Source organism: Chenopodium quinoa, unplaced genomic scaffold, assembly GCF_001683475.1.
Source record: "Chenopodium quinoa cultivar QQ74 unplaced genomic scaffold, ASM168347v1, whole genome shotgun sequence".
Lineage (NCBI taxonomy): Eukaryota > Viridiplantae > Streptophyta > Magnoliopsida > Caryophyllales > Amaranthaceae > Chenopodium > Chenopodium quinoa.
The window spans coordinates 4581559-4653647 of NW_018745324.1; the positions used below are offsets into that span (position 1 = coordinate 4581559).

General features: G+C 37.9%; 1 protein-coding gene, 1 long non-coding RNA gene and 1 pseudogene across 2 annotated transcripts; 2 read left to right on the forward strand and 1 right to left on the reverse strand.

Annotated features, from left to right (window-relative positions):
* The first annotated feature begins 15269 nt into the window (after positions 1 to 15269).
* LOC110712676 lies at positions 15270 to 18984 on the forward strand. The gene is made up of 3 exons (XR_002509658.1): positions 15270 to 17910; positions 18010 to 18127; positions 18213 to 18984. It is a non-coding gene; the product is annotated as an uncharacterized LOC110712676 (long non-coding RNA).
* A 300-nt stretch (positions 18985 to 19284) lies between these two features.
* Positions 19285 to 35120, reverse strand: LOC110712637 (protein TPLATE-like). Its single transcript, XM_021891107.1, has 7 exons — positions 33841 to 35120; positions 32698 to 33294; positions 25512 to 25873; positions 23758 to 24061; positions 23562 to 23684; positions 22519 to 22971; positions 19285 to 20132 (listed from the first exon to the last, which is right to left on the reverse strand). Exons 1-7 carry the CDS (start codon positions 34972 to 34974, stop codon positions 19584 to 19586), a joined length of 3522 nt encoding a protein of 1173 aa, XP_021746799.1. The 5' UTR covers positions 34975 to 35120; the 3' UTR covers positions 19285 to 19583.
* LOC110712638 lies at positions 29294 to 31253 on the forward strand (annotated as a pseudogene).
* Positions 35121 to 72089: the final 36969 nt, after the last annotated feature.

The following is a 72089-nucleotide window of genomic DNA, read 5'->3' on the forward strand; positions in this document are numbered from 1 at the left end:
TAAATAGTTCGTATAAAGCTGATTGAAAACGAGAAAAGGTCCGGCCGAATAATGTGGAGGTTCAGTCGGACTACTGGGTATGTTCGGCTGAACCAAGGGGAGGTTCGGTCGAACTTTTAAAGTTAGACCTCTCCTGCAAAAATGTTGAAATATGGTTTGCTACTACCAAGGAGGTTCGGTCGGACACACCTTGGTTCGGTTGCACCACTTCTATTCTTCTGGTCTTCAAGTTTGATGATAGTCAACCTCGAGAGGTCACCACCAAAGAGCTTAGCTCGACTACGAGTCATAAATAAAAAAACAATTGTAAAATAAGGAAGTTTCTCTTCTAGCAAGTTCCATGCACCCGCGTCATATAGTATTACATTTTATCTAATTGTAAAATAAGGAAGTTGTTCACTAATAAAAAACAATTGTTTGTACAAGAGTTTACACTAGGTTCACTGTATATTTTACATTATACCATATTTTATACAAGCTATCTCGCAACATACCAACAATAATGTCCAACCACAAGATTTAATTTCCAATGGTCGTCATTCATGATCCCCTTCCCTCCACTCCCTTCTCCTATACACCTTAGCTCTTTCTATATCATCATATTCAATCTCCCCGAGCACATTCAATATCCCCTAAACCAATGTCATTGTTTCTCCCTAATTTTATTCTCAACATCTGCAACTCCAACTTTCCTCCTAACATCGTCATTCGTAAGTCTCTAATTTAAGGTGTCCCCACACATACACACCTCAACTAATCATATTATAAGATTCCAATTCACCCAATGAAGCTAATATCATGGTCATTCAATGGAATTTTCACAATAACACCAAAGTTTACATGATGACACCAAAGGTTAAATTTTTTAACTCTTAGGCAACCCTTCATCGTTAAACTTCAACTATATCCTCTTTGGACTCCCTTATAGCTAGTGCCAACATAATACTCCATGTACTCAATTTTTCTTCAACTTCTTAATCTAAACCCTCTAGATTGTAGCAATTGTCTCTACTGCTCAAAGTTAACATAAACCTCAACATTGCAACCCATAAACAATGATTGTCGAATAATAAGTTGATATAGTATTCACTTCTAACTTCAATGGTATAATTGGGTAACATCTTAGCCAATTTCTCCATTCCTCTACGGATTTAACCCTTGGTTGACAATCTCCTAGTCTTGAAACAATATTCCATATACTTAATTTGGTCGCTTTAATTGCTCTAATTTAGCATTAACCCTTGATTTGGTCTCGTCCACCAATATAACTTACAAAACACACCCTAGAATTAACTAAAACTTTGGTCTCGTCCACCTTATTAGTTAATCTAATGCTGCTACAAAGAGAAATGGACTAAATGTATGTAAACCTTTGGTGTAGTGTTGTAGTCTAACTAACAAGGTAATCCTTAATTTCTCCATATAGACACTAAGAGTCCAAACATTAACTCTTACTCTTGATATAGAATCAAAATTAATATAATTATGAGAAATACTCTTATTAATTAGTACATAATACAACTTGAATCAGATCAATTTAAAATACGACTCCACATTTTCCCACACACATCCGCATGAGTCAACCACCTCACTACCACCGCACATATCAACAACTTTCATTCATATTTATATACTTTCCACCACAACATTTATATTTATCTTTACAAAGATAAAGCGGTTCGATGTATTCAACTATAAACTAAACCACATACAACTGCACGAAATCCATTGTAGGACTAATAAGAAAAAAAAATAATTAAACCATGAAGAGGACTAATAAAGCAACTAATTCTACCTGAAGTTCATTTAATAATAATAATAATAATAATAATAATAATAATAATAATAATAATAATAACAGTATAGTAGTAGTAGTAGTAGTAGTAGTAGTAGTAGTAGTAGTAGTAGTAGTAGTAGTAGTAGTAGTAGTAGTAGTAGTAATAGTAGTAGTAGAAGTAGTAGCAGAAGTAGCAGCAGCAGTAGAAACAGTAGTAGCAGGAGCAGTAGTAGCAATAGTAGTAGTATTAGCAGTAGCAGTAGTAGTAGCAGTAGTAGCAGTAGCAGTAGCAGTAGTAGTAGTAATAGTAGGAGTAGTAGTAGTAGTAGTAGTAGTAGTAGTAGTAGTAGTAGTAGTAGTAGTAGTAGTAGCAGCAGCAGTAGTAGCAGCAATAGCAGTAGTAGCAGCAGCAGTAGTATCAGCCGTAGTAGTAGTAGTATTAGTAGTAGCAGCAGCAATAGTATTTGTAGTAGTAGTAGCACAATAGTAGGAGTAGTAGTAGTAGCAGTAGTACTAGTAGTAGCACGAGCATGAGTAGTAGTAGGAGCAGTAGTAGGAGCAGCACTAGTAGCAGCACTAGTAGTAGCAGCACTAGTAGTAGCAGTAGCAGTAGCAGTAGTAGTAGTAGTAGTAGTAGTAGTAGCAGCAGCAACAGCAGCAATAGTAGCAGTGGTAGCAGCAATAGCAGCAGTAGTAGTAGTAGTAGCAGCAGCAGCAGCAGTAGTAGTAGTAGCAGCAGCAGCACCACCAGCAGCACCAGCTGCAGTAGTGGTAGTAGTAGTAGTAGTAGTAGTAGTAGTAGTAGTAGTAGTAGTAGTAGTAGTAGTAGTAGTAGTAGTAGTAGTAGTAGTAGTAGTAGTAGTAGTAGTAGTAGTAGTAGTAGTAGTAGTAGTAGTAGTAGTAGTAGTAGTAGTAGTAGTAGTAGTTTTTAGGAGTAGTAGTAGTAGTAGTAGTAGCAGCAGCAGTAGTAATAGGAGTAGTAGTAGCAGCAGTAGCAACAGTAGTAGCAGCAGCAGGAGGAGCAGCAGTAGCAACAGTATTAGTAGCGGTAGTAGCAGTAGCAACAGGAGTAGTAGCAGCAGCAGTAGTAGTAGTAGTAGCAGCAGCAGCATCAGTAGTAGTAGTAGTAGTAGTAGTAGTAGTAGTAGTAGTAGTAGTAGTAGTAGTAGTAGTAGTAGAGTAGTAGTAGCAGCAGCAGTAGTAGCAGCAATAGCAGTAGTAGCAGCAGTAGTAGTATCAGTCGTAGTAGTAGTAGCACCAATAATAGTAGTAGTAGTAGTAGTAGTAGTAGTAGTAGTAGTAGTAGTAGTAGTAGTAGTAGTAGTAGTAGTAGTAGTAATTGTGATAGTAATACTAATAGTAATAATAGTAGTAATATATTCATAGTAATAGTAACAGTAGTAGTAGTAGTAGTAGTAATAGTAGTAATAATAATAATAATAATAAATAGTAGTAGTAATAGTGTAAGGAGGGAGATCCCATCGTAAGGGGTCCTTCCTTGGATGCCCATGGTCATTTAAAAGCCTAGGACCTTACACTTGTTAAGGTGTAGTAGGATTTGAATTCCTGACTGTTTGGGGGACCTTGAATTAGAATTGATCCTATCATTATTCTTTTTTAAAAGAAACAAGTAGGAATCACCAATAAGTTTTGGGAAAACTCATAAACCTCGTTCATGCCTTTCTTCCATGTGAAGTTCATGGAATAATTAGCACGAGTCGTAAGTTTACCCATGCCCAAATTGGTTTACATAAACTAGAAATGAGTTTGGGAGCGAGGGTACTAAAATAACGTTACTTTTTAGGAGGAATCGCTATTCTAGCCCTAGTACGGCCTCTACTAGTTCTTCCTTTTTTTACAATTTCATCACCAAACAATATATGCAACGCGATACCTAAAACTAAATTAGTTGATTTTATTTATACACATTAATTCACGTAGGAATTACATTGCAACGTCGTTATTCTTTATTTAATTAAATTCGTGAATATGACAAGAAATAAACAATATTCGCCTTGGCTTAAGTGAGCAACCATCAATTAATTATTCAATTCTAATCTTATTTAATGCAAGATACTATGTGGAATTGATTAATTAAACCTTTTAAAGTGATCAAGAAACACTATTTAATTAATTAAAGTCCTTTAAACAAGAAAATAAAATTGATTTATTTAAGTGCTCCGGAATTTACCACTTCTCTTTGCTAGATCTCCATTTAGAACACTTATGGACTCCTTTTTGTTTGGGAACCTCCACCATAGTAACAAAATATCAAAAGGGGTGAGTGTTTAAGACAACAGGGGTTAGGTAGCACAAGTTCACAAGTTTTTCGCAAGAGTTTAGGGTTAATTTTATGTGTATTTAAGCCTAGGATTAAGCCTCTATTTATAGGGAATGAGTAGGTTTAGGATTTTGAACATTCTGCCGCAGCAGGTGACGCGCACAAATGGATTAGTTGCGCGCGGCCACCCAGCGCAAGTGATTGCGCTGCGCTGCTATAGCCAGCGCAACTAATTATCTTCCGCGAGGCTTTATGGCAAGATTAGATTTTCCAATTTTTTAAATTCTGAATCTTTAACGAGCGCAACTCTGGCAGTTGCGCTGAGTGTCGCGCACAACTGGATTAGTTGCGTGCGCCTGCCAGCGCGACTCCTTAAGATGCGCGTGTTATTTTCTGCGGCAGCGATTATTTTGACATAGGCGCTCCTAAATCCGTCATTATTGGGTTTTAAGTCTAAGCCTAATTATGATCGGATTTGATTGATTGGACTCCATTTGGATTTAGTTCTTGGTTTGGGCTAGTCTTTTGTGTTTTATGGTTTAACCAGTTATCCATAAGCATTCTTCACTTCAATCCAACACGAAGATGGTTTTATTTATCGTCATTGCACTTCCTGTCGGGACAGGTGGCAAAAATTAGGTGTCTACAAATATTAGTAGTAGTAGTAGTAATGATGATGATGATGATGATGATGATGATGATGATAATAATAATAATAAATAAAATAATAATAATAATAATATAATAATAATAATAATAATAACGGTGGTTGTGCATTCTGGTCCGGTGGTTTCAGGCGTCTTAGGTGCTTCTTTTTGGGCGAATTCTGGGTGGAATCAGGCTGCTCTGGTGGCTTTCCGTTGGTTTTTAAATGCAAATTAGCTGCGTTTGTGATCAGGTTTCCGGCTCCGATCTCGAGTTATTTTTAGGCATCATCTTAAGGTGTTTCGGGCGTGTTTCAAGTCGAGGTTTTGGTCAGTGTTCATGCAGTTTTTTGCTCATGGAGTTTTGCCGTGTTTTCAGCGTGATTTTGGTAGTTTTTTCGGTCATTTTTCCTTGCTGTTTTAAGGTTTGTTTGGGTCCTTTTTGTTGCGGATTCTGGGCAGTTTTTGGGTGCAGTTTTGGAGTCCATTTGGTGCTATTTTTTGGGTGTTGTCTTGGTTTCCAATTGCTGCTGATTTGGGTGCAGTTTAGGTGTGGTTTTGGTACAGTTTTGGTGTGCTTTTGTTGTTGGTTTGGGTGCAGTTTTGGGTGCTGATTTGGTGCTGTTTTGGGGCGTTTTTAGTGCAGATTGCATGTTGTCGTGGTGTCCAGTTGCTGCTGCTTTGGGTGCAGTTTAGGTGTGGTTTTGGTGCAGTTTTGGTGTGCATTTGTTGTTGGTTTGGGTGCTGTTTTGGTGTTCATTTGGTGCTCTTTTAAGGCGTTTTTAGTGCAGTTTGCGTTGTGTTGTGTTGCGGAGTTATGGTTGATGTTATGCCTCCTTATGTTCTCTTTCATTGCCCGTTTGTGGGTCTTAATGGGTGTCAAGATGGCAGGGGTAATGGGCTCACTAAAACCTCTTTGATCACTCATCTTTGTGACCATCATTGTTGTGAAGATGAGCGGGATATGACCCGTCATTCTCTTAATTTGGATTTGGCTATTTTCTAAGAGGCCGAGATGACCTTCCGTCATATGGGCATTTGGTTATGTCGGGAGTGTTTCAAGACGCATTCTCTTCGTATGAAGTGTCGACATGGTCCTGATGATTTTGTGGCCCCTCCTGACTTGGGAGATGGTGTTATTCGCTTTGTTCTTTTCGGTTTCCCTAAACCGCAGGTTCCTTCGGTGGTATCTCCTGGTGTGCCTCTTGAGCATCATCTCTTGGTGTGCCTCTTGATAAGGTCATTGGCAAGCTTGATGATATCTCTTGTTGGGTTCAATTGCTTGTGTTGCCTCTCTGTGTCCTTAAAACCTTTTCCCCGCGGAGTAGTTGAAAGTGTTCTTTAGGTGTCAGGCGTCAGCGGCAGGAAGAAAGTATCACCTCTGCTATTTGTTCTTAGTGTGAGCCTGGTGGTTCTGTGCAGCTTGTGCGAGACACGTTGGCTGATGTGTCTCCGCCTTTGTTGGATGTTGATGAGGACCATGATTTATCCGAGCGTAATATTAAGCACTGCAAGAGAAAGATTTCTGACGGGCACTTCACTGCTGCGGTTAGGGTTCTTTCGTCTTCTGGTCTTGCCCTTTACAATGGCGCTACTCTTGCAGATTTGCAAACTAAGCACCCTTCCTTTCCGGCTCCTATCATCCCGGATATTCCCGTTGATCAGCACCTTATTGCTACTCCTGCTGTTGTTTTGGATTAGATTAGGGGTTTTCCGCGTGGTACGTCATGCGGTAGAGATGGCTTGCGTGCTCAACACCTTATGGATTGTTTGAGTGTTGCTATTGTTGCTATTTCAGATGAATTGGTGGACTCTATTTCACAAATGGTTAATCTTTTTCTCGCTGGAAAATGTCTTGCTGTGTTGGAAGAATACATTGCTAGTGCTCCTCTTACGCCGCTTGTCAAGCCTGGCTGTGGTATTCGTCCTATTGTTGTGGGTATTGTTTGGAGGCGTCTAGTTTGAAAGGTTGGTGTTGCTTTGATTGGTCCGCATCTAGGAAGCTATCTCGGAGGTCTTCAGTTTGGTGTTGGGGTGTCGGCGGATGGTGAAGCCATTCTTCATGCTGTTAGTCGTTTGGTTGAGGTGCGTGGTGGTGATGTTGGCCTCTCAATGTTGTTAGTGGATTTCCAGAACGCCTTTAATTTGGTAGACCGGTCGACTTTGTTGCGTGAGGTTAGTCTCCGTTGTCCTTCTCTCTCACGATGGGTTGAATTCTATTACTCTTCTCCGGCCAGATTGTTTTACGGGGAGCATATCTTATGGTCATGTCAGGGGGTACAACAAGGTGATCTTCTTCACCAGTTACTGTGCCAAATTAGGGATTCTTTGACTTATGTTTGCAAGTTTGGTATCTAGATGACGGTACCATTATTGGTGATACCTTAGTGGTAGGAAAAGTTTTAGAGTTGATTTAAGCGGAGGGACCTCGTCTCGGACTCCATGTCAACGTTGAGAAAACGGAAGTATTCTGGCCCTCGAAGGACCCTCGTAGCCGTCACGTCGGTGTCTTTCCTCCGGATATTGGTCGTCATGTGCATGGTGCTAAGTTGCTGGGTGGTCCTGTCAGTGCTGATTCCTCTTTCTGTGGTGAGCTTGTTTCGCAGAGAGTGTCGAAGACCATTGTGCTTATGGATGTTGTTTCTAAGCTCGATGATCCCCAATGCGAGTTGTTTCTTCTTCGCACGTGTACTAGGGTTTCAAAACTCTACTTTGCTATGCGCACTTGTCCTCCTCGTCTTTTTGAAACGGCATGGGGTTCATTTGACGTGGCCCTTCGAGCTTCTTTGGAGCGCATTGTAACTGCTTCGGGGCCTGGTTTTGGTAATTGGCAATGGCGACTTGCAACCTTACCTTTTTCTTATGGTGGTTTGGGTGTCTATTCGGCGGGTGATGTTCGACATTTTGCTTTCCTAGCGTCGCGTCTCCAGTCTTCTGGTCTTCAGCCTACGCTTCTTCGCGATTCTAGTATTGTTGGTCTGGGACCGGCCTTTGATGGTACCCTAAGTCTTTTTCACAGGACTGTGGAGAGTGACCTTTTGAGTAACCCTAGTGAGATCGTTGCCCCCAGACTCATGATAAAATTGGCAAATATATATTTCACGAAGGTCACTGCATCTGCGGATTCCACCTTCTCCTTATCTCCGCGTCAGGTTGCCTTATGGAAGTCCCAGCAGGGGGATCACTCTTCAGCCTGGTTGTGGACGGTCCCGATATTGGGTTTGGGACAAACTATAAATGGTAAAACTTACCGTAGTGTTCTTTGCTATTGATTGGGTGTTCCTTTGTTCTCCGTTTCAACACCGTGCTCTGCTTGCTCAAGGGTTTTTTATGGAGATATTTACGATGATCATGCAGTGTCTTATGCTGGGATGGTAGGTATTAAGCATCGGCACAACGTTGTTCGTGACACCCTTGTTGATATTTGTTTTCGGTCCGGGATTTCTGCTCGAAAGGAGGTTAACGTTTGGTTAACTGGTGGGAACGACGGGGCGCTACGACCAGCAGATGTGATGTATGTGTCGACTTGACAGGGTCTTCACCTTTGACACAATCGAGATTGTCTAACTTCGTTCCTGTTCATGTTGTGTCGGCGGCAGCTCGGCGAAAGCGGGACAAATATGGGGCATGTTGCAGGGCTATTGGCTATGGTTTTCTTCCTTTCTCCTTTTCTTTATTAGGGGAATTAGATAAGGATGATATTGCGTTGCTGAAACGGGTTCAAGCGTTTGCTAAGACACAGGATATTGGTGCTCGTGAAGCTGCTCACATCTTTAATAGGATCGGGTTCGCTATAGCTAGAGGGGTGGGGGCCCAGATTGTGTCTACCAATTTTTTGTAAATTGATTGGATTTGTAGGTTTTAATGATGATAATAATAATAATAATAATAATAATAATAATAATAATAATAATAATAATAATAATAATAATAATAATAATAATAATAATAATAATAATAATAACAGCAGCAGTAGTAATAACAGTAGTACGTAATAATAGTAGTAATAGTAATAGCGGTAATAATAATAGCAACAATAGTAGTAATAGCAATAAAAATTATTAATATTAGTAGCAGTAGTAGTAGTAGTAGTAGCCAGTGTTTGAAAAGGCGCGCCTTAGGCGCACCTAGGCGCCTAATAAGGTCTGAGCAAGGCGATTTTATCTAAGCGCAGGTGAGGCGTGCCTAGGCGAATAAGGCACTGAGGCGCTTGTATATTGCGTCTGATTGAATTATATGTGCTTGCAGCTTTATTATAATAAAATATTATTATTATATTATTATTATCATACATACATACCTTAACAAATAGAAAGTGGGCCAAACTCCCAAAGCCCTAGTGGAGCACGGAAGACTCTAGAGAAGTGGAGAAGAAGAATATAAAAGAAAAAGAAAGAAAGACTGAAGAAGTTTGTTCAGAAGATAAGCACGTAAAAGAAGAATATTAAAAGGTAATTTCTATATTTTTTTTCTCTCTTAATATCTTTTATCTTCTCCAATCTCTTTCTTTCATCTATTTCTCTCTCATCTTTTTTTTTTCTTCTGTAATTCCAACTGCTCTTATATAGTGGAATTTACCAATTTTTATTTTTTAATGAACCACCACCTTTTTTTTGGCAAAACCATCACCAACTCATAAAAATATTTAAAAATGAATTCTTGTCACTATATTACCCACGTTATATACATAAAAAAAAATTCTACGGATATACATATATTATTGTATATAATATTAATACATACATTTTTATTTCTGTTATATAATCTGCTTGATGCTATTATTTAATGTATATAGATATATTACTTTAATAATATTACTAGTTATTTTTTTTAAGGTAAGATACAGGAAAATTAGGAACGTCTTCTAGCAAGACTTTAACCTAATTTATCGAAAAGTAAAAAATAAGAAAACTTGCTATCCATGAAGGGGTCAATATCTTGATGTGTCGGGGTAGAATAGCCTAGAGAGGCAACATAATCTGCTGCTCGATTTCCTTCACGATATATATGCTGAGAATCAAAAGCTGAGAAAGACTCCAGAATCTTTTTAATGTCGTCCATGAGCAGATGTAGTAGAATTTTCCCTGTAAAATATTAATAACAGTTAGATTATCTCCTTCAATGAAAATATGGGAGATGTTATGGGTTCTTGCTAAAAGTAGACCATTACGAAGAGCAATAGCTTCAGCCAGAAAAGCCGAGCCAGAGCCCAAATTATAAGTGCGGCTAGCTATGTGGTTACCTAGGTGGTCACGGAGGACCACACCAGCCGTAGCTGAATTAGTTAAAGCAGAGACATCAAAGTTAAGTTTACAAAATCCCAGAGGGGGAGGGGACCAGGATATAGAAGAAGGGGTAGGAGGAGACGGAGAGGAGTGAACAGGAGGACTAGTAGGATGTAGATTATCCAAGAGAGAGCGGGATTGCCATTCCTGAAAAAGAGTAAAAGCACGACAAAAAATGGTATCAACGGTAGGGGTAGAGCTCTTAAAGATAAGGGCATTTTGACATTTCCAAATGCTCTAGAACATAATGGGTATCTTAGGAACAGCCTTGGGAGAAGAAGTTTTAAGAGAGCAAAAACGGGCATGGACTGACGAAGAAGAGACAAGGGAGTCAACCCAGTTACGTACGGCCATAGAAGACCAAACATCCCTAACAAAGGAGCACGAAAGAAAAAGATGGTCTTGAGATTCGGGAAAAGAATTACATAGGGAACAAACGGGAGAGATGTCAATATTCCGAGAAACCAAAGTTTGTCTAGTTGGAAGACTGTTTAGGAGAATTTGCCATAAAAATATCATAATTTTGGGAGGGATATCTTAATTCCAAATCCAACGAAATTCCCATTTAAGGGGTAAGATAGAAGGAGAATGAGCTAACCAAGTTGCCGATTTAACCGAGAATTGACCATCCTTAGAAAGTCCCCAACAAGGTTCATCTGGAACAGGGGAGGAAGGAAACGGAATACCTCGAATGAGGTGAACAAGATCATGAGGGAGACAAGATTGTAAGAGGGAAACATTCCATGAATTGTCATCAGTAATAAACATATCAACGGTAATATCAATATTGGAAATAGTATCTGGGTCCAAATCCAATAAAGCTATAATGTTAGTGTCAGCACACCAAATGTCTACCTAGAAGAGGATAGAAGTATCATTGCCAATCTTCCAACGGAGTCCTCTAATCAAGAGTGGTCGTGTTTGTAGTATTTTCTTCCAAATCCAAGAGTTTCTTGACTGAGAACGGTAAGTTAAAAAATGAGATTATCTAAGATATTTAGCTGTAACTGATTGAACCCACAAATTAGTAGGATCGGTAAGTATTTTCCATCCTAACTTAGCCAAGAAATCAGAATTAACAGCAGCAGACTTACGCAGGCCTAAACCCCCTTGACTTTTAGGTTGACAAATAGTGTCCCAAGCAACCATAGGTATACCAGTCTTAGACGGAGATTGCTTTCAAAAGAAATCACGATTAATTTTGTCTAGAGAAGAGGTAACAGAAGAAGGTAAACGAGCTGTAGTCATGGCATAGGAGGGGATAGCCTCAAGATGACTTTGAATTAAAACAACCTTTCCAGCTTTAGAAACCAAATTTGAGGCCCAAGAATTCATTTTCTGATCAGCTTTTGCAATAAGATGCTGAAAATTATCTTTAGTATAACGAGAAGAGTTAAAGAAAACCCCTAAATAACGACCAAGGAAGGATTTAGGTGTCATATTAAAGAAACCTGCCAAAGAGGATTTAGTATTATTAGATACATATTTAGAAAAAACCATAGAAGACTTATTAAAGTTAATAAGTTGACCCGATAACATGGAAAACTCATCCAAAGTATTCCGAAGAGAAGACACGGCTGTAGAAGTGGCTTTACAGTAAACAAGACTATCGTCCGCAAAGAGTAAGCAAGGTATTTTAGGGGCTGTTGGTGCAATTTTAACCCCGAGGCCTAAAGATTTGTTTTGACTAAGAAGTACTAATTTTTTTGTTAGTACTTCCATACAAATAACAAAGAGGGCCGGGGAAAGAGGATCTCCTTGACGTAACCCCCTAGAAGGTGTTATGAGAGCAGTAGTGACATTGTTGATAGTAGGAGAATAAGACACAGTGACAACACAAGCTTTAATCCAATTAATCCAAGTAGCATTAAAGCCGAAGGCGGAAAGAGTAGCCCATAAAAAATCCCATTCAATGCGATCATAGGCTTTTTCCATATCTAGTTTCAGAGCCAACCAACCTTTCTTACTTTTGGATTTATTGAACAAGTTTAGAATTTCATGGACCAACAAAATATTATCCTGAATGGCATGATCAGGGGCGAAAGCATTTTGGTGAGGACCTATAATCTTCTTTAAATAAGGCTTCAATCTGTTAACCAATAATTTGGAGATAGCTTTATAAATAGTAGTACATAGACTAATGGGTCTATACTGACTAGCCTTTGGGGGGAGTGGACTTTAGGAATTAACGTGATAATAGTATGATTTAATTCCCTAAGAAGAATACCATTGTAAAAAATACCTCTAATAGCTTTACAAATATCTTGACCAATTATGTTCCAATAAAATTGAAAAACTTTTGGGCCATAACCATCTGACCCAGGAGCTTTATAAGGGGACATGTCAAAAAAAAAAAAAAACAGATCGTATCTCATCGTCTATAAAAACCATTGTGAGTTGTAGATTATCATCTAGAGAGATGATTGGGTTAATCCAAGGTAAAGAAATGGTTCGATCATGGTTAAAAGCAGATTTAAATCTAGTAGAGAATTCAGTATAAAAGAGGTCTGTAATATCGGATGGATTATCAACCCATTGATTATCATCGTTTTGCAGACGAAAAATTTATTTTTTACTAGAGCGAAACTTAACTGATTCATGAAAAAATCTAGAGTTACGGTCACCTTTGGTTAACCATAATTTGCGTGCAAATTTACCCCAAAATTTTTGACCAAACAAAAGAAGCTTTTCACGTCGACGAATAAGTCGACTAAGGTGTTGACGTATATGAGCATTGTCTGGAAAAAGTTGTAATTGAGATTCTACAGAACTCAATTTTGATTGATTCAAACTTAATTTAGCTTGGACATTACCATATTTAGAATGGTGCCAATGCTTTAAGTCTGTTTTAGTACGCTTCAATTTTTGTAAAATGCAAAAGAAACGAGAGCCAGTATGTCGAGTCTTCCAATTTTTAACAATAATATTCTGAGCTTCTACATCCGAAGTCCAGATATTCTGAAATCGAAAAGAAGAAAGTCTAGGCGTCATATTATTATTAGTAACCAAAACAATAGGGGAATGATCAGAAATGGAAAAGTGTTCATATAAAAGGGAAGCATCCGGATATAAAGAAGACCATTGAGAACTAACAAAGGAACGATCTAATCTTTCATAAATAAAGTGGGATTGAAAAGGACGCTTCCCGAAAATGAATTTCCCATAGCATGGATGTCTATAGCTTGCGTAAATTGAGCAAAATGTTGAAGTCTAAAACATCTAGCAAGGGAAGGGGGTTTTCCACCTTGCTTATCATTAAGTAAATATAAGTCATTAAAATCCCCAATAATACACCAAGGTAGGGGAGAACTTGAAACAAGGTCATAGAGCTCCGACCAGAACATCACTTTTTGAGAGGTTTGAGCAAGGGCATATATAGAATAAAGCATAAAAACAAAATCAAGTGCTAAATCATGAATAAGTAAGGATGCAATCCTATGCTGCAAATGTACGACAGGGACAGAGATATTAGGAGAGTTATAGCAAACCCACATTCCACCACAATGCCCTACCGGATTGATGATATGAACAAATTCATAACCTAAGGTTTTACTCAATCTATGACTATTAGAAGGGGAGCTCATAGTCTCAATTGCAATAAAAATGTCTGGATTGCTTTTTTTCTTTAGGAAAATAATCTCACTAATAGCCTGTGAACGCTTAGCCCCTCTAACATTCCAACTAATAATCTTCATAAAGAAGTATAAGAGGAGTAAAAAACAAAAAACATACTACAAGAATGTAGGAACAAATTCCTATAACTTTGTAAACAAAAGAACAAAAAAATCCCAGGTTTCATGGAAACCAATGTCATAAGTTCCTATGGAAAAATCAGGAACATAGTCAAGAGCAAATAAATGGAGAAGGGGGAAAATCGTAAGAAAATAGGCCAAAAAGCGTAGACAGCCCAGACAGTTCCTGTAAAACAAGAAGAAAGTGTATAAATGATTTGAAGAGAATAAAAATAACAAAGGAAACCAAAAATACACCAAACAACAAAAGCAGAAGATGAAAATAAGAAAGACAAATAACAAACTGAAAAGAAACAAAGAAAGAGTAGATAAGAACTACCCAAAATGAACAGAAAAAAGCAAAAAGAAAATACGACTAGAAATAAGAGAAACGAAAATTAAATGTAAATTGATACAACAAGAAGTAAGAAATAAAGGACAAAGTGTGGACAGACTGTAAGAACTAGGAATCAGACCAACAAGTGTAGAAGACCTGACAGCATGAGAAGTCACATCATCCTGAGACATGAAAAGTATGAGGGAGTAGCTAAACCTGTACATAAGGGAATACAGAGAACAAAATAGAGGTAATTCATATAGAGGAAACTTAGTCCAAAGGAAGAAGAACCAATAATACACTGCCCATTGAGCTTGGAACACAGTCAACAAAAATAGCAAGGAAAGGACAAAGCAAAAGCATTGTAACTTGTAAAAGAGATAAGGACAAGGAGCAACAATGCAAAGGGGGAGAATTAGAAAGCGCATTAGTCCTAATATTACCAGAGGAGGGCATGCAAATATGAGCTAAGTGGCTCAAAAAGAGTAAGTAAACCCATTTAAAAAGATTCCAAAAAAAATATTCATAGTATTTAACCGCAACACAGCAGGAATTCCGATAATAAAAGATGGGAAGGCTAAATAAGCATAGGACCAGTAGACATGAAACATAAGGAAAAGGGAGATAAGTAGAAAAAATAAAGTACCTTAGTGGACAGAGTAAAATCCACAAATGTCCAAAGTGGGAAAACCACATACCAGTCTGAATCCCAAAAGTATGAAAGCATTCAGCAAAAAGAGAGGGCAGAGGGTAAAGAAACCCAGAAATAAGTAATAAAAAAAACTAGGATGAAAACAAAGACAAAAAGAAAAAGGACCAATAACAAGAAATAGCTTGAAATATGTACATATATTATTATAATTTGATATAGAGATAGCATCTGGTGATACATCATAAAAACAGAAAATAGTAACATAGTACAAAGGAAAAGCAAAAAAGAAAGATGCTTATATTCAGAGGGAAAACAAGCATCAAAACTAGTACATACAAGTACACCTAAATAAAAGTTAAGACTAGTACAAATACTAAGTAGGAGAGTGAACAGACAACAAAAGAGTAAAGGCAGGCCGTAAAGGTGGAAAAATTGGACAGAAGACCAGATCATTTTTTAGGGAGCCTTGAAGAAGTCGAGTCTTCAGCATCTTCAGTCCTCCTCCTCTTACCAGAGGATTCAGAGGAGCAGGCAGAAACATCGACCCACATAGCATCAAAAAAACGTTGTTCATCATCAGAGGAAAGACCTGTATGCTGATTGGAGTTTGTGCCATACTCATAAACAGGAGGAGTTGAGGCATCATGATCATCCAATAGTTGGTCCATGAGAGAAGGAGAACTATCATCTTCTATCAGAAGAGGGGATGCATCAGCATCAGCAGCAGCAGAAGGATTAAGAGGGGTGGCCTCTCTCATAACATCCTCTATGGACTCATGGGCAAGCAGCATTAAGTACTGGTTATCCATAGGGACAGACGAAGAGGGAGGGACATGCACAACCATGGAACCTGAAGGAAATGAGGGAATCTCAGAGGAAATAGGCTGGTTGGGGTTAATAACAGTAGAACCAGGTTTCGCTTTACTCCTCTTTCGCCGCTTTTACTCCCAGATCCTTTCTTCTGCCATTAATCCCCGCTGCTCAACTTCAATTTTAGCTTCAATTGTGCTCTCACTACTGTTTATCGATCTATGGTTCTCTCAATTTCAAGGTTCAATTGCAATTTGGCTCACAACTTTCGGCCTGTACTATTGTGACTAAATCTATCCATTTACGTGTGACTAAATCAATGACCTATTTTTTTTATAATATTGACTATCTGGAAAAAAAAAAAAAAAAAAAAAAAAAACACACACACACACACACAAATAAAAAAAAGGTCAATGACATCCTATTTTGTATAATATTAACTATCTGATTGATATTGTTATGTAATTACTTACTGCTATAATGCATTACTTGTTGCAATCTGCTGTTGTTCTGTATATACATACATTACTTGATGTTGCTGCAATTGTTGTAGTTATTACTAAATCAATGACATCCTACAGGCATGGAGAATAATACTCCCAAAAACTCTGACTTGGGTTGGAAATATGGTTTTCTAGTTGGCCCGAAAAAAAACAAATGATGTTATATGCAAGTATTGTGGAAAAGTAGCCAAAGGTGGAATTCATGGACTTAAACAACACTTGCGGCTGGTGGATATCGTAACATAACAATCTACAAAAAAAATGCCCTGATCATGTGAGCGAAGAAATTATTGAATACTTGGCTAAAAAAAAAAAAGAACGATCGAGCACAAATGAACTTGGAGCATGACTTTGATGAAGATGCTAATTATGATGAATAAGAAGATGGAGATGAAATGAAAATGACAGCTAGCTCAAAGAGGAAAACAGCAGCAAATGCAGCAAGAAATGTAAAAAAATCAAGACATGTTGGGCCAATGGACGCTTTTATTAAGCCTCCAAGTGAAACAAAAGGCAAGCAAAGAACACTTGATGAATCTTGCAATAAAGAACAAAGATAAAAGGCTTGTGGAAGCTTTGCTAAATGGATGTATGATGCTGGAATTCCATTCTATCCTAGCTTTTGAGTTGCAATTGATTCTATAACAACAGCTCGAATAGGAATGAAGCCTCCTGCTTATGAGGTTCGAGTTCCCTTCTTGAGAAAAGAAGTTGAAAGCACTAGTGAGAGCATGAATAATCATAGACAAGAACGGACAAAAACGGGTTGTTCTATTATGTCGGATGGATGGACAGATAATTGTGGAAGGACAATCATTAACTTTTTGGTTAATTTTCCAAGAGGAAGCATGTTCTTTGAGTCGGTGGATGCCTCAAACTACTCAAAAACGGGTGACAAACTACTTGAGCTTCTAAGTAAAGTTGTGGAAAAGGTAGGAGCAGACAATGTTGTGCAAGTCGTCACAGACAATGGAAGCAATTTTGTGGCTGCTGATTAGTGTTTTAACTTTTAGTAGAACCTAACACTAATGCGTATAATGCTGTAATTTTTCACTTAAACTAAAACTTTGAGAAATGATGACAGGTTCACTCTTAATGGCGAAGTATAAGCACTTGTATTGGACTCCATGAGCTTCCCATTGCATTGATCCAATGCTTGAAGATATTGCCCATATTCGGGTTATTGATAAAGTCATAAAGAAAGCAATTCAGATGAACAGCTTCATTTATCAAGGCCCAGGTCTTTTGAATTTGATGAGGGAATTCACAAAACAGAGAAACTTGCTAAGGCCCTCAAAGACTAGATTTGCAACAGCTTTTATCACACTTTCATCAATACAAAAGCAACAAGATAATATGAAAAAGATGTTTACATCTCAAGAATGGAGGACTAGTAAATGGGCCAAAGAACCGGGAGGCAAAAGAGCTGCTGAAACTATCTTGATGCCTTCCTTTTGGAATGGAACTGTGTATGCATTAAATTGTAATGGTCCATTAGTTCGTGCATTAAGGTTGGTTTGTGGAGAAAAAAACCAGCCAAGGGATATATTTATGAGGCTATGGACCGCGTTAAAGAGGCAATTGTTTTATCTTTCAATGGAAATGAGTCTAAGTACAAAGAAGTGTTTGAAATAATTGATAAGAGGTGGGAGTGACAGCTACATCGTCCTTTACATGTTGCTGGACACTTCTTAAACCAAGAGTATTTTTATGATAATCCTCAAATTGAGCAATGTGAAGTAGTAAATGGCTTATATGAATGTATTCAAAGGTTGGTTCTTATTGTTGACAAGCAAGACAAGATCATGGAAGAGCTAACATCTTACAAACAAGCATATGGTCTCTTTGGAAATGCAATGGCAATAAGACATAGGAAGACTAAGGCTCCTGGTATAAATTTCCTCTCTATTCACTTTTACCTTTAATATAAAATTTGTTGTGCAATTATATATTGTATACTAATTTACTATTTATCTTATGAATTTGAAGCTGAATAGTGGGGTTATTATGGCTCTTCAACTCCCACTTTACAACAATTTGCCATCAAAATCCTAAGTCTTACATGTAGCGCATCAAGTGTGAAAGAAATTGGAGTACATTTGAACATGTAAGGAAATGTTCTCAACAAACTAATGTGAACTATTTTATAATTATATATATACAAACTAATTAATGATACCTTTCATTTCCAGATTCACGGCAAAAAAAGAAATAGGCTCACCCAAGCTTGATTAAATGACTTGGTGTATGTTAAGTACAATCGAGCATTAATTGAAAGGCATAAGTTACGTGATAAAATTGATCCGATAGCTTTAAAAGACATCGATGACTCCAATGAGTGGTTGAGTGAGAGGACAGAAGACGCCGAAGATGCATTAGTATTTGAGGATGATGATGGTCTCACATGGGGACACGTTGCAAGTGCATCTGGAATGTATGAACAGAGGTTTAATTTGAGGTCTAAAGGGAGTAGTTCTGGAGGAAGGGGAGGTAGCACAAGTCGAAGTTCGCCACAATGCTAAGGGAAACCATAATACTAGAAGAAGGGGAAGAAGATGAAGAAGATTGGGAAGAAGATGATGAAGGTTATCAATCACTTGAGGAAGATGACATGGAGGAAGACATTGCGCAAGGAGATGACTACATATGATGTCAATCTTCCATGTCCTTTTAATATTATAAGTAACTATGTTTATATATACGTAGTATCTTTGTTGCATAATATTTATAATAAAAAAAAAAATGATGTTTGTATCACCTACATGTGTTTTTGGAAAATTAATATAAAATAAAAATATTTAGATATTTTGTTAAATTATTATGTGCTTTCTTGATTTATTTAATGGGTTATGTATGCTTATGAGTAAAAAAAAAAGGCTTATTTAAGTAAAAGTGCGCCTCACTTCGACAAGGCGTGCGCCTAGGCTCCAAGACCCCTATCGCCTTAGTGCGCCTTTTTATACATTGGTAGTAGTAGTAGTATAATTGACAAAAAATAAAAGGTTAAAAGTGAGCATTTCTCAAAAATAAAAGGTTAAAAAATACAAAGTCTGTTTTTTTTTAGTTGTAATTTTGGGTATTATTTGTGAGATATAAAATGTTCCAAAGTTGCAACTGAATATATATATTAGAGGTAGTATTAATTTCTTGAAAGTAAATATCAAGATAAATCTAACGATATCTAAATTGACAAATTCTGTACTGTAACATTCAAATCACAAGTAGTTAAGGTAGAGTTAGTTAAACTAGATATGGAGCAATTAATTGAATCAGCACCTATAGATAATGACATATGTATAGAAAATAGTTCTGGTAGTAACACTTTCAGCCGATTCAAAATGTGTAATGAATCAAGAATGAAATCAGAAAATACACGACACAAACTATGGAAATGAAAAACTGAAAACCTATGTTACAACACTACTATGCAAATCTTATATAACACCACCATGCAACGATGTGAACAATTAGAGAGGATAAAAAAACAGCCAAGACTTTGCAACCTAAACTAAATTTATACGACTAACCAAGTTAAAAAAGTACTCAAACATTTTCAGGAAACATTAATAAACTTTCGTGTCTCTATCCTTGCACAATACATGCCACTCTTGAAGAACTGCAGCTTGAAGAGCAAGATGCTCCACCTCTTCTGCTGTTAGTTTTGACAAAGTCGAAGGTCCTTTACTTTTCTCTTCCTCCTCCGCTTTTTTCTTTTCTTTCTTTTCCTTTCTCTTTTTCTTCTTCTCCTCATCCTCCCACTCCCCTCCACTACTTTCTTCGTCCTCTTCACTTTCAAGCTCGGTTTTGGGGCGTGGCTTGGCAGCCTTCAGAAGTTCTATTCGCTCCATTGATACTTTTAGGCTTTCAGCAGCAGCAGTTTTAACCTCATCTTCAGGCATGTATTCACAGCCTCCCTCTGTAAGGTCATCTAGCCAACCTTGCAAGTCTGATTCAATTTCCTTTGTGATCGAGGCATCAGATGCTCGTACTACAAATTTACACATCATGGTAGTTGTTTCATCACCCAAGTCGACATTTCTGCTCACTTCACTAGCACCAAATATCATCATCCACAAAAAGCCCCCATGCCATGTTTTAGCAGCAAAGCATAGCTGTTACAATAGAAAGATGGTAAGCAAGGAGGACCCTGATAATATCAAAAAATGTGAAATGAAAAGAGGAACTATATGGAAGCTCAAGAAATAAATGAGGACAGAACACCTCCCTATACCATCAACCCAAAACTATGATTAATAAATAAATAAATAAATTTAAGAGTGTCAAGAGCAACAAACTGGTGGGTATGAGGTAAAATAAAATTGAACAGGTGCGACTGCCATATTGTTCAGGCCTAACGTCCTGTAAAGCAGTTTAAAGACCAAGGTTTCATCTTGTGGTCAAGATTCACAGGGCTAAGCAATCTCAAGTTTGAAGTATATTACAAGGCTTTCCCATTCCCTTCAAGTCTTAAGAGCTCTAACCTCACGTTAAGAACATTTCAGTAGTAATAATTGTAAAACTAACAGGCAACTTGGGGACTTCCAAGGACTACTGGTTCTAGAAAGTCCTTTCAACTCTATGTTTTACAGCCCATTAAAATTGGTTGAAGAGTATTCAAGCAGCTAGGAATTCAATAATAAAAAGAAATGTAAAAAGGGGTATCCAATTCCCTTTCATTTCCTTTCATTACCCAAACATTGGAAATCTATTTACTTTCTTTTCCCACTCCCTTCCTTTCTCTTCTTTTCTATTACTTACATTAAACCAAAAAAGACCCAAATCAAACTACTCTGCAGTTTATATTTCAGCATGCTCAGCCTTGTAAATTACATATACAATATAAAAGATTGGTAATTGATTGAACATATACTTATAATCCCATAATTAAATAAATAAATAAATGTAATAGAATTATTAAGTTCCAATATAGCATTAAGTACGACTTACTGCTCCAAAAGACGTGTATTTCAGCAGACATAGCTACAACAGAAAAATATAAATATAATAATGAAATGTTTATGGACAGATTACTTCTTGAGAGGAGCATATTATCAAACTCTTACTTCCAAGGGTGAGGTTAAATACAATGAGGGAGGGTTTGAAAGGGACTCGAATTTAGTGAACTCTAAGTTCCAAGTGTGGATGACTATAAGGAATAATCACTTTTGGTTCATGTAGCCGACCCCACTTATGGAATTAAGGCTTTGATGGATTGATTGATTGATATTATAATAGATACTGTCATACTTATTCTCACAACCTTGGGTTTACAGATTTGCATTTACAGTAATAAAAAAAATGCAAACAAAATTCATGGTTACCAATTTATCAACTATTGTAAAATTTTCCTTCTGCTTCAGAAGATTTAGCAAACAGATCTTTTAAGCATAAAATAAAATAAAAATTAGTAATTTGTACTAAAATCCAATATGTTCCACATACAATTATAATTTTAGAACATCTTTATTTTTCAATAGAACAAAAGAGAACTTCTACAGTTTGTTTGGGTAATGAAAAGGGAAGGAAAAGAAGGGGAGCGAACAAAAAATAATACTCCATCCCTCCATTTCCCTTCCCTTCCCTTCCCTTCCTTTCCTATCCTCCTCCATTTCCTTCAATCTAAACACACTCCTAGGGAGGGGGAGGGGGAGGGTGAGGGGGAGGGGAAGGAGAAGGGAGGGGAGAAAATAGGGAATACTTTCCTTCTGCTCGAATTTGCATTTGAGTCTACAAGAGATTTTCACCAAGAAATAATACCAATAAAAATATGGGAAAATAATATAAAAATTTTAGTACTTCTCCTGATCTTATTTACTTGCAATATGCCTATTCACAAGCTCTAAAGCACACTCTGGCCACTTAAATATCTAATTCTGTGTAAGTAAACATAATAAAAAGTTTTTACTTTTATAACACACATGAGAACAAAACTAACAAGATCTCACAAGATAATAAAAAATTTTATTACCATTGTTAAAGCAAACAGTCAAAGAAAAGTTTGACCACCAAAATATATGTTGCAATTAATAAAACGGAAATTACAGCTATTTGATAAAATTAGCAAAAAATATGAAGAAAAAAATTTATGGTATCATTGCCACTAATCAAGTAGAACATAATATCCAGCACGAGGTGCTTGCAATTCGTATCCTAAAACTGAGGTGAGCACTTATCTTTGTTAAACCCCAGGGTTATAGCAAAAACAAATTGCTGACCCAATGTCACAAGTTGATAGACCCATAGTATTGGGGGAGGGAGGGGGGGTATTGTATCGTGTTCACAAACTTTAAAGGCTTATAATGAACATGATTAGGAAATTGATTTTGTTTAACCTCAAGTTAGCCTACTGCCTATGTATTATCCCTAAGCTAAAATGATAGGTAAAGCTTAAACATCTAGTTCTCTACAAGCCCAATCCACAAGAAACAGATGCCAAATGGACAATAGCCATAAATGAGATATATTGAGTTAGTAAGCAGGTCATAATGTCTCTCGTACCTGGAATCCAGCAACTGTGCGGATAATGTGGGAGCAAACTTTATGGAAAGGCTTGGATTCCAGAGCCTTCAATCCGCTCAAAAATGGTGAAGAGTCATATTGCTTAGCAGCAGTAGCCATAAAACCACTTCCCTCGTAAGTATATGTGCCCGTGTACTCCACAATAGCTGGTAAGCTTGGCCATAACCGAAAGTATTCCACAGGAGAGATTTTGTGTGGTAGAAGCAGCTCAGTCAATGGAATTTTATAAGGCTGGCACCTCAAGATCACAGGTTCTCCTAGCTCTGGCTTGGAACTCTTTTTTTGTCGTACAATTTGGGGATCTTCTTCAGCATAATCACCTTCATAATGTAGAGGACCAGTGCCATAGAACGGATAATACAGTACTTGTAGCCAAAGGGCACATCTCTCAAAATGAGAAGCTCCTACAGTAATGCTACAAGGTACAGGATCCTACATGATGACATAGTAAAAAGTAAATAGTGATGCAAACACAAACAAGCCAACAAGATAAAAGATAAATGTATGAAAACTCAAACAAACAGACAAATTCACGATAACCAGCAGCAAAATCCCGTTTAGCAACACAATTGAAAACAACAAAATTAAGTACACTGTCCAGAAAATGACCAGGACTAGCATTGTTCAATCCACCGATTCATCTCCATCTGGCATTTAAAATTGTTGCACTGCCTATAATTAGTTGCTATTCCCCAACCAATCTTTCAAGAATAGATAACCTTCATTATTAATGAATAATAGCTCAGTATCGAAAACAGGGACTGCAAAAAGTGTTGTGATACTTTATAGATTAAAAAATAATTATTATAAAAAATTTGAATAGTTATTTGCCTAGAAATTAAAAAGAAAACAAAACAGCAATTGTTAAAAAGTACTTGACATTACAGCATTAAACAATTAGGTCAAACAGAACTGAAACAACATATTCTCTTCCCGACACATCTAACCTATAGTCACAAGATAAGATGGATATAAGTAGATGATTTTGGAGTCACATATTGAACAAGGTTTGGCAAGAGAACCTGTGAAACAAGGTTACGCAACTGCCGCACTGCTTGTGGTGAACCATCCATAAAATATAATGCCCCCGTCAGGCCAACTCGAATATCAGCCCGGTTAAGTTCAATGTCAGTTAAATTTATAACCTGAAAGAATCAATTGCTTAGCTTTTTGATAGGCCACATAGGAAGTCAGAATATTCATGGGGGAAAAATCAACCTTCAGATGCAAAGTGATCCTCCCATCACTGGGATCTGCCAAATGATAAGCTTCAACATAGGATGGATCACTACTGCCGGTCAACGTAAATGCTCTTGGTGGAATCTTAAGTAGAGATGAATCTATTTTACTTGACAGCATGAGCGTCAATTCACTGGGATCAGGCCTCCAAAGCTCTAAAATTGCTTTATGTACCAACCCTTCCAGCTTTCTGTCCTGAGCTGCAGCTACTTCATAGAACTGAACAGTCAACTTGTGGTGGCTAAAAGGATAGTCTCCTTTGGCTTCACTTACCCCAGCCCATCTGAGAAAAGTAAACCACCAAGTAATATGTTTGAGCTTAAACTTATCAATATTTATTCTACAGCAAACAGTTTGCAATATATACCACCCCCCCCCCCCCCCAAAAAAAAAAAAAATAATAAAATAAAATAAAAATCTACAGTAACCAGGTGCAGGAAATTGCAAATAAAGATATACCACTTAGCATGCAAGATACGCTGCAAATACTGAAACAATGGCAAACAGATATTACTGTCGGAGATGAGAGAGCATTTTCCTGGCATAGAGAAGAGTGATATGTATTGGGAAGAGAAAAAACGTTTTGGTTGAATGATGTCTTCGTTATAGGTGAGAATGTGCCCTTTGTATTTTCTGATTCATTTACACTACATGCAAAGAGTAGAAAGACAAATGTAGATACATCTAGTTAATTGTACTTCAAGTTCATGGTAGTAGATAATCCATACATATCCTGTACGTGTCATTATATTCTAATTTTTCTAATCAGTGGCAAACATCTTACTTTTGAAGACTCCTATTCAGCAGTAACTGCAAGTTGGAGCAAGTTAAAATCATATCTTCTCTTCATTAATACCTTATCCAGTTTTTATCATTGACTAGGAGAAATACATAAAACATATAACTCTATGAACAAATTATTTCATGGAAGTGTAAAACTAGGGATCCCTACACTTCCACAGATAAGTGCAAGACCTGAAACACCACATAGAGACAAATTTTTATTCATCTAAACTGTCATCTACATAATTGTTTAAGGATGAGACTATTAAGGCTATTATATAGTATATTTCTTTCTCTATGATGTAGTTTTAATAAATATGGTGTACGGAGGCATGAATGACAAATAATTCAAGACACACCTTATAAAATTACTCGAGTATAGTAAGACTACGTTCTTATCACCTTTAAATAAATCTTAGGAAACAAAGTTCAAATGTGCTCCTAACTCCAATAGAGGGCCATTAGAGGCTACTCAAGTTCAGTTCACAGCTACAATAAGCTCTAGAAAGTTTGGATATGCTTAGATACGTAATTTCAATTACAGGTTAAAACACAAACACTAAGATAGAGAATTTGGAATGTGAGTTAGCCAGTTAAGGTAAAAAAGTCGTTGACATAATCCCATATTTAGGTCAATGATCCAAGGTCAGCACGTTTGACGTATTGAGAAGGTTGAAATTACAAATAACAAAGCTCTATACTTTATTAGCAACTCGCAACAAATATTTAAGACCTCTCAATTATGAACAAACTAACAGCATATATTTCAATTAGTATACTCAGCAAAAAGTTCAGATTATAAACTCAACTTCAAAAAAGAGAAAGAAAGAGAAACACAGGTGAGTTGTGAGTATAGGTCAATGAATTTGACAGAAACGACCAGGAGGGAGGATTATGCCCTTAATAGAAAGAATATTTCCGTATTTATAAGGACAGACAGATAAATTTACCGGTCATCTGGATGCAAGGTGGCATACTTAATCCTCTGCAATATCAAACGACACTGATGCTTATTGACAGAATCTGCCGAGCCATTATTTCGGAATTCTTCAAGCTCTTTACTCAGCAACTGACCAGCCCTTGAATTTCGAGACCCCAATCGCTGAGCACTCAGAAGAACTGCCTGGACATCTTGCAGCCTGTTTGTCGTCATTGCAGATGAATCCATATTGAGCAAAACTTTATGGATATTAGTCACAATAATGTTCAGCGGATCATCAGGGTCATCAGCCAAAAGGGGATCTAAACCTTCAAGATCAATGTGCTCAGCTAGAGACCAAATGAGACGGGCAGATATTCTAGGTGTATTCACCTACAAAATGAAAACAGTAAGGGAGGTAATTCTGTAAACCACATCTAGTCCACTAACTTTACGATTTTTTTACACATAATAGCTCTTTGGTATACAACAAAATAAATACTCTTTAAGGCAAACCTTTATGGTTCTCAGACTTCTCACAGTAGGGTCTATAACAAAATTATAGATACGAATAACTAGAAAACTAATAAATGTGTACACGTCTCAAATACAGCTGCGTATGACAATAAGAAAATTACATAAATGGGCTGCAACAATTCTATATAATTTTGAGAAAATGGCATCAAAGGACATCATATGATCTTTATCCATCTAGTGAGTCGGACCTGAATATGAACTCCTTGAACAAAAACAGCTCCCATTTTGATTTGTATGCAAACGCGTGCTTTAGACTTTTAACTCAACTCCTCAGAGAAGGGGATTAAAATCATAAAATCTAATTCCAAGATAATGAAATGTGATTATATAAATTTGAATCAACGGATTAATAGTTATACACGATAAATTGAATATAGCTAAATAATGCTATATATTATATTATACAGGATTTCTGAATGTCCCCAAGACCTAGAAAACAACCACAAGGCTATGGCGTTTTTAGGATTATACGTTCATATAATCTTAAACTCTAAACCTATTACTTCCACCATTCTTTTTTAGTTGACAAATTTTGCCTTGTGACACTGTTCGCAAACTCTAGTTTGACTAGTTTTTATGATTTATAGTTATGGTAAAACATAATCATGTGAGTACTTGTTAGATTGTTAGAATTAGAGTTGTCAAAAGCTGACCCGACCCAACCCGAAATACCGACTCGAACCCGATTATTAACCGACCATCTAAACCCGAAAAAATGTTAACCCAAACCTGACTTGACCCGACCAGAAACCAACACTAGACCCGAGTTGACCCAAGTATGTGAGACCTGAACCCGAACATGAACCGATCTAGAGATGACCCGACCCAAATATAACCCGTAAATTATTGACCTGAACCGAAATTGACTCAAACCCATTTTAACCCGTCAAAACCTGAATTTAACCCGACTTATTACTAGCCCGACCTGAATTCAACCCGACTCATTCCTAACCCGACCCGAATTCAACCCGACGTGTTGCAAATCCGACCCGAAATCAACCCAACTTATTATTCACCCGACCCAAATTCAACCCGACTTGTTATTCAATCCGAATTCAACCCGACCCAAATTTTACATGACGTATTACTAACCCGGCCCAAAAATACAACTCGATTTGTTACTAAGCCGACTCGAAATCAACACGACTTGTTATTGCCCCGACTAAAATTCAACCCAAATTGTTCCTGACCCGATTTCAAATCACCATAAATTCAATTTAGACTTCCTTATTATTGTTGATCAAAGCATTGTCTAAGGAGATCAAGTTGGTTCACGCCAGCAAAAGAAAGGAGCATCATCCCCAAATTTAAAAGTTAAATATAGTACATATTTGTTGTATGGTCAAAGGAGATAATTATCTTCCTAAATTATGGACTATAGTTCCCTAGTATGTTGCCATATATATTATAGTCAAAGGAAATAATCAGCTTAATAAAAAGATAATTATCTATTTATAGTTAGTTGAACCCGAATATGACCCGACTTGGAAGAAATGACCCGACCTGATTGTAACCCGCAAATTATTAACTTGAATATAACCCGACTTGAGCCCGAGAATGACCCGACTTGAAAATGACCCAACCAGATTATGACCCGCAAAATATAGACTTGAATCGAATCCGACTTGAACCCGAGAATGACCCGACTTGAAAATGACCCGACCTGATTATAACACCCAATTTATTGACTTGAACTGAACCCGACTCAAACCCGATAATGACCCGACCTGATTTTAACTCGCAAATTATTGACTTGAGCCGAACCCGAGAATTACCCTAACCCGTGAAATTAAACCCGACCTATTGTTTACCCGACCCAAATGTAACCCAACCTATTATTAACCCGACCTAAACCCGACCCAAACCCAATAAGATGTATGACACGACGTGACCCGACTCAAGCATGACCTAACCCGAACCCGATCCGCTTAGTTTTAAAAAGCGCGCCTAGGTGCACTTGAGGCGCGAGGCAAAGCGAGGCGGTCTACAAAGCGCCTCACTTTGTAAAAGTGTGGCGAAGTCAAGGAGGCGCGCGCCTCAGCGCTTTTGCCTTGAGGTGTGAGGCGCTGTGAGGCGACGCCTTTTAGATGTAAGCGCGTTTAGGACACGTGGAACTACAATTTATTAAAAAAAAAAAAAAAAAAAACCCAGGCTTTAATTAAAGAAATAGAAGAGAGAGAAAACATATCTATTTGAAAATTAAAACCCTAGCTTCCATAAACCAGCCAATTCTCGTTGGGTCTCAACCAATTCTCGCCGGAAACCTGCCAAATCTCGCAGGAACTTGCTGATTATCGCCGGAAACCTGCCGATTCTCGCCGGAATCGACCCAAGTTGTGGTGGATCTCGCCGAAAACCAGGTTAGCTTGCTGGTTTTTTTTTCGTTTTTTGTACTGCTTTTTTTTTTTGAGGAATTGTATACCTTCTTCGTTCTCTTTTTTTTTTTTAATCTTTTTACCGTGTTTTTAAAATTTGTTTTTTTATCTTCTGTGTTCTGATTTTATATTCTTTTTTTTTTTTTTGGCTTTCCAGTTTATTTATTTTAGTTTTTTGGTTCCAATTGTTTTTGTTTTTCTCTGTGTATATATTTATTTTGTTACTGTTTTTTTTTTTTAACGAAAATTGTTACTGTTTTCTGTTATAGGAACATGGATGAAGAGTCTCTTCCTTCCACCGGATCATCCGATCCCAACCCGGCTAGAAAATATGGAAAACCGGAACCTAATAATAGAGTTAATTGGCATTGTAGTTTTTGTGGTAAAGTGACTAAGGGAGGGGCACATCGTTTAAAACAACACTTAGTTGGTGGCTTTAGAAATGTCACTAAATGTCCTAAATGTCCAGAACATGTGAGGGAGGACGTTAAGACTTTTATGATAAACAAAGCTCAAGCAAAAGTGGATAGTCAAATGATGCCAAGCATGTCCCAACTTGAAACGGATGATGTTGATGAAGAAGTGGAAGATGTTGTCACAAAACATGAAAAAGTTGTTAAGAAGCCTAGGCACAAAGGTCCTCACTTCAACTCCTAAAGAAGTAATGCAAGCTAAGAAGGAAAGGAAAGGAATTTTTGGTGCTTGTAATAAGGAGTTAAGGGAGAAAACTTGTAGGACAATTGGTAAGTGGTTTTATGATGCGGGAATTCCATTCAATGCGGCTACCTATGCTAGCTTTGGAGCAATGATTGAAGCTATAGGTCAATATGGTCCCGGATTAAAACCACCAAGTATGTATGAGCTTAGAGTTCTTATCTTGAACAAAGAAGTGAAAGATGTTGAGATGCAAGTAGAGGAGAACAAGAAAGAGTGGGCAAGTAAAGGTTGTTCAATTTTATCCGATGGATGGCGTGATTCGGTTGTCCAAAAGGATATTATAAACTTCCTTGTCAATTCTCCTAAGGGTTCCGTGTTCATAAGATCATTGGATGTATCGGATGTTGTGAAAGATGCGGAGTTATTGTATAAACTTCTAGATAAGATGGTGGATGAAATTGGAGAGGAAAATGTTGTTCAAGTGGTGACGGACAATGCATCCAATTATGTCAAAGCCGGTATGAATCAGTAAATAGTCTTGTCACTCTTATGATATGTTCAATTAAATTTTACTAATTGTTTTGCTTTGTAAGTTTTTATTTAATACCTTTTTTTCCTTTTTGTGAAGAGGAAAAAAACTTGAATCTAAGAGACCTCATCTTTATTGGACTCCTTGTGCTGCTCATTGTATTGATTTGATGTTAGAAGACATTGGCAAACTACCAAGAGTTTTGAATGCACTAAAGAAGTGCATGTATCAATGGCTATATTTATAATCATACCTCTCTGGTGAACTTGATGAGGAAGTTCACACAACAAAGAAATTTACATAGGCCATCAATTACTAGGTTTGCAACATCTTTCATTACACTAGCTCAATTTCATAAGCAAAAGGGCAACTTGAGAAAGATGATAACCTCTCAAGAATGGAGTGCTTCCAAGTGGCAGAAGGAAGCAGGAGGAAAGAGAATTGCAACTTATATTTTGCAAGCAAGCTTTTGGAAGAATGTGGTGTATGCTCTTAAGCTAACAAGTCCCCTTGTTAAGGTGCTTAGACTTGTTGATGGTGAGAAAAAGCCTCCGATGGGATACATTTATGAAGCCATGGATAGAGCTAAAGAGACTATAGCGAAGACTTGAATTAAGAGAAGAGAACTACATTAAGGTATTTGAAATCATTGATAAAAGGTGGGATAGTCAACTTCATCATCCTTTGCATGCGGCGGGTTTTTATCTAAATCCGGAACTTCATTATGATCATTCCGTAAATGTAAATTGTGAGGAAGTTTTGAAAGGTTTGTATGATTGTATTGAAAGGCTAGTTCCGGTTGTGGAAACTCAAGATAAAATACTTGCAGAGTTGGATGAATTTAAGAATGTTATCGGTCTCTTTGGTCATACAATGGCAATTAGGGGAAGGAAGACCAAATCTCCGGCAGATTGGTGGTCAGCTTATGGTGCAACAACTCCTAATCTCCAAATGTTTTCCATCAAAACTCTTAGCCTTTTTTGTAGTGCTACAGGTTGTGAAAGAAATTGGGGTGTTTTTCAACAGGTTTGTACCTTCACTTTTATTGATTTATGTAATATGATTTTATTTTATTACATTAAATAGCTTATATTATTCTATTTTTACAGCTTCATTCTAAAAAGAGGAATCGATTGGCACAAAGTCGATTAAATGACATGGTTTATGTCAAGTATAATCGAGCATTGCAACGGCGATACAAGAGGAAAGACACCATTGATCCCATTGTCTTAAATGAAATTGATGAAAGCAATGAGTGGCTACTTGGAAGAATGGAAGAAGAGGAGGAGGAGGAGAATGATTTTGTATTTGAAGGGGAGGACTTGACTTGGAGTACAGTTAGTAAAGCCTCCGGAGCTAATGAACCTTTCTATGCTACTAGAGGAGCATCAAAAGTTGATAAAGGAAAGGGAATTGCTAGTGGCTCCACTTCTAAACCACGTCATACAATTGTGATAGATGATGATGATAATGAGAATTATGATGATGAGATGGAAGAGGATGTAAGTGGAGATGAGGCTTATCAAGAAGAGGAGGATGTGTATGATGATTCATCAGATGAGGAGATGGATTACTAGTGTCTTAGTATGCCATATAACAAGCTTGAAGACCTACTATGTTTGCTTTTCTTTCTACTTGATTTACTTTTTATGTTGAATGTGTGATTTGCTTTTTAGTTAGAGAGTTTCATGCCATTAGCGCCTTTTAAGGGTATCTTGTAGTTCCTTTGTTAATTTATGCATTTATAATATGTTATTTTGATTATTTAAGGCTTATATCTTGGTCTAGAAGTAAATTATAAGGTTTTGGGCACTTAAGGTGCGCCTCGTATCCAAGAGGCGCGCGCCTCCGCTTTGCGCCTCGCGCCTAGGCTCTGGGGACCCTTTGCGCCTCGGTGCGCCTCTCGCTTTTTAAAACCAAGCCGACCCGCATATGTTACGTCATTAACGCGAATTGACCCAACCCGAGTCGACCCGACTCACTCTTACCTGACCCGTTTACCCGAATTGACAGCTTTAGTTAGAATAGTCATAATGTGTAATTTCATAATATCAACTTTTAATAAATTTTACGTGTTGATAATTAGATATAGTATCTGTTGAACTTGTGCGTTGGCAAATGTGATAAAAAAATGTGTCAATTAAAAAGGAATAGAGGAAGAAGGATACAACCTTTGTTCCCTTTTGTAGGTTACATTTCCTTTTTGTTGGTTACATTTGTGCTTTTTTCCTATTTTAACAAACTTTTTTCTTACAATACCCCGCTTTAAAACAATTCCTTCTTACTCTCTTTTATAAATACCCTACATACAACACATACTATAGTTTTTAAATTCTCTATCCTATCCTCCTTAGCCTATGTAGCTAAGTGTAACTATCATTTAGGATAGGGTGCAATAACTAATAAGAATTCTAAAGAATATTATAATTCACCAAATTTAATCAAGTTAAAAAAGATATATTGGCAGTCTTCATCAAATATTCATAACATATAACTTACCATGGAAAATATAAACAAAACTCCTCAAGACATTTATGCGTAAGTCAAAACTAGTAGTGTCTAGTTAGAAATATTTGAAGGGAAAAGGAGGGAAGGGTATGGAAGTGGAAAGGGAGAAAGGGGTTTATTTTCCTTTGTTCAGATAACAATTAGCTAGGGCCACATGAAGGAAGGAAGGATATGAATACAGATAAAAACCGAAGCATAATCATATTGTTGTTGCCACTAATAACTTCAATTATCAATGGCTTTTGCATTACCAGAATCGTGGATATTTGTACAGCTCCTTACATCATCATTTATTTAATGTCAACTCCCTAAAAACAAGGTGGGGGCAGCATAAAAGACACTAGACTCATTTTCTTGATTCCATGTTTGCTCAAACCAACCCAGCTACCCACCAAAACAAGAAAGAAAGATTATTTCTAAATATCTACGACATACAGAGAGATTGAGGTATGGGTTCCAGTGATACCCCTTCACAAGTTAAGAAGAAACAAAACATTAAACCAAAAATTCAAGGCATGAAAGCAATAGTATGTATTGACCAAGCCAAATGCAAAGCCTATGATAGTACCATCTTTGACAGCCAAAAAAAGTTTTGAGACAAGTGCACCAACCTCACGCAGGTCATTGACAAGCTCACGCTGAAGGTTCTGCAGCCTAGTCTCATTCAGAATCTGATCTTGTGAAGCACCATCTTTCACTCGTTTTACACCACCTCTTGTATCATATATATGGCAAAGTCTGACAAGTAACTTGAGATAGCAATCAATTGCATAAGTTCTACCATCACAGTCCCACTTAACACAGGGTCTACACACTTCTACAACTTCCAAAGCAGGCTCAGTCCAATTTAAAGCCCCATAGCCAGTACCATAAGCAAGGGCACCAATGACTCGGCTCTCCATTCCTGAATTCTTTTGTTCTGGAAGAGGCAGAGACAACTGGAAGCAGCTTTCTACTAGTGAAGCCACCAATTCTTCTCTGAACAAGCTTTTACTAGTGACACTATTAAGATCTTCTTTGATCCTCACATCTTCAAATAAAGAAGCAATGTCAGTTCCAGCTAGAGGCTTCTGACCTCTGCGAACGCTTTCCTTGGCAAAGAGATCAACACAAAGAGCTGTACGACAGATGCATGCTAAAGCGTGCATGCGATCTGATTCTGCCCTCAAGTTTCTCACCATAAGAAGCAACCTCTTAAACAATGAGACCTGTTGCAGAGAAGCCGCAGAGTCAGACACTTCCAGTGGTTGCATAATCAAAGGGCAATACAGGTTTTCTTTTATCAAATAAATCAATACAAAGTAATTATTAAAACGCTAGAAATCCAGAAAAGTCCGTCGCCTTTCTTAAATCAGTATGAAAGTAACAGCTTCTAATTAATCGCCTTTCCCAACAGATTTTTACTAAAGTGATTGATGGAGACTTGGGGAGAATGAACAAACAATCCACTGATAATAACTGATACTTCTCTAATACAAATGTTAACCACAAACAAGAATAGCAACCTTTTCATCCAAAAACATAATTTTGTTCATCATAATCGGCTTTCCCAACAAATTCTTACTAAACTGATGAATGGGGACTTGGGGAGAATGCACAAACAATCTACTGATAATAAATTAATACTACTCTAAAGCAACTTTTCATCCGAAAACATAATTTTGCTCAATCATATTCTATTAAAAAAAACATGAACATAAACAAAACCAACTCGACTACATAAACAATTTTAGAGTAAAAAAACAGATATGGACCTGCATAGTAAGATCAAGGAGATGAAGATTAGTAACAACAGCTCGAACGATACTCTCCCGAGCAGACGAAAACTCCTGTCGATCCCATAGCGTGAGAATGGCGATAATAGAACCCGAAGCCCACTCAGGCTTGCCACCAGGAACATCAGCCAAATACAGCATATTGATCGCCACTTCAAAGATCAATGCAGGATCCAATGACTCAAGAAATGGGGACAAATGCATAACCACATCTGATACACCCACAAACTTCTCAGCATTCCCAGTAACCAGCAACGCCGCCCCATCTGCCACTCCACCCCCCTTCGACGAGAGCTTCCGAATCGCCTCAACGGACCCGGAAGCCACAGCTTTAACACCGTAAACCAACGGAAACACCGTAGCACGAAAGCTCTCAACAGGAAGAACTAAAGCCCTAGACATAAGCGAATTCCGCCTTTTCCACACAAAATCAACCATTGAAGACACCCAATTAGACCGAATCGCAACCGAATTCTCGCTATCGACGAGCTTATCCCCCGCCAAACGACTCATCTTCTTAGATTCAAACTCCTTAAACAATCTCCCAACAGATTCAAACGCGACCTTAGCAACAGCATCAGAAGAATCCAACATATTAACCCCAATTCTCCTCCACCAACTGGAAACACGATCAAGCAAATTGACATTATTCTCGCAAAGAACAACAAGATCGTCTCTAGCTAGGATACACCCAAGAGTCTCGGTGATCGAGAACCGGAGATTGCTGCTGGGAGAATCGAAGCAAGCAGTGATGTGCTGGTGCGAGAGAGTGATAAGGGAAGCGAGAAGATGCGAAGGGATGGCGGAGAGGAAGGAGACAGCAGCAGCGGAGACGTCGGGGTCAGGGAAGTCGAGGTCGGATTTGATGCCGGAAATGACGGAGTCCCAGAGGTCGGGAGTAAGGCGAGGAGTTGAGCGGATGAGATCGAATGCGAGTTTTTTACAGACGGCGGAAGCGGGGGAAGAGACGATTTCTTCGACGGAGGTTTTGGCGATGATGGAAGTGTCGCGGCCGGCGGCGGATTGTTGGAGGGCTTGGAGGAGGGCGCCTGATTGACGGAGGGCGTCGTTGGACCGGAGATCGGCTTGGATCTGCGCGAATAGGATGTCCATTGTTATTGATGATGGTATGAGGATGAGTGAGGAACTTGTTATGGAGGAGTCATTGAAATGTAGAAGCAGTGCCAGTAAGCTTGCAAAGGACAGGGGGGAAATGAAAGAGAGTGAATGATTGATTTAGGCCTTGTTCTTTGGAGCTGTGCTCTACTCTGGGTTAATATCAATTAATAATATCAATAAACCAATAATTAATAATACTTAATAATTAAAGTGCATAATAATTAAAGTACATATTTAAAAATAATAATGTCTAACAATTTCTTTTCTTTGAAAAAATTTCTAACAATTTCTAAATACATATTGATCTTAATAATAACACATAATACATGTTTTTTTTTTGGAATAGTAATACTACATTATTATAATAATAGTGAAAAATAATGATATAAAAAGGAAGATATTTTACTAATTTGTTACCTTTTTTATGTAAAGAAATTAAAAAAGTAAATTGAATTAATTAATAATTAAATCTAACACTTCCTATAACTATATATTGTGTTTAAGAAAATTGGGAAAAAACCTAAATGAGAGAAGTTGAGCAGACGTTCGCCATACTCTCAATTCTCCATTGAAGCTGCGCTTCCGAGCTTTCTCTCCTCCATTGAAACAGCTTTTGAGGTCAGTTTTAATTAATAATCGAAAATCGATTTCGCAATCTAGGGTTTAGTTTCATACTTTTGTTGCTTTAATTCTCAGTATAGTCTATTTCGTTGCTTTCGGTTTCTCTAGTTTGATTTAGTGAAAATTATTAATGATTAATAAGTATGTATTGATGTGTTAATCATGCTGAGTAATATGTATTGATGTGTGAAAAATATTAATGATTAATAAGTATGTATTGATGTGTTGCTTTCGGTTTCTCTAGTATTGATGTGTTAACATCAGGCCTAAAGCATAACTAATTTTAAAAAATTGACATTTTAGTCTCAAAAAATTCACAAATGCACACTTTAATCTTCAACAAGAGAAATCTAAGAGCTTAAACTTTCTTCAACAAAAGCAAACAACACGTACAAATTAAAATACCTTAAGTAAAAAATAAATCTGTAGAATGAGTACTTGATGTTGCCATCATAAATAATCAAGGAATTGGACAAAAGACTTTAAAACCTGAAGGAATTAGTTACGAGTACATTGCTAGAAATTTGGAGTCTTTTGTTTGACAAATTCTCAACTTCTTACTGTGAAAAATGAAAGTATGAAGTAGAGGGGAGAAAGATAAATTAATCAATAAATGGGCTTATCCTATGTTAATTATAATAAATGAAAGTATTGCTTAGGAGAGAGAAGATGACTTATTTATATTTTCAAGAATATATTACGCATTCACACTACCTAGTTTCAGAGGAGACAGATTAGCTGTAAATGACAGCTTTGCTCAGTGTTTTCTCACTTAGGCTTCGATTAAAGTAAATTTCGGATTTTTGGGCCCTCAAAAATGGGAGGCCCTGTGCAATTGAACACTTTGCACACCCTCTTCAACGGGCATGGTTAGAGGTTATTTTGAAGAATTTTTGCTTTATTGGATAAACTTTGATTATGATTGGGCTTGTTAGCTGTGACAGTGCATGGTCCATCAGGAAAATTAGATCAAATTTGGCATGACATTATGACATAATATGGATTGGTATTAATAACTAGCATCCAGCCAAACAAAATATATTCTAATTAATAATAATGTGTATGTTAAATAAATTGATGATGACCATATCACGTAGGACTCATTGGCATTTGCTGAGGGAATTTTGTGTAATCTGATTGGTTTCACACATCTTGCTTTTTCATGTGAAACAATACATATATAATTGGATGCATATATATATATGGCTTTTGTTGCATGGTTTTGTAACTTGTTAATTGGACAGCTAACAAGATGGGGAAAATGCATTGGGATGCCCGTACCTCAACAAAGTATTTAGAAATGTTAATCCAAGAGAAAGATGCAGGTGGTCATAATAAGTGGAATTGGGAACTTGTCACTAAACAGTTAAGTGCATGCATTAATAAGGAAGTTAACTCAAGACAATGTGAAAATCGGTTGTTTGTTTTGAAGGGGCATTACAAATCTCATGTAAGATTATCTAACATGACTGGGTTAGTGCGAGACCCCATAACAAACAAAGTTGATGTCGAGAAAGAGAACGACACTGAAAGATGGCACAAATTCTTAGCGGTACGTACCTTATCCTTTTTTTTTACTACTTCGATGACATTTAAGATGAAATCTAATGTGTTGTAACTTTCCTATTCCAGGACTTTCCTAAATGTGGTTATGCAATAGTTACGAAGGGGTTAGCTAACGCAGAATTGATGGAGCAAATATTTCAGGGAACAACGGCTATAGGGGTCGGCGGATGCTTTTCACCAGCAATGGCAAGGGGTAAATCGATCTTGTCAAAGAAATTAGTTTCTCTTTCTACCAATGATGACAACGACGAATTTGGATACGTTGCTGAAGAGGGAGATGATGATGTTGACCCAAGTGAAGGTTCAGGGGATAACGAGAACATTGATAGTGATTATGTTGGTATTGATCTCAATGTATCAAACGCTGCCCAAAGTGTATCCCCTCCAAAGACTGTGCGGACAAAACTTCAGGGTGGTACTAGTATTAAACGAAAAAGTGAAGGTAGTATTGATACTTTTGAGGAAAAAATACGAAGAGCTAGTATTGATAATGTTATTAAATTGTTGGAAAAAAGTGTTGCATCTAAGCCTATGGACATATTTCCGTTGGTGATTCAAACTCTGAGTAGAATGGGAGTTGTTGTGGCACGAGGTCAACATTACTACATTCGTGCAGTGAAATACTTGGAAGAAGAGAAGTTTGCCCATATGTTCTTGGCACTTGAGGATGACGAAGCTAGGTGGTGGTACTTAAATGATACGTTGCCTAACATCTGATAAAGTAGAACTACCGTTGAATTATTTTTTATTCTAATTTGTTTGCACTATGTTTGTTTTTATTTCAGTTGAACTATGTTTTGTCTTTAAATTCAGTGAACTGGGTGTGTTGTTTTATTATGGTTTTTATTTGGACTGGCGATATGGGAATGTTAGAAGTGTTTAATGTTCTAATTTGGATTAATTAGATTTGGAATTTACTATTTGTTTAGGGTTGATAAATTGTTCTTATATATCATTTTCTTGTTTTGTGTAATGTAGAATGGAAGATGAAAACATTAGACAAGCATGCATGATTATTGCATTACAAGAACTCCGCGATTCACTAGAAGACAATCCTGATTCAACAACAATACCACCAATAAGGCAACCAAGAAGAGAACTAGGGGAAAGTGGAGCGCAATATATACATAGGTTGTTAACAGAAACTCCTACAGAATGTCAAATTCAATTAAGACTTGATCGACATATGTTTGTTCAATTAGTGAACTTGATGATTGAAAGAGATCTACTTCATGACGCTAAATATGTGAAAGTAGCGGAGCAAGTAGGTATATGTCTATATATTTTAGCAAAAGGAGTTTCATATCGTGATGCTAGCGACAAATTTAAGCATTCTATTTCTACAATATGCAAGTATTTTAACCAAGTGTTAGAAGCGTTGGTTATTTTGTCCTTCGATATCATTAGACCACATCGTGACTTATCAGAGGTGCCTCCCGAGGTAGCTAATAATACAAAATATTGGCCTTATTTCAAGGTATAACTTCATTATTTATATTCACTTGATTACATTTCAATGTCGAAAGTGTAGATGTTTATTTAAGAATTAATTATAAATGTCATCATTTGTCAGGATGCTATTGGAGCTTTGGATGGAACTCTTATCGATGCCATTGTAAGTGATACGAATGGTGTGCCATTTCGTGATCGGCATGGGAGAAAAAGTTGGAATGTCTTGGCTTGTTGTTCGTTTGACAGAATTTACACATTTATTATTGTCGATTGGGAAGGAAGTGTTCATGATACAACGGTGTGAAAAGACAGTTTGGGTGATCCAAAATTTAATTTCCCTCATCCACCTCCGGGAAACTCTGATTCTTCAATTACGTATTAAATATATATTTTCATTTATTATGTGTAAAATACTCTTAAATCTATATATTTCAGGAAAATATTATTTGGCGGACTCGGCATATCCAAATACTCTTGGATATATGACGCCATACTTCGGGGGAGTAAGAATACATATGCCTGATTTTAGAATACTGCCACCTAGAGGGTTACAAGAACATTTTAATAAGCTTCATTCATCGCTCAGAATGAAGGTGGAATGTTCATTTGGACAGTTGAAAAAAATGTGGAGGATACTACATAACATGCCACAAGTGTCACAAAAGAGTCAAATGTCAATCATTATAGCCACTTGCACACTACATAATTTTATTCGGATGCATAAGCTTGGCATACCAATCATTCAACATGACGCAAGTATAGGAGTAGCATATTCAACTATGTATGTACAATGGCGCAAAAAAAGTATGGCCAACGTGCGACATCGTATAGCACGCCGAATTTGGAGGGCTTATCGCTCGGAAAGTGACAATGAAGGTGATGACAATGAATATCAAGATGACAATGAAGATGATGAAAATGAAGATCATATGGAAGTAGATGGTTAATTCACCACAATGTTGTAATAATTTGAATATGTAATAATTTGAATATTTTAAACCATTATCGTTTTTTATCTATTCACTATAAACATATGTTAACGTGGTACACATCTATTTATGTTTTCATTCACACATCAATTATAATAGTGGTAGTAGTAATAATAATAATAATAATAATAATAATAATAATAATAATAATGGTAGTACAATGCGATAATGATAGTAATAGTAGTTAAATTACATAGTAACAACATTAATAATAATAATAATAATAATAATAATAAATTAATAATAATATTTGTATCAATATTAATAAAAATAATGCTAAAATCTGCTCTGCTCTGCTCAGCTGAAATCTGCTCTGCTCTGCTGAAATCTGCTCTGCTCTGCTGACCCTTGCTCTGCTCTGATCTGCCCAGGCCAGAAGCTCAAAAGAACAGGGCCTTATACCTTTTAACGGCTTGGTTGTAGAATTGAAATTTTTGTAATAATCTTCTTTCAAAAATATATAAAATAAAAATAAAATAAAATAAAATAAAATAAAATAAATTAAAAAAAAAAGAGAGACAAATATTTGGAATAATTTGAGTGAATTCCATGAAAAAAGTTTTTTTTTTTTTTTTTTTTTTTTTTTACAAGAACTAAGAAAAAATAAATAAAGAAAAACAAAAACAACAACAGCAACAACAACAACAACAACAACAAAGCTAAAAGGAACAAAACAGAAATTCCCGCGCGCCTAGCTTGAACCGCCAACCAGTGAGTTGGAGCAACCCACTGACGAGGAACCTTACATAACTTGCAAGATGAAAATTGTGAGATAGTTGGCCGAATATCCAACAACTGGAAAGATCATCCGAACAACGGCCACATAAAATATAAAACAAGATCGCACAATCTGTATAAGTAAGGAGAGGACGAAAACCTTGCGAGCAGCTGCCCAAAGACAGGTCTGAAACTCCACCTAGAAAGCCGAGGAAGAATGACAAGCTCAAGAGCACCCACCTAGAACTAAATCTGAACAAAACCTTCATGAGAATCCAACCAGCACCGGCATTGTTGTCCTAAACTTGCCAAGCACCATCAAAGAAAAGACAAGCATCGAAAGCCGCAGAAGGCTAACCCTTCAGTCAGAACCCAGCCTCGGAAACCCACCGAGGTGGCAAGGAACCCTTAGAAGAACGAGGTAGAGAAATAAAGTCTCGGGCTTTTCTTCTTGGTAAAACCCTGTCCTCATGAAAAAGAAAAATCATGCTAGGAGAAACCACTGCCTGTCTAAAAAATTTTGATTACGTGGGCAAGCTAGATAGCCTAATAGAAATAAGTAAAAAAAACGCCTTCTCAATTCTTAGAATTGCGGAACTCTGTGACAGAGTCGACATTCCACGTAGAAAACGACTTGAACTGTAGCTGATCAGAAGAAAAACCAAACAAATCATAGGCTTAGAGGTTAGAAGAGAAGGAACAATCACGGAAAGATGGATAGCTGTTATTACGTGAGCATGACAAAAAAGACAAGTACCATCCACCGGGTGTCCACGTAATTGTAAGTTCGCAGAAAGGGGCAAATCATTTTGAAGAAGGTTCCAACAAAAACACTGTAACCAAGGGAGAAGATGTAGATCCCAAAAACGTTTCCACCAAGTAAGAGCAACAACACCAAATATCCTTGAGAATTCCAGGCTTCGGAGAAGTAAAGCATACACTGACTTCGTAGTGAACGACCCATCCCTATAATACTTCTAGTAAACAAAATCATTCATTGGTTAGAGCGGATGCTCCAAGGCCAAAACACGAGATGCTGAAGAATTATCAAAATACTGATGAACCAAATTCGGATCCCATGCATAATAACGCGAATTAATGATAGAAGAAACATGAGTCGGAAAATCCAACCCACTTGACTTTGCACAAAAAGAAATTGGGCCCCCTAAAACCCATTCAACTTCGGCTAGAAGAACTTGGGACCCAATCCAACCTTCTAAACAACACCCTTAGTAAGAGTGGACAAACCATTCAAAAGATTACGGCAACCCGAGAATCCGACGAGTCTAAAAAGAGCGAAGAGAAGGATACTTAACACCTAAGAGCTATGAAACCAAAAGCTGAGGATGCTGATTGATGAGCCAACAAAACGAGCAAGAAGCGCAGAGTTGAAGCTCTCTAACCTACACACACCTAAACCTCCCATCCCCTTAGGAAGATGAAGAAGGGATGAAAAACGATCGCTAAACCCCGAGACAAAGAGTCTCTTCCACCAAAACCTTGCTAATAAATTATCGATATGAGAACAAATTAAAGCAGGAACCTTGAACACTGACTGAACATGATTGAAGGAAGCGACCAAGATCAAGTTGATGATAACCAGCTTAGCAACAAAAGATAAACGAAGTGATGCAAAGTCGAAAAGACGCTTGGCGGCCTTTTCAACTAAAGAATTGAAACCAAACACTTTGCTACGACCCAAATCAATAGGCAGACCAAGATACGAATCAAGAGACAACTTGCATTGAAGTCTCATACTACAAGAAAGATACTCTCGATAACCCTCCGGAGTATTAGAATTGAACTTGACAAAGGACTTCCGTAGATTAATAATTTGGCCCCACAAACCACAGAAATATGAAAAAGCTGCCATAAATTTGTCATAGGCTGGCGGAGTTAACTAAAAGAACATTAGAGAGTCATCTGTAAAGAACTTATGTGAAATGGAAGGAGCGCCTAGCGAGATACGAATACCTTTAAAAAGCTAACTTTCCTCTGCATGTCCCAACATGGCAGACATAACCTCCATACATAAAACTAATAAGTACGACGAGAGAGGATCCCTTTGATGAAGACTACACTAAGACTGAAAAGTATGAGAGAGGTTTCCATTGACCAACACTTGATACGACACCGTTTAAACACACTAACGAATAATAAGAATCTAATAAGAAGGGAAACCAAACACCTGCAACACGCAAAACAAGAAATCCAAACGAACCCAATCATAGGCCTTGTTCATGTCTAGCTTAAGAGCCGCAAGAAATGCTTCTTAGCTCGTGAATTATTCATATAAGAAATCACCTCATGAGCAATCAAAGCTTTATCTGAAAAGAGTCGCCCCGGGACAAAAGCATTCTGACTATCAGCTACCAAAGTTGAAAGAACTAAGCGAAGCCGACCTGTAAGACACTTGGCAATGCAATTATATATGACATTGCAAAGACCAATAGGAAAAACCTGAGAAATTTTATCTGGATTATCAACCTTTGGCAGAAGACAAGAAAGTTGTATTCCATTCCTTAGCTTCAACATGTAATCGTGAGCAAAGAAAAACTTGACTGCTAAAACTATTGAGGGGCCAATAGAATTCCAATGACACTTAAAGAAAGCCGAAGAAAAACCATCGAGACCACCAAGGGATTTGTTATTGTGAATGCTGAAAATCGCATCATATCCCTAATCTCCTCGGCAGATAAAGACAGGAAATGTAATTGATCACAACAAGCAAAATCCAGAGATGAAGAGTCTAAAACCAAGTAAAGCTCCTTATAAAAGATCAGAGACAAAGAAGCAATACTCTCATAATCATTAAGCCAAACACCAAAATCATTCCGTAACCATAAGTTTTGTTTTGTTGCCGTCTAGACTGTACTAAATAGAAAAGAAGACGGGAGTGGGAATCTCAAGATGTGTCTCGCTTAATCTTATAAAACTGACGCTAGTTGTAAGGAGGGTGATCCCACCGTAAGGGGTACTCTCCTTAAATGCCCTTGGCCACTTAAAAGCCTAGGACTTTAAACTTGTTAGGGTGTAGTAGGATTTGAATTCCTGACTGTTTGGGGACCTTGAATTAGAATTGATTCTATCATCACGCTTTTTTGTAAGAAACAAGTAGGAGTCGCCAATGAGTTTTAGGAAAAACTCATAAACCTCGTTCATGCCTTTCTTCCATGTGGAGTTCATGGAATAATTAGCACAAATCATAAGTTTACCCATGCCCAAATCGGTCTATAAACCATAAATGAGTTCGGGAGCGAGGGTACTAAGATAACGTTCCTTTTAGAGGGGATTCGTCATCCTAGCCCTAGTATGGCCTCTACTAGCTCTTCCTTTTTCACAATTGCATCACCAAACAATATATGCAATGCGATACCTAGAACTATGTTAGTTGATTTTTTTTTACAAGAATTAATTCACGTAGGAATTACATTGCAAAAGTCGTTATTCTTATTTAATAATATTCGTGAAAGAACAATAAATACACAAGATTCGCCTTGGCTTAAGTGATCAACCAACAATTATTTAATTCAATTCCAATCTTTATTTAACGCAAGATTCTATATGGAATTGATTAATTAATTATTTTAAAGGTGATCAAGCAACACTAATTAATTAATTAAAGTCCTTTTAAACAAGAAAATAAAAGTGATTTAACTAAGTGATCGGGAATTTACCACTTCTCTTTCGTTAGATCTCCGTTTAGAACACTTATGGACACCTTCTTGTTGGGGAACCTCCACCGTAGTAACAAAGTATCGAAAGGGTGAGTGTTTAGGACAAGAGGGCTAGGTTGCACAAGTTCACAAGTTATTTCGCCAGAGTTTTAGGTTAATTTCCGTATGTTGAAGCCTCGGTTTAAGCTCGTATTTATAGGGAATGATTAGGTTTAGGGTTTCGAGCATTCTTCCACAGCAGGTGTCGCGCGCAACAGATGAAGTTGCGCTCGGCATCCCAGCGCAAGTTATAGAGTTGCGCTGCTAAGTGCAACGCTACTAATGTTCTTGCGCGCGACTTTATGGTAAGATTTGATTTTATATTTTCCGTACAATTTCCGAATAATTACAAATCTTCCGCAGCGCAACTCTGTAAGACTCTGTGAGTTGCGCTGGGTGTCGCGCGCAACTGAATTAGTTGCGCGCGGCAGCCCAGCACGACTCTGTGAGATGCACGCGGCTTTTCCAGCGGCATCACTTAGATTTAACCTAGGCGCTCTTAAATTCATCATTATTAGGGTTTAAGCAAGGGCTTAAGCCTAATTATGATCGGGTTTAGTTAATTGGACCTATGTTTTGGCTTTTTCTTTAATTTGGGCTAGTCTTTTGTGTTTTGTGGCTTAACCAGCTATCCATAAGCATTCTTCACTTCGATCCAGCACGAAGATGGTTTTATATTTATCGTCATTGCACTTCCTGTCGGGACAGGAGGCCAAAAGTAGATGTCTACAGTTAGCCCCCATTTTGATTGAGTCTAGAATAGACGATGATCAAAGTAGTCAAGGAAATAAATCCGAGACTCATTCTGCAAAGTACTCTAAGGATAGAGAATCTTTCAGTAATGTTTAAGGATGTCGAAACAATCCTTGGTTCGCTAAGTGTTTGAAACAAGTAGCTATTAAGGCTAGAAAAAATTCCTTCCTAGTCTTAACACGGTAAAGAATCTAGATTGGTTCTTTGCAATTGTAGAACGCTCTTATAAGTAAAAGTATTTTGGGTGATGTCAGGTCATGAGAAGAGATCGGTTTTAAAAGAATAAAAGGGGAGGATTTCCTCTCAATCGTGTCATCGTTGGTCTAATGTCCCTCGATATGTCATTGGAACTTTAGCCTGACTTTAACAAAGTAAAAGATGAAAAAGGGGTTTTCGGTATTCGAGCCAAAAAGGTCTGATATTCGAGCCGGGTCTGGTATTCGAGCTGGAAGTCCACAAGATAGAAATACACGTCTCAGGACTGGAGGCATATATCCAAATTCAGTGAGAGGGAAGAAAGTCAGCAACTCTCTCATCAGTTTTGTCCACAAGATGAGTACACGTGTCTCAGGACTGGGGGCACGTGACTACAGAGGTGCGACATCATCTCGTCGCTTCTTTATACAGGGGGTGGATTCGACACCCTAACTGCCCGGTAAGTTAGTAAGCCCACTAACTATTGTATCCATTCAAGAAGTGCCTGTTCCTGAAGGTTCGGCGCGCCTGTCGACTCGGTGAGCTAACGCCTACAGTAATTCTCTGCCTTTTAGTCCCGAGAGGTAGATCTTGCAAAGCTTGAGCTGAGTGAAATTTTACGCAACACCTACGCCGTACAATTTTGCGCCGTACGATACGCCATTTGCATTTTTACGCTGCATGAAAAAGCCTTCCTTTTTGCTTCGAACGTGAAAAAAGAAGAAAACCCGGACATTCGTGACGTCAGTACAGTAAAATGACAAACCTGTCTATGGGTGCTTTTACGTAAAGCACCACCACGGAACGTCTTAAGGCACTCTTACGAAAAACGTTCAAAACGTATGCTTGGGGAAGGCACAAAGCACGATGTGCATGCAATATGATGCAAAAAACTAACAAAGAAGAAAATAAACTACAATATGCAAATCAATTAAAAAGATTTTGATAATTTGTGCGCCATTACATTTAATAACAAGCAAAAACCGTTCAAAAATGATCAAACGGATCAAAATCAAAATCCCGGTCTTTTAGTGACCAGTATCTGCGGGTAAATTAGAAGGTCGGGCTGGCTAGGCGCGCGCATCTTTTTGAGTTGCACTGGTATGTCACGCGCAACATCAGAACTTGCGCGCGCCATTTATGTTAGTAAAGTGAAAATCGTAGACGCGATTTTTCACTTCACCATTTTCTCCTTCCTCCGCCATTTTCGATTCTTTCTCTTTCTAGAAAGCTCGATTTTTTACGATTTTTGAAGCTAAAGGAAGCTAATTTCGTCCTCAATTCATATTTTCCGTAATCCAATGTAAGTTTTTTGCTAAAATTTGCTCTTTTTCGGCTGAATACGAACGATTTTCGAATCGTTAAACCCCAAATTTGGAATTTGGGGTTTTCGATTCGGCTTATTTTTCTTGAAATTGTTTGCTCTATGTTGTTATGTTATGTTTAAGGAGTGTTTTGCAACAAATTTCATGAAAAATGGTTAAGTATTGAACCTTGTATGAGCATTTCTTTGTTCAAGTTCGTTCTTGCTTCTTTTACTCGAATTTGTATGAGCATTTCTTTGTTCAAGTTCGTTCTTGCTTCTTTTACTCGAATTTGGCTTGATTTTCTGTTATTTTGTTTGCCCATTTTGGTTATACTTGTTAATTACGCAACAATTGTAGTATTGGAACTAGCTTTGCTTCCATAATTAACATTTTGAAAATTTTGAATCCGAAAAAATGGCGCAAAGTGTATACTTAGCCTATTTTCACCATATTCGAACTCCAAAATTGTTTGGTAGACGATAATTATGTTTATATTACTGTTATTCGTCTAGAATTAGTTGATTCTTTGAGATTTTGGAATATAATCTATTGAATGCTTAGTTGAAACTGGTATAGGATGGCTTTTGTGGGTGTTAAAAGCCTCCATTTACTGAGTTTAACTGCAGGTATCGTAGCCGCCAAGTATGGGTGGCGTTCGATTTTCGTGTTTTTCCCTATCGGTAGCCGTTATGCTGCCGAAATAGGTCTAGGATACGTATATTAGTTTAGTTTAGGAAATAAAATAAACTAATTAAAGAAATTTTATTTGTCGTAGTGTAGACACCCATTTGAGTCTCCCCAAAACCAAATCCAGTGATGAGTACTTTTCACGTCGAATCATAATCGAATGAAGTGAAAGTGTGGAAAGCTTAGTGTTGCGGATAGTTTTAATTTCTTTTCTCTTCTCTTTGTTTTTGAAAACCTATTTTAAGAAAACAGTCAATCCAGTTTGGTTGGTCCATGATATGAGTCCAATAGTAGTGTAGTTGGATAGGGGTTGAAAAGAGCTTTCCAACGATATATTATAAGCCAATAAAAGAACGTTTTTTAGGAAAATACGATTTTATCCTCCTGTACGACAATTTCTATCTTATTTTAGAAAACATGTCAATAATTAAGTTAGCGCCAAATGCCAGCATTAGCGCCTGACGCTAAGCTTGGCGCCTGGCGCTAATGTCAGCGTCTGGCGCTAACCTCGTTTTACGCGTCAGAACTCTGTTTTGATTTTTTATCTTTTTGGCTGATTTTCTCTATAAATAGTCTTCTAAAAACTCTGTTTTCATTCACCAACTAACATCAAGATTTTCTTGATTACTCTCTCTCTCTCTTTTCTAAACTAGCCTTCTCTCAAATACAAAAATTCCGCATTCGCAAGACTTAGATACACCTAGCCATATTCGAAGTTGCCTTCGTCCTAGACGTGAAAGGTTTAATTTCTGAGGGTTAAGTCCTAAATATCTCTTTCAATTATTTAATTTAATTGTTTGTTTCATTATTTTCCTTGAAGTTACTAACGTGTGTATTTTGTTATTAGAAAGAGGTACGAGGCATCCAAGTAAGTACTTTAATGGTTTAATTGATATTATGATGTAGAAATCATGCTTAGATTGTTATTTTGATTCCTAGTATCATGTCTAGGGTAACTTTAATACTAAGTATGATTAAAAGTATGATGCTTCCTACTCTTCCTAATATTCATGTTAGTATCATGTTAGGGTTAAAACTTTGATTTTTATTGTTTAGTGACATGCTAGGGTTTGTTATTAATCTTGTTAGTATCATGCCTAGGATCTTGCTATTATTATTATGCTTTAACATGATTCATGATTATTTTTGTTTTGATTATTATTATTATTAATATTTATAATTATAATAATTATGATTATTATTATGTTGCTTGGTATTTATTGTTATTGCTTGATCACGCCTTTTATACATGTTTAAAGGGAATTGGTACTTGTAATCAAGCTTAGTAAGGTAATTAATAATCTTGTTTAGGGTTAATTCTATTATAATACAAGTGATTTCCAATAATAGTTTTGTTTGTGCATTAATATTCAACCAACATAGATAAACAGGTTTAGGGTTAAACCTAATGATTGCATGTTAGTCAGAAAGCGCACATGAATACGATCAGAATAAAGTAGAGGTCTATTATTAGGGCAGGTTCAATCTCTTTTAGGTTTGATTTGTACCTTCATCCTCGAACTACCAGTCATGGTTCAAGACCTATTGGAGTTGACGATCTCTTGGATCGTTAAGGGGTGTAACCTTCACCTCGTGAACGGTTTACAAGTTCCTAAAAAAAACTTGTTGGCGACTCTTTTGCTCTATCTTCTTTCCCTTTGGACGCTACCGTACTTTAGTGTATGATCCTAGTGGGGTTCAAGCTAGGGGTTAGCGCTTGAAATATTCCCTACAGTTTTTGGCGACTACACTGGGGAGGATTTCTATTTTAATTCCTGAAATTATTTTCGGCAATGATTTAGAATGAGTGGATGAGACTCGAAACGTTCTAAGTATTTCATGTGCGTAAGTTTGATTAACATTATTATCATATGCATAAAAAAGATCTCATTAGAAAGACCATCCGTAATGAGTTAAAACATAGGATTTTTACACGTAGGAAATTTGAGGAATATCTTTCACAATTAGGACCGAAATAACACTGCGCGAAACTGGAAAATTTTATCGAGCACAGAAAGCTGCTGAGGCATGTAGGAATTAGCGTCAGCAAAAAGAAGTTAGCGCCAGAAATTTGACTGTAGCGCCAGACGACAGTTCTTTCGCCAAACGCTACAGCCAAAATCCGGCGCCAATCTCTGTTTGCTAGCGCCAAATTCTTCCAATACCGAGCCAGAAATATGCGTTCTAATTTCGACCAGTTTTTAGCATTGTTCGCTCGATCCTACTTCCTGATTGAGTTTTTTCTCACTTTTATGAAACCCATATGTGTTCTACATATGGACATAACCCCCTGGGAATTCATGCTCCATCTACCTGATTGAACGCTCTGAGAAACAAAGGGTACATCCGAGAATGTTGAATTCACCAAACCATGGAAGCGAGTTTTTTCTAAAACTCGCGGTGTCCCATCCACTCGCGCCAACCCTTCACGGTTAGGCTTCCGCGCGATGCAGCCGGACAATTAACCATGGACCCTCTATTGACTAACCCATATCCGGAACTTTAGAGAACTAGAGCCATGGTTAGGTTGCAAACTCATTGCATCATATTGTGCCTACTTGACTAATTGTGCATTATTTGTTGTGCATATGGTATGTGTTTTTCTTAACCGTTTGTTTGACTTGTGCTAAGATTAAATAAATTAATGACTAAAAGAACTTTGCCTAATTAATTAATTAATTAATTAATTTGAGTAAATAAAGTCTAATATTTTAATCAGAATTGACCTAGTACGACTTTAGGCATACCCTTGTTGATTAACAATACTGAAAACAGTTTCAGATTGAAGCTCTAGCAATGGCGCCAAAGCTTGAACTGTAGCGCCACTCTGTGGAGTGTGGCGCCTAGCGTCAGCTCTGTCGTCTGGCGGTACACTGCAAAGAGAGGCGCCCGTCCTGTCGTTTTGACAACAGTTCGGATTATTGATCGAGTCATCACTTTATGTCTAATTAACCAATTTGCTAATTAATTCGGTTAAATTTTACTGTTAATAGTACCTTGTTAAGTCATTAACTAAGTCTAGGCACCAAGTCCCATGGTCTTACACAAAAGTCCAAGCATGTCACTTACACTCAACGCACACACCAATACACATACTTTCACCATGTCTAAGAGAGTCTTGTATGCGCATTTTTTCCGTCATTTTTTTTACGGGAGTAAGTCGGATATTAATCCTCCAATTTAAATACCATACTTGGTTCCTAAAAATATATACATTATTTTTGCACTTATTTTTTTTTCTCCCTCTTTAAAACCGTAAAGTCAAGGTCGATTTGAGTCAAGTAATTAAAACAAAAATGGTTTAAATTACAGCGCGTGGTCAAGAAAGGAAGGGCGGTTAATCAAAGACAATATTTTCGTACAAGTCCAAATTTTCGACAAACCCATTGCTCGTAAGAGAAAAGCTAGGACAGTAATGGCAACACAAGAAGAAGTCAATGAGCTCAGGAACCAACTGGTTACCGTGACTGAGGCACTAAAGCTCCTATCCCTTAAGATCGATGATCCCGTGAAACAACAACAGATGGACATCATGCAAGAGAGTCTAAGCAAGCTATTTAGCGACTACAAGTTTCAAGGGATTAGTTCACAAGGGGTCTCGGTGGACAAAGATCTTCTTCCGCAGAAGTTCAATGCCAACGACATCCCGAAATTCAAAGCAACCGATAACCCTTATTTTCATTTAAGAGCCTTCGAAACAATGATGAGTATTAAGGGTATTGACAAGAAGGTGTTCCCCTCTCTGTTCTCACTATCTCTCGAGACTGTTTTCCAGCAATGGTTCTTTTCTCTCGAGAAAGAAAAAACCTCCCCCTGCGAGTCCATAGCAAACGCTTTCGTTGATAGATACAAATGCAACATTCAAGTTGAGACTGATTATAGGGAACTTGAAATCCTCAAGCAGAAGGAGAACGAAGGCTTCACTTCCTTCTTTAACAAAGGGAGAGAAACCTCAGCTAAGATGATTGAGGTGCCGAGTGAAAAAGAATTTGTAAGGTTATTCATAAAAAACCTTCAAGAAAAATACTCCAAGCATCTCAAGTATCAAAATAATTTCCATACCTTCAAGGTCGTCTATGACATTGGAATCAATATTGAAGATGACCTGGCTAAGTTGAAAGCTGCCAACAATAACTCTAACAGTGGCTGGAAAGGCAAGAAGAACGAAAATCCTTCTTCTTCCAAAACCACCCACTCAAACAATGTTAGCACTTTTAACCTAGGTGAAGTCCTTGCTATGAATAATCAAGGACAAAAGAAACCATTTAGGAGGAACTTTACTCCTATTGGCATGAGTTATGACACCGCATTTGACCGACTAAATGCAAAAGGTCTTATAACTCCTATTGGACCATTTGGGGACCCACCAGTCGAAAAGAGGTCGGCTAACTGGAACCCCAATGCACATTGAAATTATCACCAAGGTAGGGACCATCTCACCGAGAACTGTTGGAAGCTTAAAGAAGCTATCCAAGACTTAATCGACAACAACAAGCTGCCATTGCCCCCTGCCAGTAAGAAGCCAAGTATTGATAATGCGCCTCTCTCTCATTCCTTGGCTATCTCTGATAAGGAAAATGAGGTTGACCCCTCGTCTCTCATCAAACCTGTTAAAGAAATCCATGCCATCGAAGAAGAGGAGGAAATCTTTCTCGACGCCATGGATAACCTTCCAGAACTAGCAAGTAAAGAGGATATACAATCGCTCACACTGTCTATGATGGAAGGATTGCACTTGCTACATGAAACTCTCAAGGCTATAAAGGAACTTTAGAAGAAATATGACGAGGTTCCACTCCCTAAAAATGAACCTAAGAAAGAGTCCACACCCATGGGAACGACTTACGAGGCGAAACGTTTTCCTTTACAAGTCACCGAAAAACCCAAGAAGAGTAATAGACTCTACACTCTAGTTGGGATCCCATATATACAAATGTTCAAAATGCTCTCCGAGAGTGGTGAGATCAAACCTCTCGAACCGAGACCATTCGAATCATTGAAAAGGACAGATAGATATTACTGTCAGTATCATCAATCAGGAGGTCACACTATCGAAAACTGTTTTAAATTCAAGGATTTAATTCAGAAAATGTCAGTATCATCAATCAGGAGGTCACACTATTGAAAACTTGTCCAAGTTCCACAAGAAGGGGATGCAAGTATTACTGGAGTTTGGGATAGTGACGAAGAAGACGTCTACTTAAAAGACATGGTAGGACCTCCACCTTCGGTCTCATATGCCATGGATGACTTTTGGGTTAAAGAAGATTCATCAATAGACGTCCTCACGAGATCCGGGAGAATGCAACCTCCTGTTTCAACACAACCCATGCCAACCACACAGCAAGTTCCCATGCCTATCATTGAAGATAATGATATCGTCAAACAGTTCAAGAAGACAAAAGTTGAAATGAACGTATGGAAACTTCTAGCGACATCCCGAGAACATAGGTTGGTTGTACTGAATGCCATGGACAAAATAGGGATAGTTTCCGACACCACTCCTGAGGGGTTGGCTAAATTCCTCACGAGTGATCTACATAGTCACATAAATTTGATCACCTTTTCTGACAAGGATTTACCCCCAGAAGGTGACAAACACTATAAGGCATTACACCTCATAGTAGTTTGCAAGAGAATGAATGTCCCTATGACTCTTGTAGACAATGGATCAGCCATTAATGTCTGTCCACTTAGAAGTGCGAGGATGCTAGGCATAAGGAATGAAGACTTAACCCTGTCAACACAAGGAATAAGAGCCTACGACAACACTCGTCGTCAACCTCTTGGTAAAATTACCATGAATGTAACGGCGGGAGTGATAGAACATGCTACTACTTTCCAAGTAGTAGATATCAAAGCTTCATTCAATTTATTGTTGGGACGCCCTTGGCTTCATGACCTAAAGGCCGTCCCCTCATCTCTCCACCAACAAGTAAAAGCCATAGTTGGGGGAATTCCTATCACCATCGATGCTTCACCTATGAGAATCAAGTCTATAGAAAACCTAATAATTAACGTGGAGCACGATGAGGATGATGAAGATTTATGGGGCTTTAACGAAGAGGTCTCCTTAATCCAGGAGGATGAAAGGACCCCTCTCGGCCACAACCCCCATTCTAACATGATTGTGAATACTATTCTAAAGAAACAAGGACATTTTCCTCGGATGACCCTAGGAAACAAAAAGGGAATAGCAAAACTGCTGGAGTCACCTGGCCTCCCTAAATTAGATACTTTCGAACTTGGTTTCGAACCGACTCAGAAAGATCTTAAGCGAGCCCAGGAAAAATCGAAGGCACGTAGGGACGCTCGCATCTAAAAGAAAGCAATCCTAATGGCTTAGTAACCTCTCACCCTTAATGGTTAATTCATAAAAGAAGGAGAGGACTATCCATGCCATGAATTTCCCAAACCATTTGTCGTAAACGGCATAAGGCAACCGGGATTTGAAATTTTCTTGGATTGCTATTTCATAGATGAAATCCCAACTCCTGTCCATAAAGAGAAAGCACCCCCATGCTTTGACTTTAACTTCATGGGATTATTATTTAGGCGAGAAAAGGATGAGCCGACGTACTAAGAGGAAACTCCTCGCTCATTCAAACAGTCCTACAAAGTGAAAACTTCGATCCTTCGAAGCTAATCACTCCAGTAGAAGGATCACTACAAGGGTGGCGCAAGACCGTCAAGGTGACTACTCCAAGTGGAAGAAAGATATCCATCATGACAGGGCAAGGACCGATGTTCGAAGAGTCGTCTGATTCTGAGTCAGAGTCTCTCCCTATAGAATCATCTAGGTCTTTAGTAGTAGCACCTTCCCCTTCTATCTCTTCTCCTAAAATAGTTAGTGATCAAGTCCCTGAGGACATAACACTCTTTGATGTAGATCTCAGACTATAATAATATAATTTCTTCTCCTTACTTCTTGTGTTCTTCTTTCACCCAAGATGACGAGCATTGCTTTACTAAAAATGAAAAAGATAAAGAACTTATTAAAGCAATGGAAACACTTGAAAAGAAAACACCGATAATTGAAGAAACTGAGACGGTTGATAACTCAAATGATTCAACCAATAAAAGAGAAGTTAAAATCGGACTAACACTTAAAGAACAAGAAAGAAACGATTTAATTAACTTACTTAAAGAATTCATTGATGTATTTGCTTGGTCATACGAAGATATGCCAGGCATGAATAGAGAAATAGCTCAACACACTATACCACTAATTCCGGGAATGAAACCTGTAAAACAAAAGTTACGTAGAATGAAACCCGACGTAGCTCTTAAAATAAAAGAAGAAGTTCAAAAACAGATAACTGCAGGTTTCATCAAGTTATCTAAATACCCTGAATGGGTCGCCAACGTCGTCCCAGTTCCGAAAAAAGATGGAAGGGTAAGAATGTGTGTCGACTATCGAGATCTAAATAAGGCAATTCCAAAGGACGACTTCCCTTTACCACACATCGATATTCTTGTGGATAACACAACAAATCACGCACTTCTCTCGTTAATGGACGGATATGCAGGTTATAATCAGATTCTCATGGCAGAAGAATACATGGAGAAAACAACCTTCATAACACCATGGGGCACTTACTGCTACACGGTAATGCCATTCGGGTTGAAAAACGCAGGTGCCACTTACCAACGTGCGGCGACTGCCCTACTCCATGACATGATGCATAAAGAAGTCGAAGTATATGTGGACGACATGATTGTAAAATCAAAAGACCGCCCAGGTCATCAAGTAGCCTTAAGAAAATTTTTCAAAAGGCTAAGAAAATATAATATGAGGTTGAACCCATCTAAGTGTGCTTTTGGAGTCACTTCAGGCAAGCTTTTGGGTTATGTCATAAGCTCTAGAGGAATAGAAATAGACCCAACCAAAATCAAAGCAATCATGTTGATACCACCGCCCAAAACCGAGAAGGAGATTCGAGGATTCATTGGCCGATTGCAATACATAAGTAGGTTCATATCAAAATTGATGACGATATGTGAACCAATCTTTAAAAAGCTTAAGAAGAATGTACCGGTAATATGGGATGACGAGTGTCAAAAAGCCTTTGAAAAGATCAAAGCCTATCTCGCAAATCCTCCCGTATTAGCACCAGCACTTCCGGGAATACCTCTTAGGTTGTACTTAACAGTTACCAAAGAGACAATGGGAGCAATTCTAGCACAAGAAGTAGAAGGCAAAGAAAACTCCATCTACTATCTAAGCAAGAAAATGCTCGAATATGAAGCACGTTATACACCACTTGAGAAATTGTGCCTCACCTTGGTGTGGGCCACAACCAAGTTAAGACATTACATGCTAGTGCATACAGTCTTTGTAGTCTACCGGTTAGATCCACTCAAGTATCTATTCGAGAAATCTACGCTCAATGGACGCATATCGAGATGGATAGTTAATTTAGCCTAGTTTGATGTAAGGTTTATGTCGCAAAAAGCTATCAAAGGATTTGTGGTATCAGACTTTCTAGCGGACTTTCCAATAGAAGACTCGACGCCAATACAAGACAATGAATTTCCAAATGAAGACTTAATGGTCACTATAGATGATACTTGGACCTTATACTTCGACGGAGCCTCAAACCAAAAGTGATGTGGCGTTGGAATATTACTAGTATCACCTAAAGAAGAGCATGTTCCAATCTCCATAAATCTTTATTTTGACGTTAACAACAACGCTGCTGAATACGAAGCATGCATGGTAGGCCTTGAAACAGCTTGCATTGGGAGTAAAAAAGTTACAGATATTTGGGGACTCTTCATTCATCATCAATCAAATATCCAAAAGGTGGAAAGTAAGGAGCGAAAGTCTGGCCCCTTACCAAACCTATCTGGAAACTCTTACTAATCAGTTAGAGAAGGTAGAATACACATATCTACCTAGAGAAGAAAATCAATTCGCTGATGCCTTGGCAAGACTAGCCTCGATGGTTAGGATTCCCATGGAAATCGAGCAAATGCCTCTAACTATAGAAAAAAGGCACAAACCAGCATATATTCAAGCTATAGAAGATGATGAAATAGTCCAAAACGAAGAAGAAGAAGAAGAACCGTGGTAGGGGATATACTCAACTACGTCACCTAAGGAAAATACCCTCCCCATGCTGACAAAAGAGCAAAACGAGCATTAAGACTCTTGGCTTCCCAATACGTACTCATAGACAACGAGCTACATAAAAGGGTACCTAAGGGCCGAGCTCTCTTATGTGTAGGAAAAAAGGATGCCCAAAGAGCAATGAGGATAGTCCACGAAGGAATATGTGGCACTCACATAAATGGCAAAATGTTAGTCCAAAAGATAATGCGAGAAGGATATTATTGGACTACGATGAATAGGGATTTCCATCAATACGTAAAAAGATGCCCTAAGTGCAAATCTATGCCAACTTACAACATGTTCCCCCATCCTTGCTCTACACCTACACGTCGCCATGGCCTTTCTCTACATGGGGAATTGGCATCATTGGCAAAATCACTCCCCTAGGAACAGGAGGCCACGAATATATCCTAGTGGCAATTGATACTTCACAAAGTGGGTCGAAGCGCAATCATACGCTAAACGCACTGCAAAATATGTAGCACTCTTTATCGAGAGAAATATTATTTGTCGATACGGAGTACCACATGAAATGATAAGTGACTATGGAACTCACTTTCAAGCCGAATGTGAAGAATTATTACAAAATTATGGCATTCAACATCATCATTCTTCCCCTTATAGGCCTCAAGAAAATGGAGTAGTCGAGGCAGCTAATAAAAATCAAAGACTATCATCGAGAAAATGACGGAAAATTATAAGGATTGGCCTGACAAACTTCACTTCGCATTGTGGGGTTATCGCACGTCAATTCGCACGTCAACAGGAAATACGCCATTTTCCTTGGTTTATGGGATGGATGTCGTACAACCTGTCAAACTAGAGATTCCATCTCTACGCATCGCGTTAGAGAGAAAACTCGATGAAGTTGAATGGACTAGAGCAAGATATGAAGAGCTAATTCTACTCGATGAAAAACGACTAGAAGCTCTACATCACACTCAATGTTACCAAACTCGTATGGCTAGGCATTTTAATAAGAAGGTTAAGACAAGAAACATCAAAGTAGGAGACTTGGTGTTAAAAGCATTAAGGAAAAATGTTTTAGATCCAAGGGGAAAATTTAGACCTTATTGGTCTGGACTCTACATTGTCAAAACAATCCTGTCAGGAGGCGCAGCAAAATTAACTGACATGGATGGCAATGAGTTCTCGAACATGAACAATCTTGACCAACTTAAGAAATACTACCCATAATTACTTGAGTAGGATACTCAGAAGAGCTACGTTTGGCCTGATTCCTTAAGAAAGGATATGTAGGCAACCCTTTACGGGTGCGGCCACTTTATTTTTGTAAAACAAAAATCTTGCATCCCAGAATTAATAAAAAATTCGACAGAAGATCGACGAAACGTCGGCGTCACGGAAAACATTCTGGCGCCAGCCGATGCACGTTAGCGCCAGACGATGGCATCCGTCGCCTGACGCCAGACTGCCGCAGCCGGCGCCAGTCGCAAAATTGTGGCGCTAATTTACTGTTAAATGTCTGGGAATATTTTGGTGTTTCTCGGAAAATTTTCGACTTCCGTACTCGAAAAAATTTCTAAAAAATTAATTCTTCGGTTTTCATTGCTTTAATATAATAAATTTAAAGTAAATGATTTAATTAAAAAGCTGGAATTTCATTAATAAAATAAATTACGTTATTGAAGGAATTTAAACAAGGCTTAAATAAATCAACTTTAAATTTAAAAACTAAGTCTAATAATTGGAAATTAAGCAATGCTCTTAATCTTCTTTCTCTTTCTTAGCCCTTTTCCAATTTTTGTCTGCTTCTTCTTCCTCATCCATAACCTTAGCTAGTAGGCATCCTTTAGAGGACCTACATTCAATCTTAGAGTAAATAGTTTCCCCCTCAGCTAGGACTCCATGCTTCTTTTCTACCCAAGCTTTCTTTTCTGTGGTGTCAGCTTTTCTTTTTCCTTTATCTTTTGCAGTACTCTTCTTCTTAGGCAATATAGGTGTTTTGAACTCAATTCTTTCACCTAAGAGTTCCTTAACAGGAATCACCTTGTCACCTAGACGGCTCTTCACATCAGTTTTACTCTGATTTTTCTTCACGTCCTTTGAAGGTTTCTTCAGAAGCCACTTTTTCACATCATTGGGCAAGGAAGGAGGAACCTTTTGGGTAATTACTTCCCATAAAGGTCTAGCACTCCAATAAGCATCAAATTTGTCTACTTCCTGGGAGACAGGGAACTCGTAGGGACGACGAAGATCACCAGAAGGAATATTTTGAAGTAGGCCGTATTTTCTTTTTACCCTGCAGGGATAATAAAAAAAGTCATACAAGACAAGCTTGGAAGACGGCAGAAAGGTTGCTTGTTGACACCAACCATCTTTTCTATTTTCCACCAAGGGATGACCCACTTGATGGGAAAATTACAAGACTCGAAGAACTTCTTCCATTCATGGCGCCCCATCTTAGAGAAGAGTTTCTTCCTTCTCACGAAGCAATTTGGAGTATACTTCTCAATGTTGTCTGGAGGGCTAATTAATTCCAGTCTTTCCATTAGCCACATCTGTAAAAATTGCAATGCAGATAAATTATTATTACTATACAAAAATATATTTTTGATTTCTGTAATTAAAAATATTATTTTTCTCCCTGTAATAAAATTAAAGAGCCCCGAAAAGGTGCTTTTGGATTTCTCTTTAACTCATCAAGACTAAGCATAGTCTCTCCAACTATTAAAGACATTGGATTTCTCCCTGATTCAATTTGTTCTAAAACAGTGGATATAATTGATTGACCCTCATTATTTTTACCACTAGTAAGAAAAAAATGATTAAGCATGCAAAACAGGAAAGCCCTTCTTCTATAAACATGGAAAGATTCAGAATAAGGTCTATCAAAATAATGGCGAGCAAATTCTTTCAAATTAACTATGCTACCATCTACTATTTTTGATAGATATTTGTCTTTTAAATTGAAGAAGCGTTCAAAATCCTTATAATAATATTCATTTATTCTAGGGATTACTACAAGATCTAGTGCAGGGAAGCCTAAAATAGTACCAAATTCTTCCGGCAAAGGGCTAATTTCATCATATCCTATTCTAAAGCAATGAGTATCTACATCCCAATATTCTAGAGCGGTATGAATAAAATCTGAATCAAGATCTACCCCTTTGCATTCTTTACACCATAACCAAGCAATCACCAAACAAAAATACCAACACCCCCAAGCTTATTCAAAGCTAAGATCACAAACATATACACTAAAAGCGTGAGAACGCTTCCCCCCAAGCTTAAATGGAGCATTATCCTCAATGCTCAAAAAGGAAGAATACTCACATAAAAATATTTTTGCATTTTTCACTGTTTTTTTTCATTTTTCTTTATTAGTGTTTTGTCCTTGCCTCTTTTAACTTTGGAAGGCTTTTTAAACTTTGCACTTGCTTTGTCCTTGCCTTTTTTTTTTTTTTTACTTTGGACAGCTTTTTCATTTATTCACTTGTCATTATTCACAAAATATACACAACACAAACTTGCTTTCAAGAGAACCAAATATCCAAACTCTTCCACCACAAACTCCAATAATAATGAACAATTGCTTCACAAAAACCGAGAATGGAAACGAAAATGAAACAAAAGGCTCAAGATCTAGAGATGTGGCTTGAAAAGAAGGGAAAAAAGGCTCAAAGGGTTAGCAAGTAGGCAAATGTAAACCCAAAAATCGAAGAAAATGAAAACTATCCTAGAAAAGAAAAATTACCACCCCGAAAAGATGCCTTTGTCCTCCCTAGGTGGTTCGGTCTCGGTCTTGGGAACCATAAGTCAAGATTCTAGATTACGTCCGCAATAGTCAAGGATCCATGCCGCTCATGCAAGTAAATGTTGAAGGCTTGAAAAATAATGAACCTCACACGGATGTAGCCAAAAACTCACTATGGGTGTCAAATCGACTATAGGGAGCAACTACTAATCATGCCACAAACAATTAGAATCCGGCTTCATGATCCCCCTAGTTCTAGATAAATACCTTAGCATTCTTTATCCTAGAATCAACCAAGCGTACTCTCAAACCGTGCACACCACTACCACTCAGGAAGAAAAGCATTCAAGTTTACAAGTCCAATTGTTATTATGTCCAAAATAAGAACAAAACAAGACACATTGCAAATTTGCCTTGATATAAACAAAAATATTTTTGGAGTTTTCAACATAAAAGAACATGGAAAAGCATATACAAAGGTGCATGACATATATGAATCAACATTCCACCAAACATGATATAATACCCTCCCCCAAGCTTGAATGAGACATTACACTCAAACATAAATCAAATAATCCATGGGAGGGGAAAATAAGGAGAATTATCCAACAATACCAACACATGTCCAACAAGGCATCAAATCAACCATGAGAGAGAGAGAGCAAGGAAAGATATTACCGGACTTAGGTGGGTGTAAATACCCACAAATGACCCAAATTAACCTTTCAAAACTAATTTCCTCAAGAATTGAACCTTGCCTTCCATATGTTAGAAAAAATAGGAGTCAAACTTCCTTGATTCTTGATCCAAATCGAAGCACCAAAGAATATCAAGTCATGTACCTAGCAAAAGACACACAAACATTTCCATGAGAGAAAATCTATTCTAAAAAGAAAATGAAAATCTAATCTAAAGCACGGGTTACTTCCCGAGAAAGGCTTGCTTAAGGTCCAAGCTTGACCGCTCTAGTGAAATAATAATTCAACGCACGCAAGAGCTTGTCAAATGCACTACTACACATTTCGTAAGAGAGAAGGTAGGCAAATGACGGGAAGAGTACGTGCAACAAGGATAGTGCACGCAAATGAGGAGAGAGATGCCAAGAAAAGGAAGAGGAAGAATCAAAAGAAAATTCAACAAAATATGAAGAAAAAGAAAAAGAAGAAGAAGAAGAAAAAGAAGGCAAACTCTCCTCAAAATATTTTTGGGTGGCAACATCACCCTCTTCCTCAATTGGGGACAAATGAGCTACATACAAATCATCATAGACAAGAGGGTCCCCAATAGGCTCATTGACAAAAGAAGGGAGGGAAATAGGAGTGTGAGGGATATAGTTGAATCTTCTTGAAAAAGGGGTATGAGAAAAGAGAAAAGGGGCTATGGTCTCACAAATGAACTTTTTCTCACCACCATGCCTCAAATCACCAATAAGTGCATGGAAATCAATCATAGAGTCCTCAAAAGAAGAACACTCATGATATCCATCTCCCTTAAACATCCAACCTCCAAGAGGAACAACATAATTCCCTCCATCACAACTATGAACAACAACTCCCTCAACAACTTTAAAGCCTAAGGTCTCAAAACCATGCATGAATAGATGCAAATTCATTTCAAACTCATCTCTCTCCCATGAAGCATCCTTAATGAACTCATTTAAAAGGCTATGGGTTTTCTTTTGACTCTCAAAGAACGCATTGGACATAACCTCAAACAAGTCTAGATATTCATGGATAGAAGAATCACAATCATGCACAAGAGACTCATCAAGATGGGAAGGAGGGTTAGGATAATCAAATTCAACACTCAATTGGTTTTCAACTCCTTTGCCATCACTCAAATGCTCACTAATGGGATCCTCACACTTTCTTGGTTGCTCAAAATCATCATCATCATCATCCTCAACACACACATTAAATTGGGATTTTTCACAACAAGCATCAAGGATGACAATTGGCTTTCTAACTCTTCTCCTCTTCTCTTTTCCTCCTCAATACGCTCCTCATTCTTTTTCTTTATCTCTAATTGACCTCTAATATAATTAAGAATCATCTCCTTACTAGGCCCAAGCTCATTATCAAGCTCAATGAACCTAATTTGAGACTCAAATATATCAACAAGAGATTCAAAAGATGTAGAAGGTTGAGGCTCAACAAGAGAAGAAGAAGTACAACCAAGATTGGAAGAATCAACATTAAGGTCATGAGCATATAAATCACATTGGGGAGTGGGGGCATAATCAAACACATGAGATTCATTATCAAGGGAATGAAGCACATCACAAGAAGGCATGGTAAATAATGAAGAATATTGAAACACACCATTAGCATCAACTTGAGCATGCACTTCATCATCATGAACAAAAGGAGAAATAAAGTTGAAATCGTGTGTTCTTGGTTCACTTAAGGGATCATGTGACAAATCATGGGAATTCATGCTAATATTAGAAGAACCAACACATTACATATCAATATTATAATCATGATTACCCCTATCATAAACATCCCTAGCAAACCAAACATAAAAATCGCAAGCATCATCATTTGACAATGCTCTAAATTCACCATTATGCATGCATTCAACTTTATCCCTAGTTTGCTCATTCAAACCAAAATAACAAATCTCACAAGCCTCCCAAAGACTACAACAATTATAGTCTGAAAATCCCTATAGCCTATTGAAATATTCACAAAAAGGCTCATTTTCAAATTGAGGAAATGATAGACATGCCATTTTTTTTTCACTAAACAAACAAAAGTCAAATAAAAGAAAAGTATACACAAAGACCTAGACTCAAGCAATCAAAAACACTCAAACATAGACACCGTTCCCCGGAAACGGTGCCATTTTGATAGAGGAATAAACGAGTTGTTAATTGTCTATCCCAAAATCATACACAATTTATAAAAAAACTAAAACAACCGAATACATGTATAAGGTAAGTATAGGGTCGAACCCAAAGGAGTGAGTCGGTATTAACTATAGCCTAAATAAAGCTATTTCGAAGATTGTAGTGAGAAAATGGTTGGTATTATGGTAGCAAAATTAGACTAATCAAGTAATTCAAGAAGCTAAATACTAGGGATATAGGTTCCACACGCTAGTTCAATTATCGTGCTAATCGATAATTTCTTCGTTAGATTCAAGCATTGCAAAGGACAAACAATAGTAGCAATCAAGAGAGTTCAAGAGCTATCTCCTAGAGGCCAAGCTATGGGTCACTATGAATGGCTAATCAAGGAAATTCACAATCAAACTCAATCAATTAAAGCAATTCTCAAATTGATGGGTCATGTCATTAAGAATTACAATGCAATCTAGATTAATCTTATAGGTGGATCATTCCTAATCTAATTAATCACATGCAAAATTATGTCAACCAATTTAATTGCAACAATTCAATCAATCTAAGATCATCAACTAGCACAAATTATCAATCAAGCATGCTTCCCCTTCTCCCTAGCAACTAATCTACTCACTAATCATGGTGTAACTCAAGAACAAATCACTAGAATTAGCATTGATCATCATTCTAAATCAAAATCAAGAGAAAACAATATCAACTACAATATCCAATTCAAATCCAAGCAATTCAAACAATAAAAGATGAAACTAAATCAATCAAGTAAAGAGATGAACTAGAAGAAGAAATTCTTACTAACATTAACGATTGAAAATGAAGAAATCCAAGCACAATTGATCCAATGTTGAAATACAAATCCAATACCAAGAACTTCTCTCTAACTTCCCTCTAAATTCTCTCCCTAAAACTAAGCTAATGAAAATTATCTAAAACTTATCTTCAAAAAGGAATTACAAGTGTATTTATAGGCAAAGAAGGAAAATGGGATCCCTGCGCCCTCTCTAGTAAACCCCGCGCTCGCGGAAAAATGGGTACGGAACCCATAACAAACTCCGCGGGCTTTCTTGGCAACACCCGCGCCCGCGGGTCTTCTAGCCCGCGCCCGCGGCAAAAGGGCGGCGAATCCTCTGCTCCCAAAGGGTGATCAGAGGGCCGCGGTCTATCTGGTATGAAGCGGACTCTCCAGACTACCCGCGCCCGCGGGGAGCTTGCGGCCAGACCACGGGGAGCTTGCGGCCAGACCACGGGGAGCTTGCGGCCAGATCGCGGAGAGTTCCTGGTCAAAATTTGCCAATTTGGTGCATACGAGCCCGCGCCCGCGGCCTTCAGTACCCGCGCCCGCGACAGACTGGCAGGGCTTGATGCCCTCTTCAAGGCCTCTCCAAGCCCTCTCCATGCCGATTACTTCCTCCTTGCTTAGTCAATATAGCCCATCTTAATCCCCTTGCAAAGACAAATCCTAGGTACCTACAAGAACAAACAACGGAAAGGAATAAAAGGGAAAAAGAACCAAGTAAAAGGAAAACACGAAGGAAACACGAAAAACACAAGGAAAGAAAGAAAGAAAGGAATTAAAGGAAAAAGGACCAAAAATAAGATAAGAAAGCATAAAAAGGAAATGAAATCATCCTAAAAGACTACCCTATGAGTGACATAAATGACACGCATCAAAAACACTCAAACATAGACACCGTTCCCCGGCAACGGCGCCATTTTGATGAGGGGAAAAACTAGGTCGTTATCTAATCATCCCTCAGTCAAACTAAATTTATAAACACTTAACAAACCTAAATACGAGTATAGAGGCAAGTCAAGGGTCGAAACCAAAGGAACGGTAATGTTCAAGCACTTTCAATTATGCGCCTAAGCTAGGTCGAAGACGAAGGTAAGAGTGAATACTAACAACTAACGATACAAGTAACCAAGGTAATAAAACACTAGGAATGGGGATCAACAAGTAATCATGTCAATTGCAACAACGTGTAAGAGCATACCAATCAAAGGTTGTGAAGACTAATGTTAAGAGCAATCAATTGGAATCAAAGAGCTATCTCCTAATTGTCAAGCTAGGGTTCACTATGAATAACAAACTAAGAGAATCACAATCAAAACCAATCGATAATTGCAATTACTAAATCAATTGTTCGTGTCATTAGCAATTACAATGCAATCTAGCATAATTCTCAAGGCCTAATCGAATTACACCATGAAAACCTTCATTAACCACTTTAATCTCAACAATTAATCAACACAATTCCCAAATTAATCACAATTAACCAATCATACAAGTTTCACCCAATTCCTAGCCAAACAACTATTCAAAAATCATCATCTATCAACTAACAACTATGGAAACCAAGAATCAACAAAATATCAAGAACAATTACACTAATCAAGCATAAAAAAAAAATTAAACCAAACAAACATGAATTTAAACACAGCAATAAGGTGAGATAGAGTTAAGAATGTTCATTGATGATAGAGAAGATCTTGAACTCAATTGTCACACTTGTATCTTCAATCTCTCAATCACCATTGAAATCCTTCGCTTTCTCTCTCTAAAACTACTCCTAAACTAGCCTAATCTAGAGAGAGAAGCTCTCAGCCTAAGAGAGAGAAAACTATTCTAAAACTAAGAATTACATGAATGAATGATAATGAAAACCCCCCAAAAATAATCTATAAACAAAAGGAGAAAAGAAGCTTAAAATCGTAAAATTAAAGACCCGGAAGCCCACGCCCTCAGAGAATTCGGCCGCGCCCGCGGAGGGGAGCGGACACCCCGGAAGCCGCGCCCGCAGCCAAAGCCCGCGCCCGCGGGGAGCTGACGAGGGTTAAATCGGTCGCTACAATCTAACTCTCAATCAAACAATACTTATACGAACACCCTATAACCAAGTACAATGGCAAATAAAGGTTCGGTCCACGAGGAACGAGAGTAATTGCAAATCAATCTTAAACCTAAGCTAGTTCGAAATCAATGGAAAATGGTGTTCTAAAATACTACTAATAAGAGGAATAAATCAATAAACTAAGACACTAGGGAGAACGGGAATTCACCAAACCATCGGTAACTACGCAACAAGGAATCACAGAGACAAACGGGATATGCAAAGACTATATGTCTGATCAATATCATGTGATAGGAAGACAACGGGCAATACTAAGCTTGGATTTCTCATGCACTTAACATTACTCGATACATAATCAAACCACATTCAATAATGAAATACTCAATTCACAATCTCTTGTTCAAATCAAGGATATCATGCAATCAAATTCAAGATTCTAGGTTAGCTACTCCTATTATAATGAATTAACATGCAATCGCATATAATCAATTTAATCACAATCCGTTTATCAAAATCAATCCTCAATTACATAGATTACCTAGGCCGGGTTTCATCCCGAAACCCTAGCTAGGAGACTACTCACACATATTCATAATCAAAGCAATAATGAATTCCAAAAGCATAATAGATATAAACATGAATTCTGATTAAGGAATAATAAAGCTTGATTAATAAACAAGAATGAATAATACCAATTGTATTGATGCGAATCAATGGAAAAGTTCAGAACTTTGATATCCGTCGTCAATGAATAATACAAAGAATCTTCACAAATCTTGCTTCAAATCAATCCAAGAAAACTAAAATCGCTAGAATAATCTCTAAGAAAACTAATGAATATCTAAAACTAAGAACGTTCTCCAATAACTCTCTACAAAGGCTCTCAAAAACTATCTCTAAAAACTCTCTCTTAACCCTTACAATCGGGCTATATATATGTTTTAAATCGGAAAGTAAATCGCAGGCTGCCCTTCGTGAATCGGCACGGCCGTGCTGGAAGTGGCACGGCCGTGCAAGCATGGCAGTAGCTGATCCGCAATATCTTCAATTATGGCACGGCCGTGCTGAATTTGGCACGGCCGTGCTAATGCCTGGCACGGCCGTGCTGAATCTGGCACGGCCGTGCTAATGCCTGGCACGGCCGTGCTGAATCTGGCACGGCCGTGCTGATCTGGCATTGGCACGGGCATGGAAATTGGCTTGGCACGGCCGTGCTAATGCCTGGAACGGCCGTGCTAAAAGTGGCACGGCCGTGCAGCATAGGCAGGAAGGTTGCAGGCACTTTGGTCTTCTTAAAACAGTCACAACTTCTTATCCAGAGCTCTGTTTGAGGCGTGCAATATATCGTTGGAAAGCTCTTCAAGTCTACTTTCCAATGCAATTGGAATAACTCCATTATCATTTGTATACCGAAAGTTGTGAGCAAAATAGTGAACAGGTGCCATATTTGTGAACTGTTCTGCCTTGCCTGCTACTTAACTTGCCTTTCAAGGCCTTGAGAACCGCAACAAAGCCTTAGCTTGGTGGACTAGGATCGATAATAGCCTGATTACGCACCAATGGTTCGGGACTCGACATAACTTGGTCAACTATACCTGTTAACACACCAAAAACAGACCGAAACCCGTGAAGCACGTAATATGAAGGAAACGAGTGTAACAAGGCAATAAACGACCAAAACGGGCCTAAATACATCCAAAATCACCCATTTATATGCCTTAAAGCGCGCCCTAATGTGCGCTTGTCAAAATCCCCCAAGCTACACTTTTGCTAGTCCTCGAGCAAAACTAAGGGATACACACACACACAGGATCAAATAAACTATTGCCATTACATATAAATCCAATTTAGCACGGAATGAAGTCAATGGATCCTACTTAGAACAACCATGCACGGAATGTAAACTCACTCAAACAAGCAACGAGACACACAATCCAAGGTATCGTTGATCAAAATGCAAACAAAACCTAAACCAAGCATAAAGAACAAAGAAGTCATGCTTCCCTCTAAACCCAACCAAACCGGCCACGTCCTCCCCTTTTGCTTCAAATCACCACCCTAATTGGGCCCTCGTGATTCCTCGAAGGAACCGGAAAAAGTGATATTTTGAGGAAATAACAAAGGTATCCCGACATCTCGATTACGCATAATCTTTCCATAGGGTTGAAAGGTATCTCCCTCCATCGTTTGAGAACCGAACACCTCTAAAGTCTAAGGGTCTTAAAGGGTTGTAATGTATTGGCAATGGGTAAGGTAGGTGAAAACAATTTTAAAAAGGGGGTTAATTCCTAAATGAAGCGCAAGAATCACAATTCTCAAAAACAATAGTTTCAAAAGATGCAATTCACATTCCACAATAAACATTGATCACACTTTTACACATCCCAAACTCTCTATGTTATACACACTCAAATCACCTTTTTCAAACTTCAAAGCTTTTATTCATATGTCCTCGCCTTTTTTCACAATTCGGACGACTTTTCTCCTTTTTTTTTATTTTGATTTTCTTTTCTTTTTTTCTTCTTTTTTTTTCAAAAACAAATTTTCATATTACATCTTTACAATTAAGCTCACTTTCAAACTTGCTCAAACCAACTATCGATCATTATTCTTGATTTATACACAATAAGCTCAAACAAACCTTGCGAGGTAAACACTTCACAACTAAGGGTTGGTAAAACATTGGCCATCGGGTTTGTAACATGGGTAACCAAGAATGGAATTAAAGGCTCAACATGGTTAGCAAGTAAGATGATGTAAAAAGAAAATTAATTTGTAACAAAACAAAAGGAACAAGAATAAGAAAAATGAAAAAGGTGCCCTCTTCCTCCCTTAAAAGTGTCAAGTCGGTCTTGGGAGCTACAAGTCAACACAAAGATCGAAACATGCGTAATCAAGGATCCAAATATGCCACTCAAGAAGAATGATGAAGGCTAGAACAATAAAACCTCACGGGATTCAAAAACAAAGCAACTACCAATTAAGGGGATCAAATCCACAAATGGGAAGCGACTCCATCTTACCACAGCCCAAAGGCATAGAGTTTCACATGACAAAAGTGTTTAAACCAACTACCTTCGCCTAGACTCATCTACATTGATCAACAATAGATTCAAACTGTGTATTCATCACTGGATTAAGTAGAAATAGATATTCCACACGCATTCATTCACGTTTCGAATCCAAATATGAGCATTATTCCAAAAGTTTATGCAATTAGACAAGTTTATCACGATCCAAAAATATAGGAATAGACTATGAGGCAAATCATATAAACTAGACTACACATTCTCATAACAGAAGCTTTTCCTATATTGCACACATATATAAACAACTAAGTAATCTAAACAAGCTAAATGGCTCATAAAGAGGCATGAAAATCACATAATAATCCCAATCGACAAACAAGTGATCAATTAATATCAACATCAATGATCCCAGGTTCTTTAGAACCGATCAAACATCCTCGAACCATTCAACTTCTTCCTAAACTAAACTATCCTAAGCACACAAAAACAAAAAAAACTAAAGGAAAAAGGGAAAGATTTCACCAAATGCTTCTTGAAAACACACTAAGACAACATGAGATGCGGTGAAGCTCCTAATGCTACCTCCATGAGTCTTCATATCTGCACAGGTTAGACAGAAACAAACCAAAACGAAACCAAAAGAAACTCGTTTTTTTTTTATTTTTTTTATAGGAATATGAAGAAAAACAAGGGAAAATCAACAAGGAAAAATCAACAAGGAAACCATTCACCCCCCCAAGCTAGTATAGACATTGTCCTCAATGTCAGGCATCGAGAGACTACCTAGAAGGCAAATAGGGAAAGAGAAAAGTACCTCATTGACTGGGTCTCGGGTTGCCTCCCGGAAGCGCTTCTTTAACGTCATTAGCTTGACGCAACACATGGATTACAGGTTACCCATAATCAATACTTGCCATTGCAGTGGAGATAAGCTCACCATTCTTATTCTTGACAATAGTCACCGCCCCTTTCTTAGGTACTACAAACACAGGGGAAACCCTTCCTTGATGTGTTGGAAGGGGTTTAAGCTTTACCTTTGGTGCTTCATTAGCCTCCTTTGCAGTGGCCACATCTAATGCATCTAGAAATTGCTCCTCCATGTCCCTGTTTTCCTTGTTCTCATTCAACTCAAAATCATGATTAGTATAGAATAATTCGTTACGCATATCAGAGACAATGGAATCAACAGTGTCAACCATCATGCAATTATCAGAATTAGAACAAGGATATTTCATAGTTTTATTTAAATCAAAATCTAAAACCTCCTTTCCTACTTTCAATGAAATCTTGGCACCCTTTACATCAATAAGGGCCCCCGAAGTAGCTAGGAAAGGACGTCCTAGAATTATAAGTATATGAACATCCTCATCCATATCTAGGACCACAAAGTCAACAGGTATGACAAACCCCACCCTTAGGGGAACATCTTCCACTTTACCCTTTGGAAATTTGATCGATCGATCGGCTAATTGAAGGGATATGTTAGTGGGAAGAAGTTCTCCTATATTTAATCGTTGATAAACAGAATATGGCATGAGACTAACACTAGCTCCAAGATCACACAAAGCATTATCAATATTCATTTTGTTTATAGCACAAGGGATTGAAAAGCTACCCGGATCTCCTAACTTAGGAGGCATTTTGTTCATTATTATAGCACTACAGTGTTCAGTGAGGTTAACAGTTTCTACCCCTTCACAGTTTCTTCTACCACTCAATATATCTTTTAAAAACCTAGCATAGTTAGGCATTTGCTTGATAGCATCAGTGAATGGTATAGAAAGGTGGACTTCTCTCAAGGTCTCTAAAAACTTCCCGAATTGGGCATCTAGCTTATGTCTCACATATTTTTGGGGGTAGGGGAGTTTATGTAATAGGTCGGGTTCATTGGTTTGTGCTCCCACCTGTTCCTTTGGGACCTCATTAATTTTATCTTTTTCTCTGGTCTTCTCATCCTCACTTCCTAAAACATTATCAGTGATAGGTGGAGTCACAGGTTGACTCCTAGGGGGTACTACTTCATCGCTCCCTCTCAATGTCTTTCCACTCCTAGTGGTGATAACATTTACAGAGTTTTTAGGGTCAATACCTCGAGGCGGTAGTTTTGGAACTCCAACCCCATCTTTTATAGCACTAGCCAACTGAGAAATCTGGGTTTCAAGCATCTTATTATGTGTCATCACTTCACTAAACTTTTTATCAGTGGTGGACATAAAAGTGTTGAACATTTTGGCCTGAGACTCCATCATTTCCTCCAAGCTAGATCTCTGTGGTGGTCCTTGAGCATAATGATTATCATTTGTAGCTCGGGAACCACGCACATTAGATTGTTGGGGATTTTGATTAGAGTACCCCTTATTATTATTCCAGTTTCCCCTGTTATTAATGCCGTTTCCCCCTTGATTGAATTGCCCTTGGGAATTATGATTCATTTGATTACCCTGTTGGTATTGGTTTTGATTTCCAAAACCACCATGTTGATTATAGGGTCCTTGGGAATTTTGGTCCCTTTGGCCCCTATTTCCCCACTGGTTTTGATAATCAAAATCATTACCTCCCTGATTATAATTGTTCCCTCTTTGATTAGGTGGCAGATATCTATTATTGTCATTCCTAGGTCCGTTATCATAAGACATAGCATTGACCTGTTCATTATTATATCTATTACCATCATTATTATTAGGATCATATGAGGGATCAAAATTACAAGCATTAGTATAATGATCATAAGACCCACAGTTTTCACAGAAAATACATCCTACAGGCATATTAGAAACGGAAGGATTAGGATTCATACCTCTCCCCTTAGATTGGGAGGGAAGATCTTGCAATGGCACGGAATCGAGCTTGGCTTTAATCACTGACATCTCCTTCCCGAGGTTCGTAATTTGTGATGTCAGGTTGCTAATGGCATTGAGGTGGTCCACTGAATAGACCGCTCCTCCACTCTTGTTCACAGCATCTCGCTCGCCGTCTTGCCAATCCATGTGGTGTCGTACCACATCTTCGATAATATCTATGACTTGCTCTTCAGTTTTGTTCATTATTGGGCCACCTGCTCCCGCATCCAAACTGGTTTTCCCTTGAGGACTTAATCCTCCATAGAATATCTGTAAAACTTGATATGTTGGGATTCCGTGGTGTGGGCACTCTCTTTGGTACTCCTTGTACCTTTCCCATGCTTCGTAGATTGACTCCCCACTCCTTTGCCGAAATCCCCGGATCAAAGCTCTAGCATCGGCCGTCTTCTTTTGGGAATAAAATCTTCCCAAGAATGCTGTCGTGACATCATCCCAAGTGTGTAGAGAGTTCGGCTTCACCTCCTTCTCTAACCATTCGAGAGCTCTCCCAATAAGTGAAAAGGGGAAAAGCTTCAATCTCACGAACTCTTGATTCACCCCATTAACCTTGATGGTATTGCAGTACTTCTCAAATTCGTTCAAATGAGCCAAAGGGCTCTCATGCTTGGCACCACTAAACTGCCTTCTCTCGATGAGGGTGATCATAGCCGGCCGGATCTCGAAATCAT

Excerpts from the sequence above, each read along its gene's own strand:
- LOC110712637 (XM_021891107.1), bottom strand. The coding sequence starts at position 34,974 with ATGGACATCCTATTCGCGCAGATCCAAGCCGATCTCCGGTCCAACGAC. Across the intron at positions 24,062-25,511 it reads ACCTTGCATCCAGATGACCG|ATGGGCTGGGGTAAGTGAAG; the intron begins GTAAATTTATCT and ends TACTTTTCTCAG. Across the intron at positions 23,685-23,757 it reads GGATCACTTTGCATCTGAAG|GTTATAAATTTAACTGACAT; the intron begins GTTGATTTTTCC and ends TGATTCTTTCAG.